Genomic DNA, 67,152 nt, shown 5'->3' with positions numbered 1-67,152 from the left:
TGGGCAGGTCAGGGGTGTTCCCAGGATTTAGGCATGATGCCATTTAATAAGGTCATTTCCATGCACAACTGCCATTGGCTAAATGCCCACTTTTACACCAGATTTTGGTAGACGTAGGTGACACACCCAAAGTTGGCGCAAGTTCCATGCTAAGCTAATAGTCTGTAAAGGCCATGCACTTTTTGTAGATCGCTAGTTTAGCGCATATCTGCCACCTGGGTGCTGTTTTCTGAATTCCGCTGTAAGTGCGTTGTAAATGTTCCCCCCCCTCCCCAGTGCTCCCATGTCAATAAAATAACTCCATCTTTTTGCATTTGCATATTTTGCAGTCATATTCAAGTTCGCATGCCTCTGCTACAAAATTGTATTTGGCCTATCCCCAAGCTACCTCAACCCTCACTTCAAGCTAAATCTCAACAATAAGAACTCTCGCAGAATTCATCTGTTCGCCTTCCCCTCCCTAAAATTATGTTGTCTCAAAAGGTTCCTTGACAAAACCTTCTCCTTCCAGGCAGCTAAACTAAACTCATGGCTAGCCCAAATTGTTCTCGACGCCCCCACCTACCTTGACTTCAGAAAAAAACTCAAAACTCACTTATTCCACGGACAGAACCCTTAACACACCCTCACACCTCTTCAACTCCCATCAATACAGATGAACCACCTCCTTCTCTCTTATCGTACCCTCCAAACCTATTAACTTCAATGACCGGTATATTCCTGAAAATAAAATATTACCTTCCTATTGTACATTCTTGTATATTCCTGTATATTCCTTGTACATTCTTGTATATTCCTTGTACATTCTTGTATATTCCTGTACACTCTTATATATTCCTGTACACTCTTGTATATTCCTTGTACATTCTTGTATATTCTTGTACATTCTTGTATATTCTTGTATATTCCTTGTACATTCTTGTATATTCCTGTACACTCTTGTATATTCCTTGTACATTCTTGTATATTCCTTGTATATTCTTGTATATTCCTTGTATATTCTTGTATATTCTTGTATATTCCTTGTACATTCTTGTATATTCCTGTACACTCTTATATATTCCTGTACACTCTTGTATATTCCTTGTACATTCTTGTATATTCTTGTACATTCTTGTATATTCTTGTATATTCCTTGTACATTCTTGTATATTCCTGTACACTCTTATATATTCCTGTACACTCTTGTATATTCCTTGTACATTCTTGTATATTCCTTGTATATTCTTGTATATTCCTTGTACATTCTTGTATATTCCTGTACACTCTTATATATTCCTGTACACTCTTGTATATTCCTTGTACATTCTTGTATATTCCTTGTATATTCCTTGTACATTCTTGTATATTCTTGTACATTCTTGTATATTCTTGTATATTCCTTGTACATTCTTGTATATTCCTGTACACTCTTATATATTCCTGTACACTCTTGTATATTCTTGTACATTCTTGTATATTCTTGTATATTCCTTGTACATTCTTGTATATTCCTGTACACTCTTATATATTCCTGTACACTCTTGTATATTCCTTGTACATTCTTGTATATTCCTTGTATATTCCTTGTACATTCTTGTATATTCCTTGAACATTCTTATATATTCCTATCAACTTCAATGACCTCTACATTCCTAAAATGTTAATTCCCAATGATCTCATCATTTGTAATCTTATTAATTGCTGTGAACCGCCTAGAACTCTCTGGTTATGGCGGTATACAAAATAAAGTTATTATTATTATTATTACTATGTAATCCATTGCGATTCAGTTATTATTACATTAGTACCCTTTAACAGGCAAATAACGTGACTTAGAACCCTAATGCATCTCGATAGCTTTCCTCCTAAATAGTCATGAGAATATGTAGCAATGATATATATTACATTACATTATATTACATTAGGACTTCTATTCCGCCTATACCTTGCAGTTCAAGGTGGATTACAAAAGAGCTAACTGGACATTTCCAGTGAAGTTACAACAGTTTTTTGGGGGGAGGGGTTTGGTTACAAGGGAGGAGAGGTACCTGGATTAATTCTGGAAGAACTTGCAAATTGGATATTAAATTGACTGTACGTTACTGTGTGATATAACAAATAGATTACAGTTAGAGTACAAATAAGATTACGTTACATATATGCAAGAACTCAAGAAAAAGAAAGTGGAAAAATATAATGAAAGAGAAGACAAGGGTAGAAGGGGGTTAAGAGGGGCAACAAACAGGAAATAGGAGTCAAAAAAGAAAATTGGAATGAAATTACATTGGGCCCTAGGTTTGCACCAGAGACAGCTGAGGGTAAAGTGGCTTTCCCAAGGTCACAAGGAACACCAGCAGAGTTTGAACCCTGGCTTCCTTGATTATTTTAGCTACTAAGCTACCCTTCCACATCCAAGAAAATAAAGAGCTCTTTGCTTTTTCTCAACAGCCCCATATTGATAGTTTTTATTATACAGAGTAAATTATTTGATTGTATACGATTTATGAAAACCAGGTTAAAGATGAAAGAGAACCCTAGTTGGGTCAATTCATCTTGAATTGTAGGCCCGTTCTTTTAAATAATTCATGGGCTATGCAGGAGCAAATATTATAAATGTGTTTCACTCTTCATTCAGAGACTGTGGAAGTTTATGAAAAATATGATCCTTCTTCCTGTGAAAAGAACTTGACTTCCCATCCCTGGGGCCTGCACAGAAGGTCTCTCTCACTTTCCCACACCATCACCTCTGCTGTACTCCAGCAGTTTCTCTTATTTTGGGAAGTCCATAACGCTAACAGTTGGTCTCTTGACATCTGGAGTGGATATACCTCACTAAGACTTGAAGATGAACTTCGTCTTTCACATTCAGGAATGTCATATCATTCCCTGATCAGTTCTTGGGTTTTTTCAAAGGTCAAGGTCATTTCCATTCTTTTTTACAGCCCTGTGCTAATGTCATCCTACGAATTGTTTATTGAACTTTTAGAAACCATCTAATCTTTTTCCCAGATGTTTTAATTAAAAGATAGCTAAATATTTGTAGACTGGGTAGCCAGATGTCCGTGCCTGGCAAAATGGTAAAAACTATTAGAAAGACCAAAACATGGTTGAATGAAGAGTCAAGATGGATTCAGCCATGGGAAACCTTGCCTCGCCATTTTGTTACATTTTTTGAAGGCGTGATTAAATACGTAGATAAAGGTGAGATGGTTGCTGTTGTGAACTAGAGTTTTAGAAAGCTTTTTGACAAAGTCCCTCATGAGAGAGTCCTGAGAACGTTAAAAAGCTATGGGACAAGAGACCACATTCTATTGTGCATGGGGAGCTACAAAATAGAAAATGGGAAGTTGGGTTAAAAGACCAGTTCTCCCAGTGGAGAAAGGTAAATAGTGGAATGCTATGGGGATCTGTACCTAGACTGCGTTCCCAGGAGCCTTTGCTATTGCCATGCCCTGAGCACTGATCCTACGCCCAGTGCTAATTGCGCTTCAAGGAGCCGTCCTGCCTCCAGACCCTGTGCACCAATTGCACTTTCAGGGGCCTTCAGAGGCCTACTGTTTCTGTTGTTACTGGACCACTAGGGCCAATCGAACTCCGAAAGACCTTCATGTCACTAGATCCCAAGAACTAACTGTGTTTCCAGTGTCCTTATTTGCCTGTCCTTTGCCTTCTACTGCCCTCTTCTGAAATAGTCTCCATCCTTCAGGATCACTTATCCATTAGATCCCTAGTCCTTTACAGATTAAGGTTTTGGGGTTTGTTTTTTTAAATGAATATAGCCTCTACGATTCCAGCTCAGAGTCTGTGGCCTGCAGTTCAGTATGTTCAATCAAGGGGAACTCCTTCTCAAGCTGGGATGTCTCTGCTTCAAGGTACTATCCGGTCTAGTCCCTAAATAATTAACTGACCTCTTCTCCTTCTCAACCAACAGACATAAGAGAAGAACACACCTGAAGTTCGTTTCCCCATCGGCTAGAGGATGTAAATTTAAGAGACACTATCAACAACTTCTATCATATCAAGCAGCCATATGGGGCAAAGACCTGGAAAAACTAATTATACATGCAAATAACTATGGTGAATTTAGGAAACATCTAAAAACATACCTGTTCTTGAAGTACCTTAGGTAACGAACCTGTACAATTGACCCCATCACAATCTCACCCCCCAAATCTGATCCCGTAAACTGTTAACCACTAATCTCTAACTATGAATGTTCCATTCAATTTGTAAAATCTTCTAATTCATTGTAAACCGCATTGAATCTTTCAAATTCATTGTAATTCATAGAATCTTTCTAATTCATTGTAAACCGCATAGAACTTCACGGTCCTGCGGCATATAAACTGTTGTTATTATTATTATTATTTTCTCTTAACTAAAAGGTCATGAGACAGAGATCTTATGTAGAATCTTTTGCTCCAAAATTACTAACATAGCTCAGGGTCCTGCTTACTTCTTCCCCATCACATTGGGTGAAGAATTTGCCATAACACTTCTCCCCCACCCCCCAGTCCACTCCTATTATATCTCTTTCAGGTGTACAATTCATTATACATAATTGTATTCTCTTTAGCAGATAATCATTTCCAAAGTCTGCAAATGATAATTACAGGTGTTTTTATCCTTACAATGATCCAAGTAATTTGCATATTCATCCCCTCCCCTTGTTCTTCATCTTTATTCCAGTTCTTCACTGAACTTTTCAGTGCTGATGCTATCAGAGCAGACCATAACAGTTTTTGATATTGCCTTTATCTTCCACTAAAGTCTTATTACTGGATGTTCTACTACTCGAAAGGGTCCAGAGAAGAGCGACTACGATGGTTAAGGGGTTGGAGGAGCTTCCGTACAGCAAAAGATTAGAGAAACTGGGCCTCTTCTCCCTCGAACAGCGGAGATTGAGAGGGGACATGATTGAAACATTCAAGGTACTGAAGGGGATAGACCTAGTAGATAAGGACAGGTTGTTCACCCTCTCCAAGGTAGGGAGAACGAGAGGGCACTCTCTAAAGTTGAAAGGGGATAGATTCTGTATAAACGTAAGGAAGCTCTTCACCCAAGAGTGGTAGAAAACTGGAACGCTCTTCCAGAGTCTGCATATTCATTGGGGAAATCCCGAAAACCCGACTGGATTGCGGCCCTCGAGGAGGGACTTTGACGCTCCTGCTCTAGACCAAGGCTGGTCCGGCTAAGAACCGTGGGACCCTTCATGATCTCTAGCAGCCCCTGGTCCAGCCGCTTTTCCATTACGGGAGAAGACCTGGGGAGGAGTTTGTATGTGTGTTTGTATGATGGTGTATTATTTGTGTTCGTGTGTGCAAACTCAATATGTCTTTTCATTTGCTTTAATCCCATGCAAATTTGAACCATTATATTTGCAGATAGTTATTTTTCCTCTGATAAAACGGGCAGATAAATACATTCTCAACCCCACTGGGTTACAAAGAGTCAAAATGTATATGAGTCATCCAATGGCTAAGCTCCCTGGAGCTTTTATTGCCTTTGATAATGTTTATAATTATAAATCAAACCTCAAAAATAAAGACCAATTTTTAAAACATTTGGAAAACTTGTTTACACATCTCAGGATTAATAGTTTTTGAATGAATCCAGTACAGTATTTCTCTCAATTCCTATTATGGTAATGTAATATGAGCTTTTTGGCTGACAGCAATATTTTGGAAAGATTATATTACTGTATGAGTGGCTTAAGTGGATCCGAAGCAAGAAGGATGGATAGACAGGAAAACATTTTTAAGTCAAGGCTAAAGAGGAAGCCTATTTAAAACCAAGACTTGATTCGAAAGCAGTTTTGCACGATTCTGTAACATCGAATGCCTAAATGTTTCATACGCAATTCAAAAGGGGGCGTGGCTTTGGGAGGGGCCTAGATGGGTCAGAGGCATTCCCAAAATTTAGGTGCAGTGTTATAGAACAGGGTCATTAAGGCCCTGATTCTTTAAACGGCGCCTTTGTCGGCGGCCACCAATCATGCGTCAATCACGTGACGGCACCATTCAGAGAATCATGCCTCCAGCCAAGACAGGCGCCGGAAAAGCAGGTCAGGGTATCGAAGGCCTACCTATGTAGGCTAACTCCACTTCCAGTATTAGCCAGAGGCACAATTTGCTGTTTATTTGGCACCTTGAATTTAAGTCTGCTTTTCAATGGCGCTTTGGACTTAGGCGCCAGATATAGAATATGGGGCTCATAATCGAAAGAGAAAAACGTCCAAAAACCGGCCTAAGTCGGCACTTGGACGAACATTTCTCAAAAACGTCCAAGCGCCGATAATAAAACCAGGTTTTGGACGCATTTAAAAACGACCTAGGCTTTCATAGTGCCGCTCAACGTCCAAAGCTAAACAGGGCGTTTCAGGAGGCGTGTCGAGGGCGGGACGTGGGCCAGTTTAGACTTAGTCGTACAGCATGTATAACCGAAAGTTTAACAACAGAGCCTACACGGAACATGGTCTAAGTCACAAAAACCCACCTAAACTCACCAGATAAGCACTAAAAACACATAACACAGACCCCCAAACACTACCCCAGTGATCACCAACCCCCACCCACCCCCATAAAAATTATATTCACAACTTTAAATTTCAGCCTCCAGACCTTCTCTGATGTCAGAGAAAGGGCGGGACCGCCGGAAGAAGAAGCAGCGCAGGCGCAGGGTTCACAGAAGGGCCAGGACCGCAGGAAGAGGAAGCAGCAGACGCAGGGCTCACAGAAGGGCCGGGACCGCCGGCAGAGGAAACAGCAGGGTAGGAGCTTCTCCATGATGGGGGGGGGAAGCTGTGGGGGTGCCAGCGGTCCTTCGGGGTGCGAGTGCGAGCGGTCCTTCGGGGTGGGGGTGTGAGCAGTCCTGCGGGGGGGTGAATCGGACGTCGGGGGGGGGGGGCATCAGGCTTTCAGGGTGGGAACAGGACTTCAAGGGGGAGAGGAGAGTCGGGGCGGGCGAAAGGAGAGTCGGGGTGGCCAGAGGAGAGTCGGGGCGGGCGAAAGGAGAGTCGGGCGGTGACGAGAGAGTCAGGGCAGCATGTGCGGTATATGGGTGTGCGCGGTATATAAAAATTTATTTACATAAATTTGTGTTCCCCGCGCGCTATACCCATGTGCGCGTTTTACACGGGTGCTCGGTATATGAATGAAAATACGGTAGTATATGTTTGGTGGAATTACTGGTTTTATATGCAGTTGTTGTTCTTAGACATATTTCTCATATGCAATTAATATATCTATTGGACATATGGACTCCTGATGAAGACATGAGTTGCCGAAACCCGGACCATGTTGAGTCCTAATATACCTGGGTCCAAACACATCTCTTCCCATCTCCTACAGCTGAAGAATAACTGTAGAACTACCATTGGACTTTTTAATATACAGTACCCCCTCCGAATCCGCGGTTTCAGCACCCGCGGATTCGGTTATTTGTGATTTTTTTTTTGGGGGGGGGAGGGAAATGCTGCATCCTGAACCTTACCTGGTGGTCTAGTGGCGACACGGGGAAGGATCGATCATCCCATGCTCCGGCCCCGTGCGGAGCCATCATCAAAATGGCTGCCGTGAGTTCCTGTTGTAGTCTCGAGACTGCAAACGACTTAATACCGCTAGCTCCTTCCCACTTCCCAGTACCTTCCCGATTCCCCAAAGCAACCTCATCTACTCCGTATCTCCTCTAGAAATTACCAGATATCTTCTTGTCATACGTTTGTAGTAATTCTTTTGTAATCCGCCTTGAACCGCAAGGCAATGGCGGAATAGAAATCTCTAACGTAATATAATGTAACTACTCTACAGAATATAGCGATAAGAGTTTTTTAAAAAATGACTAGACCAATAATTAAAGTGCATACGAACTTTTATGAACGCCATAGGCAGTATTATTTCATGTACATACGATGGCCCTTAGTTAAATATTATAAATAAAGGATGCTGGTGGTATGATTTGTTGCCTTTATAAAATACACACTTTACAGCGGGGACATGAATACAACACATGTGCTTTTTCATTCTGCAACAATACTACAATAAATAATTTCCATGAAGCACCCGTATAGTAACATAGTACATGAGAACAAAGACTTTTACAGCACAACAGGAAGTGTGGCAACCATCAACACATTGTGACACATGGATATGATGCCTGAGCGCACGTAACCAGTGGTAGGACTTGATTTAAAACAACAATTCGACAAAGTTAGACCTGCTTTTTTTTTTTTCATTTCTATTGTCAAAGTCCATTTTCTTCCATTTTCATGTTTTAGGGTTCCAAAGGACAGTGACATAAACATTGCCACAGTTAAAATGGAGACTACTTGTTCCCCATCGTTGTTCAAAGGCTGTGGTGAAGAATCCCACATACCGGAACCCACTACATGACAAATGTATGGTAAGAGGTATTTTCTTTGAGAAGTTAGATTGATATATGGATGTTCTAAATTCGACCGTGTGACTCCACTTCTAAAAACTGAACATATGCTTCCTATAGCCTACTGAATTCCTTACAAATATAATACAATCACTGTTTTAGTTATGTTTTTTGGACTCCCTTCCTTTGTACCTCATTTTTGGGTTCATTATACTGCACGGAGATCTCTCCGCTCATCACATCAACATCTAATGTAATCTTCTATTTCTGCGTTGCTCATACCTAGATAGGCTCAAGGCGACTTAAAAAGGAGAAGGGGGAGGAGAGGTGGGAGAAGAGAGAGGAGGGTAGGAGGGGGGAGGGAGAGGGGTGGAGGGGGGAGGATAGGATACAGGTGATTAAGTGTCAAGTAGATGAGTTTTCAGTTTCTTCCGGAATATGGTGTAGTTAGTTTCCGTCCTGGTCATTTCAGTAAGGTCGTTCCAAGTTTTTACGCTTAGAAAGGTGAGCGTGGAGTGGAAAATACGTTTGCATTGAGTGTACCTTCTTTTAGGCAATTATTTCTTGATGTACAAAGAAATTAATCACTCTCAGTTATGGCACCTGTTCTCTGGAACTCCCTATCTATCTTTATAAAGAAAAATCCTTCATTACATTTAAGGCCCAATTAAAGGCACTCTCAAGCATTCTGCTTATATATATATATATATATATTATTTTATATATATATTTTTTGTTTGTTTGTTTTACCTCATGGAGACTTTATTTTATTTAATTAGTTAATTAATTTTTAATTTTCTCCCTTTCCTTATTTTCCTTGCAATTCTCATTGTAATTTACCACATTGTTTTTCCCCTTAAACGTAATCGTTTGTCTTGTATGTTTTTATTCCCTTATTTTATACTTATTGCAAACCGCTTAGTTTTAAATATTTTTTTGTTTTATATTTGCGGTATATTAAATAAATTGAACTTGAACTTAACCCTGTAAAGTGGGCCTCCCCTGGGTTCTATAAATGGCACCCAGATTTGGGCACGCAAAATTACGTGTGATCCTGAGATTCCACGCACAAAAAAAAAGTATTAGCTAATAAGCTGTGAATCCATAATTGGCTGTTCATTGGCTGTGCGTGATCCTATAACTATTTGCACCCAAATCCTCTCATGTGCTACTCAAAAGGGGGTGTGGCTATGGGATGGGGGAGGAGCGAGTCAGAAGCATTCCAAACGAATTAACATTCAGTGTTATAGTATCTGGGGACTGCGTGCCAAAGTTGTACGCCAGGATTTACGCCAGGTTTTATTGAGTGAAGTCACTGCACTCAAAGATACTAGCTACATAACAGCACTTCACCGAAGGAGGAAAAAAGACCTCATATTCCCTTGAAAGGCAAATAAGATACTAGTGTGACCATATGGCTCCAGAAAAAAGGGGACGGATTGAGACATCCGGGTTTTACTTCCATTGAAAGCAACCAAGATGTCTCAATCTGTTCTCCTTACTTCCATTGCTTTCAATGGAAGTAAAACCTGGATGTCTCAATCCGTCCCCTTTTTTCTGGAGCCATATGGTCACACTATAATATGCCTGTTACACAGGTTAACAGCAATCATTGGTCAGAAAAAAAACCTTCTTAACACTGATATAAATATATCTCCAGTATAGAATTGTTTGAAATAATATTTTTTTATATAGTACTGTTTGAAATTTTTCAATCCCCCACTTTTGTGGTTTAAGTTTGGCAGCCAGACTGATCCGCCTAAATTACAGGTCCATCTTTGGCCGCTGTGAGCTTGGCGGAAAATTCAATGTTGGTCGCCGGATTTGGCCCCAGCACTGAATTTCTGGGTTCACCGCCGACCGCAGAAGGTAAGCAGGCTGCCTCCCGTGTTCTGAATATCGGACCCCACGTGCATAAACGATCACCCAGTCCATGTTCCGCCCATGTGAACCCCCACCTGCAAACTTCGCACCATAACATTTAAAGGCTATGTTATTGAATAGTGAGTAGCCAGAATATGAACATATATGCACTTAAAAATACCAGTATTCATATTATATATGCACATTTTTGGAGCCTAAATCTTGCACCTTTCTCATAGAATTACCTCGCAAATGGGGAATAATCTTGGGATCCTTGTACTAAAGTGTGGAAAGACTGAAACATGCTTACCACAACTTTAAAAAAAGCTTGCTCTACCCATGCACTAAAAATATTTCTAATTTTTTCGCCAAGGGAGCAAATTTGGGGCAGAAAGTGGACGTTCAAATACTTGAAGGGTATTAACGTAGAACAAAATCTTTTCCAGAGAAAGGAAAATGGTAAAACCAGAGGACATAATTTGAGGTTGAGGGGTGGTAGATTCAGGGGCAATGTTAGGAAATTCTACTTTACGGAGAGGGTGGTGGATGCCTGGAATGCGCTCCCGAGAGAGGTGGTGGAGAGGAAAACTGAGTTCAAAGAAGCGTGGGATGAATACAGAGGATCTAGAATCAGAAAATAATATTAAAGATTGAACTAGGCCAGTTACTGGGCAGACTTGCAGGTCTGTGTCTGTGTATGGCCGTTTGGTGGAGGATGGGCAGGGGAGGGCTTCAATGGCTGGGAGGGTGTAGATGGGCTGGAGTAAGTCTTAACAGAGATTTTGGCAGTTGGAACCCAAGCACAGTACCGGGTAAAGCTTTGGATTCTTGCCCAGAAATAGCTAAGAAGAAAAATTAAAAAAAAAATAATAATAATAAAAAAAAAAAAAAATTTAAATTGAATCAGGTTGGGCAGACTGAATGGACCATTCGGGTCTTTATCTGCCGTCATCTACTATGTTACTATGCCTATGCTAATCAGTAAGTGTGTCATGCATGTTCCCTTTAATGCTGATAACAGAAATGTGGCCATTTTACTGCAGCATTAAAAATAGCCTTCGCATGCGGGAAAGACCCGTGTAAGGGAGCGCTAAGGCGACTTTGTAGTGCTTCTTTATAAAAAGGCCCTTTAGTGAATCGGTCCACTCTTCCTCTGAACCTCAAACACAAAAATAGCTAAATGGACTTTATATATTGAAAATATGGATCAGCTTCTCCTAGATATGCAAGAAATTGAAAAGAATTACGGTTCACTCTGAAGTCTTGCTGCTTTTGAATCATGGAATACGTAGGAGCACACCACGTAGATGGCTACAGGAATTTATAGCTTCTTTGCTTTATGCCAATGAATGTTTTACAGCTAATACACCACTGATGTCCTTGAATTTCACTATTCAAGCATACTGAGGAATTAAACGACTGTAGTCTAGGCTGTGACCCTTGAGTTTTTTCATGGTCCCGCTTTTAATGCTCTGACTGACCAAGTCGAGGTAGAGCTTAGACTTCAGGAATCGCCGGTAGGAATCCTTTTCCATCAGGGTGAAGATTTTGCGTTGAGCCTCTTCAAAACAAAACGGTGTCGGCTCAAGGAGGTTCTTTTTAGTTTCTTCCCGGGTGCTAGAATCAAGATTAACCTGTTGAAAGAAGATGCATCTTATTAGATATGCAATGTTGAGGTCATTATTTCAATGACTTTAGTTTACAATGTAGGGAAAGCTCAGTAGAGAGTGGATTCTAACAAGGAGGCCTAGATTTCGTTCTTGGATTAGTCCATCGAGCTCTTGATTCTTAGGCTGATAGAGCAGAGAGCATCCTTCAACTCATGTTGGCCTTGGATTTGGATAGAATAATTAAATCTATAGAGTGTCTCGGAAAAAAAAGGGACCACCAACATTTTTCCAAATAACCCTCAAATGTCCTACTGCAGCAGAAACTTCTGCCTGAAATTCAAGACATTTCTGAGTACCGTACTTTATTTTTTAAGAGGATGGAGCTCCAGTGCATAAGGCTCGCAAAACAATTGAGCTCTTAAGTCGTGAAACCCCAGAATTCAACGAGCCAACAGCTCAGTAGCATCAAAGTCTTTGTGAATGTGTCAAGGGTTGAATGACACTTTGGGTTAGATTCTATAAATGGTGCCCTAGTTTCTTGCCGCTAGATGCCCTAATTGTGGAAGCCTAGCAAAGCCTAACTAAAATTCGCATGCATCCCAAATTGTTTCAATTAGCTTAAATAGCATAGTAATCGACCACGCCACTGAAGTTAATTGATACATTTAAGAAACAAACAGTTAAGAGTTCCGTGCAGAACTCAAATGCCCAAGTCGAGGTGCTCTCTGACACCTAATGATGCCTACCTGAAAAGTAGGGGACGGAGAATAGGTGTGGTAAATGTAGGTGTGAAAGATAGGCGCCGGTAAATTAGATAAGATAAAACCTGGAATAATGTACCAGCGCCTACCTCTATGGTGCCTAGCAATGCCAAAGTTCACTTAGGTACCGCTAGGCATGATTCTATAAGCGGAGCCTAGTAGTTGATTGATAACCACGCAGAGCGGCACCTACATTGTAGGCGTGCTTAGGCGCCATTTATAGAATCTGGCCCTATGAATACAAATTATGAATTAATTAATTAAGACAACCCCCATTATGTAGAAAATTGAATAAATAAATAAATGTATTTTCCACGAAGTGTTTAAATAATTGCTAAGTATTTTTTCCGGACACCATGTAAAATCCAAATAATACCAGCAGATTTTCAAAAAAGGACAATCTCATTATATTTCTGTACTAACGCCTCCATTGAGCTGGCACACCTTAGTAAAAGGAGCCTCAAGTCTTGTTCCTGAGAGTTAACCTGAGCAACTTGTAGCATTTTCCTCCTCAAATACTTCACCTACTTCTTTGGCTGCCTGGGTAGAGATAAAATCGTCGTATATTTTCTTGGCCTTGGAGCCCAGTTTGGTGGGGGTCTCGGTTTTCTTATAGTCTTCACAGGCAATCCAGAACTCAATATTCTCCTCACTGTACTCAGATTTCAGAAAAGCTTTGAAAGCAGAAAGGCCACCTAGAATTGAAAATAAGCAATGTTGTTATTGGATGCATCCAGTGGCGTACCAAAGGGGGGGGGGGGGGGGGGGGGGGGGGGGGGCGGTCCGCTCCGGGTACCAAGCCCTGAGGGGGTGCTCCCGGTCCGGTCCAGTTACCCCCCCCTTTGCCGGGTGTCGCGTCTGGAAACAGCCTGCAGCAAGATCGCGATGCCAGAGATCTTTGCCTGCTTCGACTGTTTCCTCCGCCACGGTCCTGCCCCTCCTCTGATGTCAGAGGAGGGGCGGGACCGCGGCGGAGGAAACAGCCGAAGCAGGCAAAGATCTCTGGCATCGCGCGATCTTGTTGCAGGCTGTTTCCCCAGGGCAGTAGCGTACCAAGGGGGGCGAGGGGGAGGTCCATCCCGGGTGCCGCCTTAGGGGGGGGTGCACAGCTGACCCGGTCCCTATCGCGCTCCTACCCTCCCAGCGAAAGCAGCATCGGCGCCATTATCGAAAAAGGTAATGGCGCCAGGCCTTGGAGCACCAAGGCAGACCGCTTCTCCCCTCTCCCAGCCGAAACCCCGCTGACCATCCTATCTCTCTCCCCCCCCAAGTGAACCTTTCTGACCCTCCCAGCGAAAGCAGCAAACCTCCCTCCAGTAGCGTCGGCTTTATCCTCCCTCTGCCGCATCACTGATGACGTCATCAGTAACGCGGCAGAGGGAGGAGAAAGCCGCGAAGGAGGTTTGCTGCTCTCGCTGGGAAGGTCGGAAAGGTTCACGGGGGGGGGGGAGATAGGAGGGTCAGCGGGGGTTCGGCTGGGAGGGGGGGAGAAGCGGACTGCCTCGGTGCTCCATTACCTTCTTCGGGCAGCAGCAGCGTTTACAATTCGCTGCTGTTGCCGGCTTCAGGCCTTGTTCTCTGCCGGGTCCTGCCTACTTCCAGTTTTCATGAAGACAGGACCCGACAGAGAGGAAGGCCTGAAGCGGGCAACATCAGTGAATTGTGAATGCTGCTGCTGCCCGATGAAGTTCAGGACATCAGGACATCGGGGAAGGAGCAGGGAGAAATCGGCTGCTGGCTTGGGGGTGAGGGTAGGGAAAGAATCGTGGAAGTGGAGAAATCGGCACGATGGCTTTGTGCAGGCTAGGGGGAGAGAGAAAGAAAGGAAAAAATAAAGAGGGGGGCCAGGGGGAGAGAGAAAGAAAGGCAGAAAGAAAGAGGGGGACCAAGGGGAGAGAAAGAAAGGCAGAAATAAAGAGGGGGACCAAGGGGAGAGAAAGAAAGGCAGAAATAAAGAGGGGGTCAAGGGGGAGAGAAAGAAAGGCAGAAAGAAAGAGGAGGGCCAGGGGGAGAGAGAAAGAAAGGCAGAAAGAAAGAGGGGGACCAAGGGGAGAGAAAGAAAGGCAGAAATAAAGAGGGGGGTCAAGGGGGAGAGAAAGAAAGGCAGAAAGAAAGAGGGGGCCAGGAGGAGAGAGAAAGAAAGGCAGAAATAAAGAGGGGAGCCAGGGGGAGAGAGAAAGAAGAAGGATCAGAAGAAGGACCAGAGACTCATGAAATCACCAGACAAAAAAGTAGGAAAAATGATTTTATTTTCAACTTAGTGATCAAAATGTGTCCGTTTTGAAAATTTATATCTGCTGTCTATATTTTGCACTATGGCCCCCTTTTACTAAACCGCAATAGAGTTTTTTAGCGCAGGGAGCCTATGAGCGTCGAGAGCAGCGTGGGGCATTCAGCGCAGCTCCCTACGCTAAAAACCGCTATCGCAGTTTAGTAAAAAGGGAGGGGGAATATTTGTCTATTTTTGTATAGTTGTTACTGAGGTGACATTGCATAAAGTCATCTGCCTTGACCTCTTTGAAAACCCGCAGAATATAAATGATAATTAACATTTTCTCTGCGTACAGCGTGCTTTGTGTTTTTAAAATTTTATTGTTGGTAGATCATTTTGACTTGGCCACAAAGGTAAGGGGAGGGAGGGAGGGGAACTGCTGAAAGACATCTAATAATCCTTGCAGGCTTGACTGCAGGGAATTATTTTTGTAAAATCATGTTTTGTTATGTGACTGGCATTATCTAGACTTTAATTTCTATGAATGAATAGAATGAAAATGATATAAAATTACTTGCTTGTTTTTATGTGCGTGCGCTGAAGGAAAGTGAAGAGAGAGTGGGCTGAGGATGCTGAAGGGAAATGGGGAAGAGAGTGGGGAGAAGACGCTGATTTATAAATTGATAATTGTACAGAATATTGTTTCTTTTTATACTTTAATATAAACAATTCAAGGCTTGTGTGGATGGAATCAGGTGGTTTGCGGGGATGGGGACCGAGCTTACGGGGATTAGTCCAATAAAATTGTATTTTTTTATATCTCATTATTTGTTTTATTTTTATTTGTTAATTTATAAAGTGGTGATTGTTATGTATCAGTTTTTTCAAATTTACATCTACTGTCTTTATATTTTGCACTGTATTAGAGGACATGTGTTACTGTTTTTTGTGGTGTTGCATTGTATCCAGGGTCTGGTTTCTTGGCGGATCAGTTTAACTTTTGTCTACATATTTCTATTTTTAGTTTGTGATTATTCCATTTTGGGCGAGGGTGTATCTCTGTTCTGTGTGTATGAAAAAGACATAGTTTTCAGTTGGCATTGACTACAGGACCAATTGACTGTGCGGGATCTGGCTTGTTTAGTTTTACAATGTATGTGTTGGTGTTCTAGTGCTCACTGCAGTGTTTAAGATGCAGCCTTTTCCTAGGTACACTCTTGTGGTGCGATATGTAGATTGGTACTAAAAATCATATTTTTCATATAGATGGGGGGGGGGTGTCAAAAAATGATGGGCCCTGGGTGCCACATACCCTAAGTACGCCACTGCCTGCAACTACTCCATATGTACTTCTAATGTCATGACAATTTAGACATAATTTATGTTTTGTTATGTTTGGAATAATGGTTACATATATGAGGTTCAATAAAAGAAAATTTTCACTGCCTGTTTCTATTCTGACCATTTATTCCATTTCATGGTTATTGCAAAAAAAAAAAAAAAAAAATTTTTTTACATGGGGGGGGGGGGGGTGTCAAAAAATGATGGGCCCCGGGTGCCACATACCCTAGGTACGCCACTGGATGCATCTTTGGGCCATGAAACAGAAGTGAGACTTGCATGCAGGGAAATTAGTACTAATGCAGACGAATATGCCAGTTTCTGAGCTTAGATTAGTAAAGCTCAAAATTAAAGCTCCAACATAGACTGCCATTACCCTCTGTATCCAAACAGAGAAGAGACATGTGACAGATAAGACTCCAAAGAGGACGCATATGATTATGATGGCTTTATTTTTTTAATGTATAGTGTTTGAAGTAACAGGAAAATTCTATAAAAGGCGCCTACATTACGCACCTAACTTAATTAGCATATTGGCTTCAATTATGAGCTTTATGAGCAGCATTGTGGGGTAAAGACCTAGATCAACTGCTTTCGCCCACTACTTATGAGGAATTCAGAAAACGTCTAAAAACTCAACTGTTCCTAAAGTATCTAGACAACTGACCCACTCATCTTCTTTCTCCTCCATAGTCATTCCTCTGTCCTATTAATCTCTTTCTCCTCAACAACTCATTTCCGATCCTATTTACAATAGTGATTTACAATAGTGACACCATGAACACCTTCTTTCACATCAAGCAGCATTGTGGGGCAAAGACCTAGATCAACTGCTTTCGCCCACTACTTATGAGGAATTCAGAAAACGTCTAAAAACTCAACTGTTCCTAAAGTATCTAGACAACTGACCCACTCATCTTCTTTCTCCTCCATAGTGATTCCTCTGTCCTATTAATCTCTTTCTCCTCAACAACGCATTTCCGGTCCTATTTACAATAGTGATTTACAATAGTGACACCATGAACACCTTCTTTCACATCAAGCAGCATTGTGGGGCAAAGACCTAGATCAACTGCTTTCGCCCACTACTTATGAGGAATTCAGAAAACGTCTAAAAACTCAACTGTTCCTAAAGTATCTAGACAACTGACCCACTCATCTTCTTTCTCCTCCATAGTGATTCCTCTGTCCTATTAATCTCTTTCTCCTCAACAATGCATTTCCGGTCCTATTTACAATAGTGACACCATGAACACCTTCTTTCACATCAAGCAGCATTGTGGGGCAAAGACCTAGATCAACTGCTTTCGCCCACTACTTATGAGGAATTCAGAAAACGTCTAAAAACTCAACTGTTCCTAAAGTATCTAGACAACTGACCCACTCATCTTCTTTCTCCTCCATAGTCATTCCTCTGTCCTATTAAACTCTTTCTCCTCAACAACGCATTTCCGGTCCTATTAACTCTCCTCTTCCCCCCTCTTAAATTCAATCAATTTGTACCTGGCTTAATCTATTGTAAACCGCATAGAACTTAACGGTATTGCGGTATATAAACTGTTATTATTATTATTATTATAATTCTAAAAAAATAAACTTGTGATAGGCATCTATCTTCTTAGGCACAATTTGACATAAGATAGACGCCTGTCTTATGCCTTCTAACGGCGCCTAACTCCAAAGTAGGCTTTAGACGCGATTCTCGAAAGTATTTAGGCGCCTATAATGTAGGCTTATAAAACACTGTCCTACATTGTTGACACCTAGGCCCAAATTCGTTAACTGGTGCTTAATGTTACTATTTTGAAGGCGCCCAACTAGATAAGCGCCTATCTAAATTGAATAACGAGCTCAATTAAGCTTTTTAATTGGCACTAATTGAAACGTAGGCGCCTATCAAGAAAGAACGATTCTGCAACAAGGCGCCTCTAAAAATTTAGGCGGCCTTCAAAAACATAGGCGCCTTGCTGCAGAATCGCCGCTCTTAAGCGTGCTTCAGCGCTCGCATGGCCGCCTAACTTTTTAGTTGTGCCTGGAGCGGGCCTATTTATTGGGCGCCTCCAAAATAGGTGCCGTCCAGCATAATTCGATGAACAGCGCCCGATTTTATTTGAATCGCGCCGAACGGTGCCTATTTCGGCACCTGACTTTTGGGCGCTTCTTAGAGAATTTGCCCCCCTAAGCTTTAGTTAGATGGGCGCCTAAGTGTGACTTTGAAATAGGTGCCTAACTTTAGGTGACTATCTTTTTAGGCACCCAATTTGCAGAATCTGTCCCTAAGTGATTTCTGTTGATAAAATGCCATCGCCTGAATTGTTAGAAGCCCCAGCTTTCTAAGGATTATAAAAGTACAGATATAGGATTATCCTCTACTTTGAGAAACAAGTTTAATGTCAATATAAGAACATAAGCACTGCCTCCGTTGGGTCAGACCCGAGGTCCATCGCGCCCAGCCGTCCGCTCACGCGGCGGCCCAACAGGTCCAGGACCTGTGCAGTAATCCTCTATCTATACCCCTCTATCCCCTTTTCCAGTACGAAATTGTCCAATCCTTTCTTGAACCCCAGTACCGTACTCTGCCCTATTACGTCCTCTGGAAGCGCATTCCGGGTGTCTACCACACGTTGGGTAAAGAAGAACTTCCTGACATTTGTTTTGAATTTGTCCCCTTTCAACTTCTCCGAATGCCCTCTTGTTCTTTTATTTTTATCTTGCTCTGCAGTTAAAGAGGCCCGTCACTGATTTTTCTGCTACGACTTTCTTATCTATTTTGTCTTCCTCTATTAAACTAGCTACATATAGGGTATTTTTTTTTTTTTTCTTGTAAGCTGCGTATAAGCTCCCATCTGTTGTCACTAGTGCTTTCTATATAATTGAATCAGGGTTCTGTCTAGATGCTGAATAACGTTTAAATGAAATAAACAAAGCTTCAAAAAGGAAAAGAAATTCAGATGGGAAGAAGAATGAATTATATTATATGCTTTGATCAGAAGAGGTGACTCAAAGGGAAGTGAATTATATTACAGGTTTTGATCAGGAGAGGCAAAGCTAGATAGCTGATTTCAAAAGCCAAAATACCTTAGAAATAAACAAAGATAATTCCTGCGTTCTATTTTATTTTCCTCTTTGATGCATTTCAAATTTATTTGAGTGTTATTAGTTTATTCTCTGTACATACCATCTTGGAAATGCCTTGTATATTTGTATAGAGCGCTTGAAAAACAGAAGCATGAAACTCCAAAAGGACTAAAGGTTGATAGCAACTTAATACAAGTTCATGTTAGGGTCTCAGTCTCCTCATCATTCTTATTTTCCAGTGGCATTTGCAGCTGGGAAGAAGAAATAGAAGCGGGAAGCAAGAGTGCATAAAGGACTCCGGGAGGGTCAGTGCACCAGATGCTAAGAAGCATCTATTACATGATTCCTTTGTGTGGTTGTCAATATAAACAAATGCCCTCTCTCCAGCTGATTCGAGACAGACTTCTAACACGTACTGCTCGCTCAGAGCATGGGAAAAACTGCTGGCCTGACTTTTAGCCAAATGGCAATCCCGTGTGGTCGCAGCATATGCCCTAATGTAATATAGATCATGGACCACCAGAGTTCCTAGGGACTCATTCTCAATCGATGGTTGACTCTTCATTGTACCCATGACAGCAATCCATCAATATTTGGACAAGAACCACAGATAAATAGGATTGCTTACAATCGCACTACTCATATGTCATAAAAACAAATTATACTTTGTGACCAGTCAGGCTCCGTGCCTGCCTTGGTCCCTGTTGTTTCTCTAGTGTCCACTGGGGGGGAGCCCAAGAGGGCCCCAGGTGAGAGCAGGTTCAGTCAGAGCAGGGCGTGACTCCCCTCATGAAAAGCAAGTAGTTTGCACTAGTTGGAGAGAGGTGAGGGGAAAGTTTCAGGCTCAAGCCAGGGTAATGCCTTAGACCTGGGTGTGGAAGAAGCTGGATTCACACCACCGTTTGCAGCCCCAGGCCAGGGAGTGCTGTTGGAGCTGCAAGAGGAAGCAAGTGGCATAAGGGAACCTTTTGCAAGTATTGGTTGGAGGACTGTGAGTTTTGGGATTTTGCTAGGTTTTGGGGACTTTTGAATGAAACTGGGGTTTTTGGGCTGCTTATTTTGCTGACGATATCTCTTTCTGCCTTTTCATTTACTGCCAGAACTGTGGAGTTTTGAGTTCCTTGTTCTTGTGTTCAGCCTAAGCTTCTAGGAAGCTGAGATTTTGTGGGAGAAGTTTGCCATTCCTTGGGAGGGAATTTTGAAAGCTGTTTTTTGTGCTTTACCCAATGCGAACTTGAGGCAATTCTCCTGGCACCAGCAGTGCTGTGTTAGCTGGAGGCTTTCGTGTTTGGGCTGTTTGAATGCTTGGGCTGCTAAAACTAAGGAGCTGGACTTACCTGGGACCTGCATTGAGCAGGCTGGGGAAAGAAACTGAGTGAAAAAGTACAATTTTGGGAGTTGAGGGAACTGTGGAGAAATCCTGAGCACTACACAGGATTTTCCCCTGAAGTTTTTTGGGGGGTTGGGAAATTACATTTCATTTTGACTTGGCACATTCTGACTATTAAAACTATTATTTTATTTTATTTTTTTTATTTTTTAGAACGATTGCTGTTGGAAGTTTGTGGGTTCTTTTATATATAGTATTTCAGTCCCTGCAGGGTAGGCTCCATTCGGATCGATTTTTGCTGTAGCCACTAGGGGCACTGTTGAAACCTGCTTAGAGGCTCTAGTGGTGGCTAGAACTTTTAATTGAGTAAAATTAACCTCAATGTAATTCGCCTCATTTTGTCACCTATCACGGGAGACACTTTTTCATGTAGAAAAACTTAGAATATCTGTGGGTTTTAGCTAAAATTCAATGCTAGATCAAGTTTGCAATACTTATATTGCACTATGATTTTATGGGGTAAATATTAGACCTGCATATTTAGTGCTGGGTTATATCTGGGTCTTGGGCAGCTGTCAGATGTTTTCAGGCTGGCCAATAACCAGCCATAGTTAGGATAGCTATTTGTGTGGTCCTAAAAGGCCGAATAATTATCCAAACAACAAAACGAAAAGATCCAACACAATCTGCGGTGAGTAGAACACAAACCAAAGCAAAGAAAACTGCAGCTAGGTGTACAATGATACAGGCTAAATTTATTAAACCAGAATCACGAATGCGGTTAAATGTTACCACCTTGAACCAAACCAAAGGACCCAACTCGGTCCGTGTTTCGGTGAACACGCCTTCATCAGGGGTCCCAGGTGGACAGGATATCAAATCAAACCGCAAACGAAAAACTTAGCCTACCGAAGAAGTGCAAACAGCAGGGGAACAATCTCTTGGAATACTCCTCCGTAGCACTGCATATAGTCGGTGCCCAGATAAATTCTGGGTCTGCCCCGACTGCACCCACAGACAATTCTGGAACTAAGGGGAGAGGATAGCTGGAAAGCGATGACCACAAATGCTCGCAGTCTAAGCAACAAAGTTCATGATCTGCAAGCCCTGATGTTAGAGGCAGATCTAGATATTGTCGCTATCACAGAGATATGGTTCAGTGAATCCCATGAATGAGATGCAAACATACCGGGATATAATCTTTTTAGGAAGGACAGAGATAGTCAAAAAGGTGAAGGAGTAGCTCTCTATGTAAGGATCGATATCCAAGCGACCGAGATGCAAGGGACCTGGGGAGAGGAAGAAGCGATATGGATCGCTCTGAAAAGAGAAGATGGAACTTTTATCTACGTGGGTGTAGTCTACAGACCTCCGACTCAATCGCAGCAAATTGATAAGGATCTGATTGTGGATGTCCAAAAATTTGGAAGGAAAGAGGAGGTGTTGCTGTTGGGAGATTTCAATCTGCTGGATGTGGACTGGAATGTTCCGTTTGCGGAATCGGAAAGAAGTAGGGAGATTGTGGATGCCTTTCAAGAGGCCCCATAAATGAAGAGAGTATCTCTAATGTTCGAATGGGTGCACACCTGGGAAGTAGCGATCATCAAACATTTTGGTTTGATATAACGGCTAAAGTGGAGAGCGGCCGCATGATACTTAAAGTCCTAGATTTCAAACGTATGGACTTTGATAAAGTTTCAAGTTTAATAAGTTTTTTGATTAATTGCTTAATCATACTTCTAAAATGGGAGAGTACCTGAAGAAAGAGCTGTTAGGATGGGAGAACATAAGAGAAGTGGAAAAACAGTGGTCGAAGCTGAAAGGAACGATAATGGCTACGGACCTTTATGTGAAGAAAATAAATAAAAACAAGAGAAAAAGGAAACCAATATGGTTTGGCGGAGAAAATAAAGACAAAAGAGCTGGTGTTCCTGAAATATAAACCCCCCCCAAAAAGAGGAGTACAGAAAGGACTACCGGGTGAAACTGAAAGAAACCAAGAGAGAGATACGTCTGGCAAAAACGCAGGCAGAAGAGCAAATGGCTAAAAATGTAAAAAAGGCAAATATTTTTTTCAGATATATTTGTGAAAGGAGGAAGATGAAAATAGGAATTGCTAAACTAAAAGATGTAGGAACCGTTAGGTGGAAAGTGATGAGGAAAAAGCAAACATGCTAAACAAATACTTCTGTTCTGTGTTCACGGAAGAAACACCTGGAGAAGGACCGAGATTGTCTGGCAAAGTAACGCGAGAAAATGGAGTAGATGGTGAATGCTGGGATTTGTAGTCTTGCTTTTCTTAGGGAATGCAATGAGGAAATTAGAACTACAATTCCCTGCAAGCAATGGGTTAAACCCAGGGTTGGCTCAACCCTAAAAAAATCTAGATCCAGTTAGCTGCCTTATCTTGCATGTACACTATAATTATTGTTGGTTAAACGTGGTCGAAAATAAAATGCTAGTACAGTGGTGCCTCACACAATGAACTTAATTCGTTCCAGGAGCAAGTTTGTTATGTGAAAAGTTCGTTATGTGAAACGCGTTTTCCCATAACAATACATGTTAAAAAAAATAATTCGTTCTGCAGCATAAAATATGCTAAGATGACATAAAAAAAGATAAATTTGTCAAAATGGTGAAAATGGTGGTCTTGCTGAGGCCAAACTCTTTGACGAGGTCACACTGTTTTACCCCACATTCACTCCTTCTAATTATTTCCCGTTTCATTTCAACAGAAATCACCTTCCTGCTTTTTTTAGAAGCCATGATATATAAAAAAATATTGAGTTTATCTTAAAAGGACGACTGTATACAGTGAGAGAGGGCAGTTAAGCGCAGTGACTAACGACTGCCTGCAGTGCCTGCGCGGAAGGATGCAATACATCGGCAGCTCGGGCGACTTCGTTGTGTGAAACGAAGTTCGTTGTGTGAAACGAAGTTCGTTGTGTGAAACGAAGTTCGTTGTGTGAAACGAAGTTCGTTGTGTGAATCAAGACATGAAGTTCGTTGTGTGCAGCGTTCGTTGTGTGAGGCGTTCGTTATGCGAGGCACCACTGTACTCATAAAAATTTGAACTTTGCAATGGCACAGATATGTTCTTCAGCTGATCAAGGCTTCGAAATGTTGCCTTCTAAAGGCAACAATTATTTGCTTTAGATGATCAGAATATAAGCTGAAGCTCACCGCTAGTTATACAGTACTAGCCGGACCCTATTTCAGAGCATGTGACAGTGTTTTCCCATGCATGGAATCGCCTCATTCTGCAGTATGGTAGCTGGCTCCACCGAAGAATGCAGAGATGGGTTGCAAACTGTTAGTTACTATGGAGCAAGCAGAGCATCAGGGGTGTACCCAGCTCACAAGATACTCACTCTCATGGTGAATCAGGTTTTCCAGAGATTCTGCCCATTTCTTAACTTCTTCCTCACAAACTCTTAGAGTAGGAAGTGAAAAGGAGAGAAAAGACAAAAATCATTCTGAGAAACTAATATCTTTACTTATTATTTTAAAGAAATACTCTGTGAAACTATCAATGTTGTTTACTTCTTAGTAAAATAGATACGAGGTGTAAAGATTTCAACTTTATTAGTAGGCAGAGATGCAATAATATTGGCTTAGCTATATAGCACTTTGAGGTTCTTCAAAATGGCTGCCGAGAAACCTGAGAAACGGGAAGGATGAACATCTTATAAAAAGTCTCATCAAACCAAAGGTATCTCTGCTACTCAGACCCAAGGTTTGAACCAACGGACCATAGCATCTCGGGGAATGTTGCTGCTGGATGCTAGAGAGGCACCCGATAAAACCCTTGGGTTTATATTCACGTCAAATCCTTCCTTTTGGGTTTGTTTTCAGACTAAATTATTTGCGTCGTGCAGGCTCATAAGGCTTCTCAACCCAGTCCTCAGGGCACACCCAGCCAATCGGGTTTTCAAGTTATCCACAATACGTATTCATCAACTAAAGCCTAAGCTTGGGGTTTTATTCAGTTAATTAAATAGCTGCCTGTTGGATAACTCAGATTCTTAAAACCAGCTATTAAATCTTTAATGCAAACAAGTATTATCTTAATTCAATTTTAATCTTATCTCCCACAATTCATTTCATTACAGTACTTTTACAACTTACCAATACTAATGAATTAATGAACTAAGATCGGTGCATCAGATGGTGTGCTGGGGCGGGGCCTAAGGCCACTAGTGCACAGCGGCGGACGGGGCAGCAGGAGCAGGAGGACTTTCCTCCTGCTCCCGAAGATTGGCCTAGGAGCAGGAGGGTCTGGGTACCCCTCCTGCTCCCAAAGATGGAGGGAGCCTTGCCCTAAGGAGCAGGAGGGACCAGGCACCCCTCCTGCTCTCAACCGTTTAACAGGTACAGGGGACGGGTGGGCCGGTCCCAACCGCCTGGGCCGACCTGGGGTGGGCCGGTTGTGGGTGAGGCGGTGGGGTCAGTGGGCCAGCCGTGCTTGATCGGGGGGGGGGGGTGTCAGGCAGGGCCAGGGTGTCGGGCCGGTGGGCAGGGCTAGTGTAGCACCAAACACCAAAGTTACCATAACCACAAAATTCTGTTCTACGTACCTACAACCAAATCAAAACCCCAAACCAAATGAATAAGCAAGTTAGGGTCCTTCCGAGGTGGTATACACTGTTTTACATACAAATGCTTAAAGGGATAAAAGCTGGACTTACTGTGGAGGTGAAGGTGTTTTCTCTTTTTGGCCACAGGATATGCTCCGATCACATGGTTCAGGTTTCTGTAGCAAGAACCCAAGTCGGTGCTTTATATCTTTTGCACTACAGAAGAGCGGGACAAAAGGGGGGGGGGGGAGGAAAGCAATTACATTGACCACCTGATACTCTGCAAGAGTTCTAATCAGACAAAATGCTTGACGTCTCCTATATATTCTGCTGTGCCGTAAACATATAGGAATAGATTCCGTAAATGGTATCCAAAAAGAATTGAGTGTCGCACTTAATGTCAGGAGTACCAGAGCCTAAAAAATGAATCGGTATTTATTAAATGGATCTCAAAATCCACAGGATATAGCTCCCTGAAGTAACAAGACTTGGAAAAGGGAGGCTTATGGATTATCACTGGTCCGCACCGGTGAAACTGCGTTTACCAGGTGCTTCACATTAGAGAGTTGCGCGGGGACAGAAATATCACCCATCCCCACTCGTCCCTGCCAGGATCCTCTACGTCCACACCCGTCCCCGTCAGGATCCTCTCCATCCCCACCCGTCCCCGTCAGGATCCTCTCCGTTTCCACCTGTTCCTGCCAGGATCCTCTCCGTCCCCACCCGTCCCCGTCAGGATCCTCTACGCCCACACCCGTCCCCGTCAGGATCCTCTCCGTCCCCACCCATCCCCACAAGGAATTACCTCCATCCCCACCCGTCCCCATAAAAAGCAGCAATTGCTTCTGTCAGGATCATCAATTTCACAGTTTCTTTTGTGTTTGCGCTGCTGTTTTCCTTGTGGAATCTCTTTTGTGGAACCCTCTTTTTGTTTTCTGTTCAGGTAATTCACTTATAAGCCCCCTCTTTTACTAAGGCTGATGTGTCCATTATATTATATGGACGAACCCGGCTTCCAAAGCCTTCCATCCCCGTGGGAGTCCCGTGGGCCAAAGGGGGGTCCCCGTGGGAGTCCCGTGGGCCAGAGGGGGGTCCCCGTGGGAGTCCCGTGGGCCAGAGGGGGGTCCCCGTGGGAGTCCCGTGGGCCAGAGGGGGGTCCCCGTGGGAGTCCCGTGGGCCAGAGGGGGGTCCCCGTGGGAGTCCCGTGGGCCAGAGGGGGGTCCCCGTGGGAGTCCCGTGGGCCAGAGGGGGGGTCCCCGTGGGAGTCCCGTGGGTTAGGGGGGATTCCCCGTGGGAGTCCCGTGGGTTAGGGGGGATTCCCGTGGGACCCCCGCGGAACCCGCGGGATCCCCGCGATCCCCGTTCCCGTGCAGACCTCTACTTCACATGTTGATAAGCTGTTCCCTAGGTCTTTTTAAGCTTACTTCCTGATACTTCTTCCCTTAATGGCAGGAGTTCTTGAGTCTACTTCTGGTGATTAGAAGTCTAGGAAGTTTTTTCCCCTCTTTGGGTTTTTCTTCGTAGTTAATTATTTCTCCGGTGCGGACCAGTGATAATCCGTAAGTCTCCCTTTTCCAAGTCTTGTTACTTCAGGGAGCTCTATCCTGTGGTTTTTGAGGTCCATTGAATAAATACCGATTCATTTTTTAGGCTCTGGTATTTGTGACATTAAGGGCTCCTTTTGTAAGGTGCGCTAGCGTTTTTAGTGCACGCACAAGATTAGCGTGTGTTATTCCGTGTGTTAAGGCCCTAACTCACCTTTGTAAAAGGAGCCCTAAGTGCTAGACTCAATTCTTTGTCCTTGATTACTGGATAGTAAGAGTGTCTTGTACATTATCCAAATATGGATGCCAAGAAATGTTTCCTCATTGCTGTTCTACAATGTGTTGGGGGCCATTAACAGAATAGTGCATAATGCCAGGATGCATGCCCAGCTTTTGGGCGTGAGGATTTACACAAACTGAAACTAAATTTGGCACCAGTTCTCCAATACTGTGCACCTCTATAGTTACAAGGGGGCCGCTGAAAAGTTCTCAGCCCAACCAAGACGAGAATGTGGAGCCATGAAACTTACAAATTATTCCACACTTTTCGTTTTCAATGATACTTATGAAATGAAACATAAAGTGTCAAAAAATGTGGAATAACTTGTAAGTTTCATGGCTTCACATCATTCTCCTCTTGGTCGGGCTGAGAACTTTTCAGTGGCCCCTTGTATTATGATGTCATAATGCCTCATTCCACCAATGCCTAAGAGCTGACCTCATCGGTGATGTCACCATGGTTTGAGTGCAATTTTTGAATAGGAAGATGGGGGGGGATATATGTATTTGTCATAGATTACAATTTTGATTGAATTTAAGTGCTATTGTAATGTAATATGATTGTATAATATGTTGCACTTATTTTTGGCTTCAAAATGAATAAAGATATTTAAAAAAAAAAAAAAAGGAATTAGAAAAGGTACAGAGAAGGGTGAAAAAATAATAAAAGGAATGAGACAACTTCCCTAAGGGGAAAGGCTAAAGCGATTAGAGCTCTCCAGCTTGGAGAAGAGACAGCTAAGAGGAAATATGATAGAGGTCTATAAAATACTGAGTGGAGTAGAACAGGTAGGCCTGAATCGCTTTTTTGCTCTTTCCAAAATACAAGGACAAGGGGGCACACAATGAAGTTACTAAGTAGGACATTTTAAACAAAATCTTAGAAAAGATTCACAGTCACTTGCAGCAGGGGCTTAGAGGGCAAGAGAGCTGCAATTGGAGAGACTGAGGTAGGAAATGTTCAAAGAAAGAAGGGATGAGACTGAAGAAGGAAAAAAATAGAAAGAAAATTGGAGAGACTGAGGTAGGAAATGTTCAGAGAAAGAAGAGCTGAGACTGAAGAAGGAAAAAAATAGAAAGAAAATTGGAGAGACTGAGGTAGGAAATGTTCAGAGAAAGAAGAGCTGAGACTGAAGAAGGAAAAAAATAGAAAGAAAATTGGAGAGGACTGAGATAGGAAATGTTCAGAGAAAGAAGAGCTGAGACTGAAGAAGGAAAAAAAAATAGAAAGAAAATTGGAGAGACTGAGGTAGGAAATGTTCAGAGAAAGAAGAGCTGAGACTGAAGAAGGAAAAAAATAGAAAGAAAATTGGAGAGGACTGAGGTAGGAAATGTTCAGAGAAAGAAGAGCTGAGACTGAAGAAGGAAAAAAATAGAAAGAAAATTGGAGAGACTGAGGTAGGAAATGTTCAGAGAAAGAAGAGCTGAGACTGAAGAAGGAAAAAAATAGAAAGAAAATTGGAGAGACTGAGATAGGAAATGTTCAGAGAAAGAAGAGCTGAGACTGAAGAAGGAAAAAAAAATAGAAAGAAAATTGGAGAGACTGAGGTAGGAAATGTTCAGAGAAAGAAGAGCTGAGACTGAAGAAGGAAAAAAATAGAAAGAAAATTGGAGAGACTGAGATAGGAAATGTTCAGAGAAAGAAGAGCTGAGACTGAAGAAGGAAAAAAATAGAAAGAAAATTGGAGAGACTGAGGTAGGAAATGTTCAGAGAAAGAAGAGCTGAGACTGAAGAAGGAAAAAAATAGAAAGAAAATTGGAGAGACTGAGATAGGAAATGTTCAGAGAAAGAAGAGCTGAGACTGAAGAAGGAAAAAAAATAGAAAGAAAATTGGAGAGACTGAGGTAGGAAATGTTCAGAGAAAGAAGAGCTGAGACTGAAGAAGGAAAAAAATAGAAAGAAAATTGGAGAGACTGAGGTAGGAAATGTTCAGAGAAAGAAGAGCTGAGACTGAAGAAGGAAAAAAATAGAAAGAAAATTGGAGAGACTGAGATAGGAAATGTTCAGAGAAAGAAGAGCTGAGACTGAAGAAGGAAAAAAATAGAAAGAAAATTGGAGAGACTGAGGTAGGAAATGTTCAGAGAAAGAAGAGCTGAGACTGAAGAAGGAAAAAAATAGAAAGAAAATTGGAGAGACTGAGGTAGGAAATGTTCAGAGAAAGAAGAGCTGAGACTGAAGAAGGAAAAAAAATAGAAAGAAAATTGGAGAGACTGAGATAGGAAATGTTCAGAGAAAGAAGAGCTGAGACTGAAGAAGGAAAAAAAAATAGAAAGAAAATTGGAGAGACTGAGGTAGGAAATGTTCAGAGAAAGAAGAGCTGAGACTGAAGTAGGAAAAAAAAATAGAAAGAAAATTGGAGAGACTGAGATAGGAAATGTTCAGAGAAAGAAGAGCTGAGACTGAAGTAGGAAAAAAAAATAGAAAGAAAATTGGAGAGACTGAGATAGGAAATGTTCAGAGAAAGAAGAGCTGAGACTGAAGAAGGAAAAAGAAAGAAAATTGAAGAGGCTGAGGTAGGAAATGTTCAAAGAAAGAAGAGCTGAGACTGAAGAAGGAAAAAAAATAGAAAGAAAATTGGAGAGACTGAGGTAGGAAATGTTCAAAGAAAGAAGAGCTGAGACTGAAGAAGGAAAAAAAATAGGAATAAATACCTACAGGGAAACAAAAGATCAGGAGCATGCAGAGAAAACAATAGAGCATAGAGGTTTGCAGGAATCGGGAACACATAGAGAAAGTAGAGCAGAGACCCCTGCAAGAAGAGAAAAAGAGCAAAGAGACTGGGGATGAGAAAGAGAGCAGACCTGCTTGCAGGAGAAAAAGCGAGGCAGTAATATTTCAGCTGGAGAGTGCAAAGTGAGGAAGAAAGCAGAGACAACGCTGCACAGGGAAATGGAGGGGGGAGAGAGACCGAAAGAAAGAAAAGCAGACAGACATATATTCTAGCCCCCGTTAATGCAACGGGCTTAAAGACAAGTATTCTATAAAGTGATGCACACCGGTTCTAGTGTACAAATCTGAAAAGAGGGCGTGGCCAGAGGGGCAGATCATGGGCAGTCCTAAAATTTATGCACACTTATGGGATACACCCTATTCATGCGAACGATAGGCAGGGGTGTTTAGGCCTGGTTTTCCTTGACCTAAATGGGGGCCCCCGGTACACCTAAAAGTTATGTAATACACTGGTGCTAAGGGTAATTTTATAAGATACGCATACATTTTATAGAATTGTGGCGTGACAAGTTTTCGGGTGCCATACACAGAATTTGACCCTCAATGTTTAATTAAACTCCGGAATTTGTTGCCAGAGAATGTGGTAAAAGCAGTTAGCTTAGTAAGGTTGAATAAGTTCCTACAAGAGAAGTCTATAAACCATTATTAAAATGAACTTAGGAAATCTACTTCTTATTTCTGGGATAAACAGCAGAAAATCTCTTACTCTTTTGGGACCTTGTCAGATACTTGTGACTTAGGGCTAGATTCACTAACCTCCTTTAGGGTTCCCGATCCATGGCCGATCCGTGGAGGCCCGACGAATGTACAAAACAAAATAATTTAAATGAGGGCAATTGGAGGAACACCCCCCTCCGACCGCACGGATCACTAGTGTGCGATCCCGACGCATGTGTCTAAGAGCAGGCTAGAGCTGCGACTTTTTTTTATTTTTCTAGCCCAGCGAGTCTGTGGTTTTAACCCACTTTAAACCTGCAGGTTAAAACCACGGGCTCGCAGTGCGGGGAAGGCAGGAGAGTTGAGGCGGCAGGAGAGATTTGGGGCAAGAGCAGGTGGGTGAGTCAGGGCAGCAGGCAGGAGAGGTTCGGGGCAGGGCCCGAGATCGGGGCAGGCAGGAGACGGCAGGAGATCGGGGCTGAGACAGGGCAGCAGAACAGGGCAGGGAAGCAGGGCGGCAGAAGGCAGGGCAGTCGGAAAAAGGACCTCAGCAGTCGCTTCTTGGTGTCGATCGGCCAGCCCAGTCGGTTTGCAAGATTTCTGTAGTGAATCGCGTCCCTGCCTACTTTGCATGCCGTTCCCCTCATTTGCATGCACGGATCGGAATCGGATCGGAGGAGAGGTAAGTGAATCGGGCCAGAGTAAAATCGGGTCACAAAGGGGTCGCAAACCGATCGGTACACGTTCAGTTTGCTTAGTGAATCTACCCCTATATTGGATTCAAGTACCCCTATATTGGATTCAAGTACCCCTATATTAGATTCAAGTACCCCTTGGATTCAAGGGGTAGTGAATCTACCCCTATATTGGAAACAAGATACCTGGCTTGATGGATCTGCAGTCTGACCCAGTATAGCAACTCTTATGTTCTTCCTGTTCCGTTTCTGACCCAATTTATCACTGTTATTAAAATTAGTCCCTGGTTATTTATTTTTTATACCTCGCCAGATCCAACTGTTGTGAATCCTTTAGTCTGATGTTAGCATTCATTTCTAGAGGCAATGTTCAGTTACCAGTGTAATGATTTCCTCAAAAGAGCATAAAAATATCATCTTTTTGCTTTGGTGATTACAAATTTAATTTTTACTTCTCCAGGGCAAAACTCTGGAACTTTCACATACGTCTAATTCAGTGGTCTCAAAGTCCAACCCTTTGCAGGGCCACATTTTGGATTTGTAGGTATTTGGACGTCCTCAGAAAAAACCAGTTAATGTCTTCTTAAAGAAATGACAATTTTGCATAAGGTAAAACTCTTTCTAGTTTATAAATCTTTCCTTTTGGCTAAGTCTTAATAATAATATTGTAATTTATAGTTAAAGAAACATATGATCAAGAAAAAGTTATATTTTACTTTTATGATTATGATAAACATACCGAGGGCCTTAAAATAGTACCTGGTGAACCATATGTGGCCCCCTGGGCCGCAAATTTGAGCCCACAGAGTAAAGGGGAGAACAGGACAATCAAGCCATTGTGACATCACTGATGAGACTGGCTCTTATTGGTGGAATGAGGCATTATGACATCACAAGCTCAGCTCTGCTTTCCAAAGACAAACAGGATGTCATGGATACAGTTAAGCCAGTGGTCTCCAACTCAAACCCTTTGCAGGGCCACATTTTGGATTTGTAGGTACCTGGTGGGCCTCAGAAAAAATAGTTAATGTCTTATTAAAGAAATGACGATTTTGCATGAGGTAAAACTCTTTATAGTGTATAAATCTTTCCTTTTGGCTAAGTCTTAATAATAACATTATCATTTATAGCTAAAGAGACATATGATCGAGAAACAGTTTTATTTTGCTTTTGTGATTGCGATAAACATACCGAGGGCCTCATAATAGTGCCTGGCGGGTCACATGTGGCCCCTGGGCTAGAGTTTGAGACCACTGGTCTAATTGTATGCAAGAAATATTAAGCCTATGACACACATATAAGCTTTTGCTTAGACTAAAACCCCTTTTTAGTGTAACAAATCTATGCTGAAGCCGCACAGTAAGAAGGGCAGAGGCCAGATGGGGCTATAATAGCTTCACAAAGCAGAAGCGTGCAGGAAATGTGTAATATATTAGATGCCATGGATCTAAGCACTGTATTATTGCCCTGTTGCACCATAATTAAGATTAAATATGTCATATGCATGATTTGAAGTCTGGGCTCTTTGAAGCGAGTTTTGAGAAACAGATGGGGAGTCGCTGACAAGCTGTTTAATCTACAACTAGGGAGAACAAAAATAACATCGTTCTGTTAACAGCTGCATTCCACTTTAACTCGAATCCAATTTGGTGACGAAAGCATTTTTGGTTTAACACATTGAAAATATCTTCCTGCTGGAGATTATACTCCGCGATTCATGACGCATTTCGTTCTGCTCGAAATTAGAGAACACGAGAAACTCAAAATAGCTTCTAGGAGGTCAACTTCATATTTATTATACACTTCTCCCTCCGTATTTGCTGTGAAAGGGGATTAACAGAACTGCAAATACTGAAAAACCACAAATAAATTTTTTTATATGTTATTCGCCGTTTTCCATTAAAAACCATCGTGAATATAGTGAAACCGAGAATAACATGGTGGGAGACCTGGCCTGTTCCTGAAGGAGAGGCAAAACACGGTGAAGAAAGTGCTGGGAATTGGCGATTTTCTCTGGAAACGCTTGGAATGAGCGATTTCTCTATGCAAGCTGATGTAATTTGGGGGGAGGAGCCAGAAAGCTAAAAACCGTGAATAATCGAAACCGCGAATACAGAGGGAGAAGTGTACACATCTCCCTCCGTATTTGCTGTGATGGGGGATTAACAGAACCGCAAATACTGAAAAACCACAAATAACTTTTTTATATGTTATTCGCCGTTTTCCATTAAAAACCATCGTGAATATAGTGAAACCGAGAATAACATGGTGGGAGACCTGGCCTGTTCCTGAAGGAGAGGCAAAACACAGTGAAGAAAGTGCTGGGAATCGGCGATTTTCTCTGTAAACGCTTGGAATGAGCGATTTCTCTATGCAAGCTGATGTAATTTGGGGGGGAGGAGCCAGCAAGCTAAAAACCGTGAATAATTGAAACCGCGAATACAGAGAGAGAAGTGTACACTTCTCCCTCCGTATTTGCTGTGATGGGGGATTAACAGAACCGCAAATACTGAAAAACCACAAATAACTTTTTTATATGTTATTTGCCGTTTTCTATTAAAAACCATTGTGAATATGGCGAAACCGCGAATAACATGGTGGGAGACCTGGCCTGTTCCTGAAGGAGAGGCAAAACACAGTGAAGAAAGTGCCGGGAATCGGCGATTTTCTCTGTAAACGCTTGGAATCAGTGATGTAATTTGGGGGGAGGAGCCAGTAAGCTAAAAACCGTGAATAATCGAAACCGCGAATACGGAGGGAGAAGTGGTAGCTCAAATAAAGATACAATACAGCGTCTCCGAGAAATAATGACACAAGATAAAGTGACAATCTTCTTCCTCAATTAGCACTATAGAAGCACCAATGCACAAGCTTATCAGGGATTTTCAGATATCCACCCGAGTAACATATCTCGTGGTGGTAAGAATCCTCATTACTCCCAGCCTGGCATTTTCAGGTTTTTTTTTATATATAAATACTTTTTATTCCACGTAAATACTTTTTAAACTGTTTTATGAATATAAATTGTGAAGTTTTGTTTTTTTTAACTTAGCTTGTATGCAGTTTGTGCCCCAATACTTTCTCAAGGACGGGGGAATCGTAACTCATAATTACTACTTGACGAAAGCATTTTCTGTTTAACACTTTGAAAATATCTTCCTGCTGGAGATTATAACGCCGTGATTCAGTAATTATGAGTTAAGCAAATTACGTCAATATCTATGCAAAGTGAGCCAGCTTGTCCGACTGATAAGTCGCGCGACACACACTCTGACCACTTCTCCCGCCCCCCTTTCCCGCGAAAACTTTTTGAAAAACCTTTGTGTAAACAGTGCATGCCCCTTACAGAGTAGCACGTAGCGTGGGCGGTGGGGGGCGGTCTGCCCCAGGTGCAGGGAGTTAGGGGATAGATGGCGTGGTCACGAGGGCGCAGTCCACATACGCACTGCTGTCAGCTCGATCGGCCCTGTCCCCTCTGGCATCGACTTCCCGTTCTGGGGCAGTGGACTGGCAGAGCTGATGGGCTTGGGCATGCAGACTGAAGGAGGGGAATACTCTGCCCGTAGCGGCCACCAAGCCAGGTGGCCCCGATTTTTTTCTCCTGAGTAATTTTGAGTGCATTTATAGAATTTGGCCTTAAGTGCCTACGTATTTTTGTAAAAAAAAAAAAAAAAAAAGTCTTTATATGTCTTTTTTAAATGAGCATCCAGAACGAGCCCCATCAATTCAAAAAGTCTCCCACATCCGCTTACACCCGCGGTGAAAAAGATGCAAATGTCTGCAAATGCGTAGGAACAATCTTAAAATGAAAACCCGAGGCCCAGTAATATTCTAAGGCATATGAATATGCATGAGAGAGATTTGCATATAATGGAGGTGACAGGCATGTAAATCCACTCCGTGCATATTCTATCCTGAAAACCTGACTGGCTGGTGGTCCTCCAGGACAGGGTTGGGAACCCAAGGTCCAGTAATATTCTAAGGCGGTGGTTCCCGACCCTGTCCTGGAGGAACACCAGCCAGTCGGGTTTTTGGGATGGCCCTAATGAATATGCATGAGAGAGATTTGCATATAATGGAGGTGACAGGCATGTAAATCCACTCCGTGCATATTCTATCCTGAAAACCTGACTGGCTGGTGGTCCTCCAGGACAGGGTTGGGAACCCAAGGTCCAGTAATATTCTAAGGCGGTGGTTCCCGACCCTGTCCTGGAGGAACACCAGCCAGTCGGGTTTTTGGGATGGCCCTAATGAATATGCATGAGAGAGATTTGCATATAACGGAGGTGAGAGGCATGCAAATCCGCTCCGTGCATATTCATTAGGGCTGTCCTGAAAACCCGACTGGCTGGTGGTCCTCCAGGACAGGGTCGAGAGCCACTGCCTTAGACTATTACTGGACCTTGGGTTTTACAAAGCCATGGTAGCGATGCTGCCACGAGAAATGCGCCAAAGCCCGTAGGAACTTCAGCTTTGCAAAAGCACTTCCCGTATATCCATTGGCACATGCGAAGCTTTAGTAGAAAGGCCCCTTAATGACCAAATCAAACTTGATCTCATTTGGGGGGGGGAACTGTTCTGAAGCATTTTAAAATACTTTCGTTATCTCTTCCAAAATTCGTATGGATTGATCGCCCAGTCAGTTTCTTCATTTAATCGAGGGGAGGTTTCTCCCAGGAACACCTGGAAGCACGATCTAGGACAGTGTTTTTCAACCGCTGTTCCGCGGCACACTAGTGTGCCGCGAGATGTTGCCTGGTGTGCCGTACGATCAGGGCAGTACCACCAGTCTAGGGAGAGGGCGGTCCGCCCCACGTGGACAGAGAGCTGGACGGGGGACCCGCGGAGTTCAATACATCTCGAGCCGCGAGGCTCGTCTTCTGTTCCTGCCTGCCCTGCAGCTAACATATAGCCGATCGCAAGCGTTCCCCGATGTCAGCGCTGACGTCGGAGGGAGGGCTTAAGCAAAGCCTGCCCTCCGACGTCAGCGCTGACGTCGGAGAATACTTCCGTTCGGCTATTTGTGTGCGGCAGGGCAGACAGGAAGCAGAAGACAAGCCTCGCGGCTTGAGCTTCTTTTTGCTGAGAAAGTTGCAAAGATGGGCTGGGAGGCAAACACGGAACACAAAAGGGGGGAGGGAGTGCGTTTTGGACACAAGGTATGAACTTGGGAGAGAGGAAGGGAGGGAAAGAGATGCTGAGGTGGGGGAGGGAATGCGTTTTTGGACACAGAAGAAATGGACTTGGGAGAGAGGAAGGGAGGGAGAGAGGAAGGGAGGGAAAGAGATGCTGAGGTGGGGGAGGGAATGCGTTTTTGGACACAGAAGAAATGGACTTGGGAGAGAGGAAGGGAGGGAAAGAGATGCTGAGGTGGGGGAGGGAATGAGTGTTTGGACACAGAAGGCATGGACTTTGGAGAGAGGAAGGGAGGGAAAGAGATGGTTGTGTACACGGGGAATAGAAGAAAGGAGAATTTTTGGTCATAGGGAGGGAGTGAGGTACAGATAGTGGCATACCAGGGTGGGGGGGGGGCGGTCTGCCCCACCCCGGGTTTACGTCCCAAGGGGGTGCACAGCTGGCCACCCTCCAGTGTTGTCCCTAGGCCGGCAAACTGCGGCTCTTTAGCCACTTGACTGCCACCGCCGCCAACGGTGTTTTTGGCGGTGGCAGCATTATAAAATACTTTTTTTGTGTTTATTTGATTCCTATTCAAGAGAATTACTTTATATATAGTCAATATAGGCACAGAGTTAAATTTTTTAACATTTTCTAATGGTGGTGTGCCTCGTGATTTTTTTCATGAAACAAGTGTGCCTTTGCCCAAAAAAGGTTGAAAAACACTGATCTAGGAGATATGGAGCCCAACCTGTTTCACGACTGCTTTATCGATAATGCACTTCCACGGAATTTCTTTCGCTTGGAGACTTTTCTGATTTATTATTTTCTTCCCATACACTTCAGCGACAAAACACATTTCAACCTTCGCCCACAAGCTAGGAAACAGGCAAGGTGTCCTTCCTAACAGTGACTAATTACTGTAATTAATTCTAATTAGGAAATCTGCATCTAGGAAACTACTACAGAAGTTCCTTCAGCACCTGTCTGAGAAATTTTATTCCATGTTTCAGCTGGCCAACAGATTTTTTTTTTTTTGTCATGGGAAAGCTTCCCTTACCTATAAACCAGAAAAGTATTTGTCGGAAAACCAGACTAAACATTGAACTATCCCAAGGATTGTACGTCTCTGCCGTGCCTGAAATATCTGGAGGTGCTGATTATATGTGATGCAGTACTTTCAGTCGATAAAGCTGTTACTGCACAAGGATTCGCCATAACCGAGGGAAAACAGCATCTGTGACGATCCCACGGTGAGGTGGAGCGTCCTTCTGTCTAAATACGCAAGCACTCGCATGGCGAGTCTGTGGCGCAGTGGTTAGAGCCACAGCCTCAGCACCCCGGGGTTGCGGGTTCAAATCCCACCCTGCTCCTTGTGACCCCGGGCAAGTCACTTAACCCCCTATTGCTCCTGCTAGATTAGATAGAGCGTGAGCCTGTCGGGACAGATAGGGTTCAAATCCCACACTGCGCCTTGTGACCCTGGGCAAGTCACTTAACCCCCTATTGCTCCTGCTAGATTAGATAGAGCGTGATCCTGTCGGGACAGATAGGGTTCAAATCCCACACTGCTCCTTGTGACCCTGGGCAAGTCACTTAACCCCCTATTGCTCCTGCTAGATTAGATAGAGCGTGATCCTGTCGGGACAGATAGGGTTCAAATCCCACACTGCTCCTTGTGACCCCGGGCAAGTCACTTAACCCCCTATTGCTCCTGCTAGATTAGATAGAGCGTGATCCTGTCGGGACAGATAGGGTTCAAATCCCACACTGCTCCTTGTGACCCTGGGCAAGTCACTTAATCCCCCATTGCCCCAGGTACATTAGATAGAGTGTGAGCCTGTCAGGACAGATAGGGTTCAAATCCCACACTGCCCCTTGTGACCCTGGGCAAGTCACTTAATCCCCCATTGCCCCAGGTACATTAGATAGAGCGTGAGCCTGTCAAGACAGATAGGGTTCAAATCCCACACTGCTCCTTGTGACCCTGGGCAAGTCACTTAATCCCCCATTGCCCCAGGTACATTAGATAGAGCGTGAGCCTGTCGGGACAGATAGGGTTCAAATCCCACACTGCTCCTTGTGACCCTGGGCAAGTCACTTAACCCCCTATTGCTCCTGCTAGATTAGATAGAGCGTGATCCTGTCGGGACAGATAGGGTTCAAATCCCACACTGCTCCTTGTGACCCTGGGCAAGTCACTTAATCCCCCATTGCCCCAGGTACATTAGATAGAGCATGAGCCTGTCAGGACAGATAGGGTTCAAATCCCACACTGCTCCTTGTGACCCTGGGCAAGTCACTTAACCCCCCCATTGCCCCAGGTACATTAGATAGAGTGTGAGTCTGCCAGGACAGATAGGGTTCAAATCCCACACTGCTCCTTGTGACCCTGGGCAAGTCACTTAACTCCCTATTGCTCCTGCTACATTAGATAGAGTGTGAATCTGCCAGGACAGATAGGGTTCAAATCCCACACTGCTCCTTGTGACCCTGGGCAAGTCACTTAACCCCCCCCCCCCCATTGCCCTAGGTACATTAGATAGAGCGTGAGCCTGTCGGGACAGATAGGGGAAAATGTTTGAGTACCTGAATGTACACCATTTAGGTTATAAGTGATATATAAATGCTAAAACAAATTAATAAGTAAACTCTGGTGGAATAATTTGGGTGGGTTGCACAGGATATGCCACATAATCTGATGTAACACAACCAGAAGTTCCTCTTTCTCCCAATAGCCTGGATTTCTAGACCAGTAGCACAATTTGCTGTGGGACAAAAATGAGATTCCAACGGAGCGCTGCTCTGAGTAATCTCCGAGGGAGCAGACTCACCTTTTCAGGCATGTGGCTGGCAAAGCAGCCACTCCCGCGAGTCCTTTGCACATTCTGACTCTGCTGCACGGATCCCGGATACAGGGGAAGGCTTTTGCTTCGATGAACTTAGCTCTGGTTCCGCTTTTAGTAGCTGGGGATGGCTGTCCTTCCAGATGCTACCCAGAAATTCTTTTTTTTTTTTTTTTCTTTTTTGCTGGCAGCTCTGCTCTGCTCGCTTCTCTCTGCGTCTTCATGTCTGAATCTGGTTTTATAGCCTGAAGCAGCCGGGGCGGGATCCTCCGGCCAATCAGCTCCCAGCCAGGCACGAAGGGACGAGGGGCTGACGCGTTGTGAACCTTCATGGATGAAGCAAATCGAGCTTCTCGGAAATGATCAGCCTCGGAGAAAACCAGAGAGAGAGGGTGGCAGAAGATGGAATGGTTCTCTGGACGCATCGTAAACATTTTAAAATAGCAAAAGGCGCTGGCATTGCCTTCAGTCCGGGATTGCATGAGGCAAGAATAATGGGAAAAGAAGGCATGTTATAACCTGGCACTAAATTAAAGTTGAAACGCCTCCAGTTGTCTCTTTAAGCACGAGTATTTCTGAGCAGCCACCACCAGTTCACAAAGTTTCCTATGTGTGAAATTATTTGTGGTGATCTACGTAGTGACCTAGTATTTACTTTAGGTATTTATATACCGCCTATCAAATTATCTGGGCAGTTTACATAGAGGTACTTCAGATATTTTCCCTATCTGTCCCAGTGGGTTCAGAATCTGTCTAATGTACCTAGGGCAATGGAGGATTGAGTGATTTGCCCAAGGTCACGAGGAACGGGGTGGGATTTGAACCCACAACCTCAGGTTGCAGTAACTCAGTGTCTCTCATATATGTTTTTTTAAGCTCTGGCACACTAAACGGAGCAAATGTTTTTCACGGCACTATAATTGGAATTATAAAATTGCAAAACCAACCCCCCCCCCCAAAAAAAAAATTAAATTTGAGAGTTATTCATTTAAAGTTCTTTAAGCTATGGATGGAACGAAAGGAGATAGAATAGAATTGCTCATTAATGCTATGGATGTGCTTGTTATTGAGTGCAAATGAACAACAAATGCGGCTCGATAGTCAACAAGCAAACCTACATTTCTTCATCCACCATCTGCAGTCGTTCACAATGATGGCCCCTACAATATGGAATTCCTTTCCGCTTCATATTAGGGCAAATACAACTTAGATAAATTCAAGGGAAATCTAAAGACCTCCCTTTTCCAAGATGCATTTGACTGTTAAATAGATTTGGCTTACAGCCAGAGTTATTCCTTAATCTTTACTCCCTAGCTTCCCCATTGTGGTTTACCTTCTGTGTATTCTTTACTTTTAATTTGCAGTTCTTCCATTTGGTGTCGGGTCAAAAGCGCGCCGGGACAAAGGCGCGCCCAGACAATTGAGCGCAGTGCGGAGGCGCGCGCCGCTCAAAATTACTGTTTTTAGGCCTCCGACGGGGGGGGGGGCGTGGGGGGAACCCCCCACTTTACTTAATAGACATCGCGCTGCGTTGTGGGGGCATTGTGGGGGTTTGGGGGGTTGTAACACCCCACATTTTACTGAAAACTTCACTTTTTCCCTGTTTTTAGGGAAAAAGTGAAGTTTACAGTAAAATGTGGAGGGTTACAACCCCCCAAACCCCCCATAACGCCGGCGCGATGTCTATTAAGTAAAGTGGGGGGGGTTCCCCAACAAAACCCCCCCGTCGGAGCCCCTAAAAACTGTAATTTTCTTCGGCGCGCGCCTCCGTCTTGCGCTCAGTTGTCGGCGCGCGCCTTTGTCTTTCACGCCGTTGTCTATGAACCTTCCATTTTCCTATCGTAGCGCCAAGCCATGCCACCTCAACTCCGCCTCGAAAATTCACTCGACAAATTCAAGAGTAAACTAAAAACATTCTTATTCCAAGACGCATATCATAGCGTCTAAATATTTCCTTTCCAATACCTAACGAAATAAACACGAACCGCTTTTAAGAAGCGATCCCCATTCCTGGTGTTTTATCCTTCCCCCTTCCCTTTAATTAATTTTTTTAATGATGTAATTATTAATTTTCCCCTCAAGCTCATGTTCGTATTTGTAATTTGCCTATTTAATGTTCACATTTCCCTCCCCTACAACATTTATTTTAACCTTTCATTTTTAGCGTTGCAAACCGGCCGGGTGCACGTCGGTGGTCGGTACATTAAAATGAATTAAACTTGAAACTTATTTATTCGTTTGCTGTTTCCCCCTTTTTAATTATAAATTGTAAAACGCTTAGAAGTTTTGATTTGCGTTTCATCAAAATTTGAATAAACTTGGAAACTTTTTCAATTTCTGGCCGAGCTGAAATTCCGTGTTCGCAAAGATAAGAAGATCCAAATGGTAACAATGCTTCGTTGCTCAATAAAAAAAAAAAAACTAAAACTACTTGCCATTAGTTTTCAAGGACCAATCACGTCAAAGAATGATGCTTGTCTGGGCGGTTGTGTCCTTACCGAACACAGACGCTCATGACATCGACGGACTTTTGCGTGCGCGACATACATGTCACGTATTCTAGTGTATAATTATGGAGGGAATTTTTTTTTTTTTTTAATAAATCAAAATTCTGGAATCTCTCGTGGCACACCACTGTGCCCTGGCACACATTTTGAGAGACACTGCTCTGTCCACTACGCCAATGTTCTTCAACCTTTTTACACCTATGGACCGGCAGAAATGAAAGAATTATTTTGTGGTTCGGCATCGGTCCGCAGACCAGCAGTTGAAGAACACTGGGCTAAGTCGTGGGCCAGACCCTGCCCATCTCTACCCAATCTCCACCCCAGCCCCCGCCCCCATAATAATCCTAATTGTAACACTATTTTTTCCATTCATATATACACACAATATAATCTTATTAACAACGTTTCGATTGCACCGCGGACCGGCCTGATGCACATGCCGGCCCTGTGGACCGGCAGAAAAATTTCTGTGGACCGGCACTGGTCCATGGACCGGTGGTTGAAGAACACTGCACTACGCCACTCCTTCCTCGTTCAATGTTCTTCATTGGAAGGCCTGTGACAGCCCCCGCTGACCCTAACTGTGGCCTCCTGCCTCTTCCCCATACACACTCTCACCTAATCTTGTCCTGAGATTTACCGCTGGCAGGGTAAAAAAATCGAAAACAGAGAATAGGATTAATTAGCCAATACTGTCAACGGAGAAGGGTAAATAGTAGGATTCCTCACAGGAAAAAGAAATCCATGCCGCGCAAGGTTCCACATTAGGGGCTCCTTTTACTAGCGTTTTTAGCGCAGCGGGATATCGCCGTGCGCCACACAGCGAGAACTGACGCCAGCTCAATGCTGGCATTAGTCTAGCACGCGTTTTAGTGCCCTAACACAGTTTGGTAAAAGGAGCCCTAGGAGTCCCCACCCAGAAAAAGGGTCTAGGTGCGATCGTTGACGACGTGTCGAGACCGTCAGCTCAGTATGCAGCGGCGTCAAAACAAGCAACTAGAACATTAGGAATTATTAGGAAAGAGTTGAAAAGAAAGATGATTTGTAATGTTTTCGTAGTGTTCTGTGGTGCGACCACACCTTGAATACCGTGGGCAGTTCTGTCCACCACATCTTTAAAAGAAATACACAGTATAGCGGAAAGGTGCGACTTTGCTTGAAATGGCGGCCTGGGCTAGCCTTTTGAGCACGGAGTTAAGTGCCGCTACGCAGCCTTATTGCCCTGACGCAGCGTGGCGAAACGCTGGCAGGCCATCGTCGGCTTTTGGCCGCCGTTTTTGAAGAAGAGTGTGGATTGCTGATGATACCTTGAACTGCAAGGGAGAGAGGGAAGTGGTGGAGCGTAAAAGGCTTTTGTGCATATTTTAAGCTAGAGCTCATCCGATCGCAGTTCTAACACACTAGCGGGAAGTGATTTTATGGTCACTCCCGAGTACCTCTGTTAGGCCCCCTCCAGCTTAAGAAAGCAAGTCTGGAATGTAGTGTTTAGCTCTGAGGAAATTTATTTTTTAATATAAAAACCTATTTAGAAATGATAAAATGATTTATTACTAAATTATAAAATGAATTATGTGATTAAGAAATTATAAAATCAATAGGGAACTATAAAATTATTAAAGAACCATAGGGAAAAGGAGGTTTTTGAGCCAGTGAGGTAGCTCCTGAATAAAGCCTGCTTGAACGCTTATGAGAAGCGGCAGGCTGGGAGTCTGAGGCTCTTTCCTCCTTCCCTTATGGTATCGTTTGAATTGAACATATCATAATAGTATGAAATTATATTGAAAGTTAATTCCTTTTAATTAGGGAACAAGTGAGTATATCTCCAAGGTGTTTGGAGTGTTGAAGTGTCTCCGTTGTTCACAGGGGGGGACGGTCACTTAATGCTTATGCTTAATGTTTGTTTACTCTTTCCAAAAATACTAGAACTAGGGGGCACACAATGAAGCTATAAAGTAGTAAATTTAAAACCAACTGGCGAAAATATTTCTTCACTCAATGTACAATTAAACTCTGGAATTCGTTACCAGAGAATGTGGTAAAAAGTAGTTAGCTAAGCAGGGTTAAAAAAAAAAAAAACCAAAAACAAAGGTTTGGACAATTTTGTAAAAGAAATCCATTTTTTTTTTTTTGTTTTGGTTATCTTTATATGATATACCACCTTTCCTCCACAGATATCAAAGTGGTTTACAATACATTGAATATTAAGATGGACCTGGGAAAATCTATTTCTATTTCTAGGCTGAACAGCGTAAAATCTGCTTTACACTTTTGAGATCTTGCCAGGTACTCATGACCTCGATTGGCTGCTGTTGAAAATACGATACTAGGTTTGATATCCCAGTATGGCAACACTTATGTATATATCAGGGATCTCAAAGTCTCTCCTTGAGGGCCGCAATCCAGTCGGGTTTTTAGGATTTCCCCAATGAATATGCATTGAAAGCAGTGCGTGCACATAGATCTCATGCATATTCATTGGGGAAATCCTGAAAACCCGACTGGATTGCGGCCCTCAAGGAGGGACTTTGAGACCCTATGTAGCAGCTGGTCTGTTTACAAATTGTAAGCAACAAATTGTAAAGGAATTTTTGGTCAAATTTTTACTTTTAAGGTATATAATGAAAAGACAAAAAAAATCACTACGCTGTGAACTGTCACTGTGAACAAAAAATTAATCAAATGAGCCTCAGACACACTGAATATAGAATTGCAAGTCAGGTACTTTTTAGCCAATAAGGCAACATGCCCTTAATCATCGGCTCCTCCTACATGGCGGGTGGAAGATTCAGTCAAAAAAACTCAGACACAGTCTGAGAAAAACCTGAACCCCACCACCAGAGGGCACCAGACCACTAGAGGGCATCCACTGAAAGTCAGGGAAGGGAAGTTTCATGGCGACTCCAGGAAATACTTCTTCACCGAAAGAGTGGTGGATCATTGGAGCAGACTCCCACTCCAGGTGATAGAGGCCAGCAGCGTGACGGATTTTAAGAGAAAATGGGATACTCATGTGGGATCATTAAGGGAGTAAACTCAGGGGGGAGGGATACTTGGAATGGGCAGACTTGGTGGGCTATAGCCCTTTTCTGCCGCTTTTTTTCTATGTTTCTATGTTTCACCCGACTGTAGAGTAAGATATAATCACCAGTGTACGGTCACAAAGCAACGTGCCACAAAGTTAAACAAAAAAGGGGCACAAAAAAACCCCCAAAACGCAAAAAGCCCAAGTACTTAGCTGGGAGAAAAATATAGCCATAATAGTGGGTCCTCCAGGTCGGTTTCCAAATTGTGCCATGTCGACTTCTGTAAAGTTTGCGCCAAGTGCTTCCCCAAATTCCCAAGACTGCGAGAGCAATAAAAGAATCGGAGCATGTGCGGTTCAAACTCACGGAAGAGTATGGGGGAGCAGGGCGCTGAAAAGTTCTCAGCCTAACCAAATCCTAAATTCTGAGCGCTATTTTGCCACTGTAGTTGAAAAGAGGGGCTATCGTATTTCGTTACTTGCCGATTTGCAGAATGGAAATGACGTGCTTTGACGTTGGGCTCCTTTTACTAAGCTGCGCTAGCGTTTTTAGTGCGCGCTGCCCTCCCCCCCCGTGCTATGCGGAAAAAACTAACGCCAGCTCAATGGAGGCGTTGGCGTCTAGCGTGCACGCTAAAACCGCTAGCGCGGCTTAGAAAAAGGAGCCCATTGTTTCAGATCGTTGACTGAACTGTATATCCGTCATTCTCGTCTTGGTTGTGCCGAGAACTTTTCAGCACCGCCTCGTATGTGATGCTTTTCCGAGGGAGTTCTGAGAGAAAAGGATATCTCTCTGACACTATTTTGCTCTGTGCTTTGGTGACTTAAAATGTGGGATAGAAGAGAATTTGTAAGTTCGTTGATAAAGACAGTTTGAAAGTCATAAAAAAAAACCAAACCTTATTTATTAAAGGAGTCTAATATTTTTTCCTATCACAGCCTATAGCAGTGTTCTTCAATGCAAGGCCCAGGGGCCAGTGGCAGCCCTCGGAGACCTCTGAGGTGGCCCCCGCTGTCTTTTTTTTCTGCTACTCTGCCTCTCTACCCAGCTCAGAACAGAATGAGAAGAGTGGAAGGAGGGGGAGATCTGCATGCTTGAAGGACAAGGCGTTTCTCAATAGACAAAAGAGAACACATTTGGAAATGTTTCCAACCTTGAGGATACCCTCAATGAAGTTTGAAGGTGGGATGATGGGGATGGATGTCATGGACACACACTTGTTAGCAGTGTCAAGACCCCACATGGGAAGATACCTTCAGCTCATTAGAATCCAAAGTGGCCCCAGCCTAAAAACTATTGAAGGCCACTGGCCTGGAGCATTCAAAGAGAGCCAGGAGATAGCAGAGCAGAAACAAACGTTCTGCCGTAGTTTAAAAATAAACTATTATAGTCTAGACCAGTGGTTCCCAACCCTGTCCTGGAGGACCACCAGCCTGTCGGGGTTTTTAGGATAGCCCTAATAAATATGCAGAGAGAGATTTGCATATAATGGAGATGATGGGCATGCAAATCTGCCCCATGCATATTCATTAGGGTTAGCCTGAAAACACGACTGGCTGGTGGGAACCACTGGTCTAGAACATTGAAAGATAGCCAAGGAAGAACAGAATTGAGCAGAATTTAGTTCATTCCACTTTCCCACTCACTACCCATGGTACATCTCTTTAATTTATAGTCAATTATTGAGTAAACAAGAGGGAATATTTCCATCTGCAAGTGATGTGTCATAAACAATTTATTTGAACTGCAAACACTAAATAATATACAATATACTATATAATCTTAAGGTTCTTTATGTACAGTGCTCCCCCCCGAATTTGCGGTCCGCGATTCGCTGTCCCGGTCAGTCACGATATTTTCCGACCACGAATGACCGGGCAGGAGAGGGCAGCCAGAGAGGCAGGAGAGGGCAGCCGGAGTGCCAGCGAGTGAAGGAAATCACTCGCGGTATGCTCCCTTCCTGTACTAAAGCAGGCCTCACCAATCAGGAGCTGCTTTGACACGCAGATGACTGAAACGCTCAAATAAAAACAGAGTGCCGGGTGGATAATACTCAAACCAACATTGGATCAGCATCAGGCTATTCAAGATAAGTCTTGCTGTTGTATTAATTGATTGAGCCATCAGGCCTTTTATAAGCGAAATAATGGTTGGTGATTCAATCATTAGGCATATAGATGGCTGGTGAGGATTACTTTATCGCTTGAATGCCTGGGGCGAAGAGGCAGACTTTGTGTATATGAGTACCAGCGTCATAGGAAACTGTGAGAGGGAGGTTGTGAAAGCATAGGCATCACTACGGGGAGGAGGACAAGTGCCTCCCCAAAATTGTCTCGCCCCCCCCCCCTCCTCCCCCTCAAAAACAAGATCGGCACGCTTTCAAATGAGCTGGACAGGAGACCCTGGAAACAGTGTTAAGAGCACAGACAGAGGGAAGCAGAACCAGAATCTGGGAACAAAATAATTAGAAAAATTAAAATCACCAGACAGATTTGATTATCAGTTCAGTGATTCAGTCATGGCAGTTTGGAAATGTATACCTGCTGGTTTTATTTTGCACTGTGCAGGAGGAAATGCATTTCTTTCTCTGTATGCAGAGTCTAGCGTCTCAGGGTGAAGGAGTCTGGGACTGGTTTTCCTAAGTGTTGAACTAAGTTTTTTCTCTTTAATAAAATGCTGAATTATGTTTAGCTGCTGACCTAACTTATCTCTGCACTGGGTGTTTTAGCTTGGACATTCTAGCTTCTTATGGCTATCTCAGCATAAACGACATGTAACAGAAAGACTGTAGGGCTTAGATTAGTGACCTGCTAGTGTGAGCTTAGGACCAATGATTATTAAGAAAAGTAACACGTGAAAAGCTTTTTTCTAGAATTCAGTTGTATAGCCAGAAGAATGTATAAATATCTCTGTAACGTCCTGGTTTCGGGACTTCTGAAGCCAGCTCGGGGCTCAGGGGTCCGCATATGCTGAATAAAACATCTGTGCTTTCTTCAAGTCTCTAAGTTTTGCGGATGTCCAAAGTGACCTTTCAAGGGTTCAGTATATTTATTCATATTTATATACAAGCATTCAATTTGCTTAAGCAACACGGAGTTATAACAACTGAGGAAAAAGAAGCATAAAGCTTGTTACAAAGAAAATCAGAAAATAATCTTTTATCTCCTCCTTGGACAACAATATAGGAAAGAGATTTCATTTTAGGAGAGCATTAGAAGACATTTAGGTCCTCTTTTACGAAACTGCGATAGCCGTTTTTAGCGCAGGGGGCCGTGCTGAATGACCCGCACTGCTCCCAACGCTTATAGTGGACTGAGTTTTCACTCCATCAAAAATTACAAAGACTAGGGGACACTCAAAGTTGCAGGGAAATACTTTTAAAGGAAATATTTTTTCATTCGAAGTATAGTTAAGCTCTGGAACGCGTTGCCAGAGGTTGTGGTAAGAGTGGATAGCGTAGCTGGTTTTAAGAAAGGCTTGGACAAGTTCCTGGAGGAAAAGTCCATAGTCTGTTATTGAGAAAGACATGGGGGAAGCCACTGTTGCCCTGGATCGGTAGCATGGAATATTGCTACTCCTTGGGTTTTGGCCAGTACTAGGGTCCTGGATTGGCCACCATGAGAACGGGCTCCTGTGCTTGATGGACCATTGGGCTGACCCAGTAAAGGCGATTCTTATGTTCATTCAGCGCGGCTCACTGCGCTACAAACTGCTATCGCAGTTTGAAAAAAGAAGCCTTGAATTTATAGCACTAAATAATGACGGCGTGGTAAATAAATAAACAGGAAGGTCTATAGCAGGGGTGTCCAACCTTTTGGCTCCCTGGGCCACACTGGCCGAAATAAATGTTTCTGGGGCCGCACAAACACGCAAACTCTGCAGCAAGACAGAGGAGGGAGCCGGCAAGACGGTAAACACCAGGGGGCAGCAGAGGAAAACACTGCATCGCCCTCGACCGGGGGCCACACAAAGTACTTCACGGGGCCGCAGGTTGGACACCCCTGGTCTGTGGCGTTCAAATCCCCACACTTCAAAGAGGAAAACCAAAAAAAACGCCGTGAAAATTCATACGAAATAGTGCAAATTTCACCCCAAACAGTTTCAGCAACCATACCTTTCTCAAACCTTTATGCAACAGTGTCCGTTCTAGTGGCCCAGGCCACTATGCTAGGCATAATCAAGAAGGGTATTACAACAAGGACGGTAGAAGTTATCCTGCCATTGTATCGGGCGATGGTGCGCCCGCATCTGGAATATTGCATCCAATATTGGTCGCCGTACCTTAAGAAGGATGTGGTGTTACTCGAGAGGGTTCAGAGGAGAGCAACACGTTTGATAAAAGGGATGGAAAACCTCTCATACGCTGAGAGATTGGAGAAACTGGGTCTCTTTTCCCTGGAGAAGAGGAGACTTAGAGGGGATATGATAGAGACTTATAAGATCATGAAGGGCATAGAGAGAGTGGAGAGGGATAGAAAGAGAGAGAAAGGGAGACAGAGAGAAATAGAGAGAGAGAGAGAGAAAGAAAGGGAGAGAGACAGAAATAGAGAGAGATAGAGAGAGAAAGATTGGAGTAATTGGGGCTCTTTTCCCTGGAGAAGAGGAGACTTAGAGGGGATATGATAGAGACTTATAAGATCATGAAGGGCATAGAGAGAGTAGAGAAAGACAGATTCTTCAAACTTTCAGAAAATAAAAAAACAAGAGGACATTCGGAAAAGTTGAAAGGGGACAGATTCAACTTAGTCTAAGCTCAAAGTCTAAATCCCCAAAAGAACTCTGTCATGAAGCATTCTGAAAAATGGTCACTTAGGCCAGGAATCCTTGTTTCACCATAGCTGTGTCCACCCCAGGAAAAGATCTAGGCGTTATCACGTGCAACGTGTTGAAAAATCTCCCCAGGGCACAGCAGTTGCTGACATGCATAAAGAGTGTTAGAAAATAGGACAAAGAATATTATAAACGCCTTTGTAGCCCTCTACGGTAGACGCTCGCTTTGACTTTGCCACGAATTTGGACTTGGAGGATGAGATGTACAGCGTCAGTATCTATGAGACAAACTTGGTTTATCTGGTTACATAGATCTTTTTGGACCCCCTGCTGGCGTGGTCATCTAGACATTGGGACGTTGGATCACCTGTTGTTCTATTGTCCTTTGATACTCAACTGTTGGAAGTCAATATGGGGAAAGATTAATGTTATACTTGAGTCATCAATTCCATTGACGTATGAAGTCATCATATGGGGAACATTATTACATATGAAGCCCCCTATGGATCGTTATAAATACCGGCTCTTCCTAATTATGACTGGAATAGCCATACAGATGATAACACGTAATTGGAAGAATTGAGATCGCCTCAATTTTACTTTTTGGTGGGCGAACCTATGCTCCAGTTATAGGTATGAAAAAATGAATGCTGTATTTAAGCTGGTTTGGGGCCCGTTGACGTCTTATATTACTTCTCTGTAGTTTTTTGTCTTTAATTTCTGTGCCATTTCCTTACATATCCAGGGTGGGAGGGAGGGAGGGGGTAAGGATTGTACTATTATATTATTTTAAATAAGTGTAGGTTATTGAAAGAGTATATACATTTGTGTTATTGATTAATCGATGGGGGAGGGGGGGATAAAATGTTTGATTTTGAATATCTGTACGTTGAATGTGCTTTCCTTGATTTGTTATATGTTCTTATACCTGTGTTTTGCACTGTTAATATTAGAAAATTAATAAAGATTTTTTTAAAAAAAGAGTATTGCTTGAAATTTTGGGCACCGTATCTCAAAAAAAGATGTCGCAAAATTAGAAAAGGTTCAAGAGGAGAGCTGGAGCAAAAAACAAGGAGGATGCCATTTGAGACTTTTCAGTTTTCCAGTAACTCATTAATTGGCTCTGTTGGAACTATTTAGGAAGTTCTAATGAGTCTGTGGTGATTAGCAACTTATATTACCTTCTTAAGGGCTCTAGAGTTACTAATCAGGAGGGAGCTTATTACTCAATTAACTCCCCTGATAGTTTAGACGTTTCTAAGTTTCTTGAATCTTCCCAAGATATTGTTACAGAGAATTGGTTACTTAACGAGCAGAGGAGCAGAAGATGTTAGTCTTAAAGGCTTATGTTATTTTATAGCCAAACGATCATGCTGTTTCCAGACATTTCTGGACCCACCCAATTGAGACAGAAGGCTTAGCTGCAGCTAAAGCCTAAGGCCTTGGCTGTAGGAGCCTCTTTTTATCCTGAAATTTCCATGCAGGTGTCTGGCGACTTATGGGAACAATTCCTATGTTCTTTTGGATCTCAAGCAATTGGAGCATTTTTTGGTAGATAAGTCCAAAGTGAAATAAAGCTCAGATGAACATGGAATATTTTTTTTAAGCGGGTGTTTATTTTGTTAGAGTTGATCTACATAATTTTTCCAGGCCTGCCTTTATATAGTTTAATTGGTTAATATGCTAACGCCCTGATATTCAGCGGTGCGTGACCAGCTGGGAATGGCTCCCAGCTGGCTAAGTACTTAGCACGCTTTCCACTGATATCCAGTGGGAGATAGCCAGTTATCCCACTTTGAACAGCCAGCTCTCTGGATTGGCTAGTGGAAAAAAAGAGACTTGGCTGAGGGGCTTCGAGGTAAAACTATGCAACGTAGTAGGCAACCGCACAACAGATGAAAGCACAGTGCCTGACAAAAGCTCAATGCCCGACCTTCTCCTGCTGGAGCATTGGTCAAAGACTTGGCAACTAAGTTTCAATGCCAAAAAATGCAAAGTCATGCATCTTGGCAGCAAAAATCCATGCAGGACTTACACCCTAAATGGTGAGACCCTAGCAAGGACTGTAGCAGAACGTGACTTGGGGGTGATCATTAGCGAAGACATGAAGACTGCCAATCAAGTAGAGAAAGCTACATCCAGGGCTAGACAAATCATGGGCTGTATCCGTAGAAGTTTCGTCAGCCGTAAGCCCGAGGTCATAATACCGTTGTACAGATCCATGGTGAGACCCCATCTGGAATACTGTGTACAATTCTGGAGGCCACATTATCAAAAAGATGTGCGGAGAGTAGGGTCGATCTCAGGACTCAAGGATCTCCCGTATGAGGAATGGCTGGGTAAGTTGCAGCTGTACTCACTCGAGGAACGTAGAGAGAGGGGAGACATGATCGAGACGTTCAAATATGTCACAGACCGTATCGAGGTGGAAGAGGATCTCTTTTTCCTTAAAGGACCCACGGCAACAAGAGGGCATCCGTTACCCATGGCAACAAGAGGGCATCCGTTGAAAATCAGGGGTGGGAAATTTCATGGCGACACCAGGAAATATTTCTTCACCGAAAGGGTGGTTGACCGCTGGAATAATCTTCCACAACAGGTAATTGAGGCCAGCAGCGTGCCAGATTTTAAGAAAAGATGGGATTGGCATGTGGGATCTGTTCATGGAGGTAGTTAGGGGGTGGGCCATTAGGGTGGGCAGACTGGGTGGGCCGTGGCCCTTTTCTGCCGTCACGTTCTATGTTTCTATTTGGCATGTGGGATCTCTTCATGGAGGTAGTTAGGGGGTGGGCCATTAGGGTGGGCAGACTGGATGGGCCGTGGCCCTTTTCTGCCGTCATGTTCTATGTTTCTATTTGGCATGTGGGATCTCTTCATGGTGGTAGTTAGGGGGTGGGCCATTAGGGTGGGCAGACTGGATGGGCCGTGGCCCTTTTCTGCCGTCATGTTCTATGTTTCTATTTGGCATGTGGGATCTCTTCATGGAGGTAGTTAGGGGGTGGGCCATTAGGGTGGGCAGACTGGATGGGCCGTGGCCCTTTTCTGCCGTCACGTTCTATGTTTCTATTTGGCATGTGGGATCTCTTCATGGAGGTAGTTGGGGGGTGGGCCATTATGGTGGGCAGACTGGGTGGGCCGTGGCCCTTTTCTGCCGTCACGTTCTATGTTTCTATTTGGCATGTGGGATCTCTTCATGGAGCTAGTTAGGGGGTGGGCCATTAGGGTGGGCAGACTGGGTTGGCCGTGGCCCTTTTCTGCCGTCACGTTCTATGTTTCTATTTGGCATGTGGGATCTCTTCATGGAGGTAGTTAGGGGGTGGGCCATTAGGGTGGGCAGACTGGGTGGGCCGTGGCCCTTTTCTGCCGTCACGTTCTATGTTTCTATTTGGCATGTGGGATCTCTTCATGGAGGTAGTTAGGGGGTGGGCCATTAGGGTGGGCAGACTGGGTGGGCCGTGGCCCTTTTCTGCCGTCATGTTCTATGTTTCTATCTTGCCCTTTCCCTTGTTTAAAAGCAGACTGAAAGCCCACCTTTATGATTTAGCCTTCAACCCATAACCCTTTTCCCCTCTGCCCACTGCTCACCACCCTAGCCAGCAGTTTAACCGTCCCCCCCCCTTAACTGTATCCCCTCCCTGGCATCCTGTTTGTTTAGGTTGTAAGCTCTTTGGAGCAGGGACTGTCTCCTTTGTGACTCTCGGTGCTGCGAGCGTCAGGTAGTACTCTGGAAATAATTAATAACAGTAGTAGACTATGGGCTCCTTTTGCTAAAGTGCGCTAGCGTTCTTAGCGTTCGCTAACCCCGCGCTACGCACCAAGAACTAATGCCGGCTCAATGCTAAAACCGCCAGCGCAGCTCAGTAAAAGGAGCCCTATGCAATAAAGAGTTTGGAAAAAATAATCCAAATCATCTCTGTTCAGGAGTTCACAAAATTCAATTTTATTAATAATAATAATAATAACTTTATTCTTGTATACCGCATTACCATGGAAGTTCTATGCGGTTAACAGGTGAAGAGACTGTACATTTACAGCGAAGTTACAATTTCGTTAATGTTACATTTACATTTTAGACGATACCTATTCGGTCAAGTTACCTTTACATTCCAGACAATAAATATAGGGTGAAGTTATTTTGGCAGCTGGTTATATGTTCAGAGTAGTTACATTTGCTCTAAGTTCGATACAGCGGCGTTATAAATAGCAGTGTTACATGAGGCGGTAAGGGTCTAGGGAGGAGAGGTCAGAAGAGAATGGAGGAGGAGGGAGATTAAATCAGAGGAATTTGTCAAAAAGGTAGGTTTTAGTTAACTTCCTGAAAGTTTGATAGGGGGGGGGGGGAATTGGAGATGAGAGTGGAGAGGCATTTGTTCCATTTGTCCGCTTGGAATGCTAGGGATCGGTCGAGGAATTTTTTGTAGAGGCAGCCCTTCGGGGAGGGAAAGGAAAACAGGTAGGTATTTTGAGTACGAGAGGGGCCTGCAATTTCAAGGTGCTCAGATAAGTAGATTGGTGAGGAGCCTGCTAAGGTTTTGAAGCAGAGGCAGGCGAATTTAAAGGTGATTCTTGCCTCCACCGGCAGCCAGTGGAGTTTGGCGTAACAGGGGCTGACGTGGTCGTATTTTTCGAGGCCGAAAATGAGACGGACGGCGGCATTTTGTACTATTCTTAGACGTTCGATGGCGTTTTTATAGGCTCCTAGGTATATGATATTACAGTAGTCCAGTATGCTTAAGATTAATGATTGGATGATTTCCTCTATTCCTTAGGAAACAGGAACACTGTTAGCTGTTCGTTGCTGGCACATCTGACTCATTCTGATGGAGAGCAGATGTTCAACACCAAACAAACGTAGAGAAATCCAAAGTATCTGTAATACACACTGAAAGCGAACGGACTGGGATGGTTCACATTCCTAATGAGTGGAATTGTTTTGTTAATCATTTTTGACATGAAGGAAAAACAGTTGAGGGAGTCAGCGGCACAATATCGAAAGTATGAGCAAAAAGCAAGGACGTGGGCCACAAAAAGTGAGATACAGGAAGCAGCTTTATTGAAACCGTTGCTTCCTGTATCCTCCTCGTTTTTGGTCTGACGTCACTTTTGTTCGTAATTATTTTTGACGTAACATTTTTTTTTTGTGCTGAGGTTAATCTTTTCTGGGATGTCACAAGGTCTAAGGGGTGGGAGAGTATTCTGAAAAGGGCACCTAGGGTTGCAATTGACAAATGTAGAAACTGCCAGTGGCTCATTTATATACCTGGCAATCGCCTGGGGGGGGGGGGGGGGGGTGAAACAATGCACAGCAAATTATTATATAAAGATGTCCAAAAATCGACTACTGCAATGCGCTTCTCCTTAACATTACTCAGAAAGAAAAAAGGAGACTTCAGTTGATACAAAACACTGCAATTAAATTAATATACAATGCCAGGAAATATGACCATGTCTCACCATTGCTAATAGACGCCCATTGGCTTCCAATCGGTCATAGGATCACTTTTAAAATAATGTTCCTTATCTTTAAAACTCTAGCATTCAACGAACCTCAATTTATATCTAGATTATTAATACCACACAGTACTCAACGCCCACTCCGTTCATCCGGTCAAAATCTCCTCTCAGTTCCTTCTCTGAAAATTATAGGAACAAAAAGATCTGACATGTTCTCCGTGATGGGACCTCAATGGTGGAATGCCCTGCCACAATATATTAGAAACGAAAAAGATGTCACAATATTCAAAAAAAATTTTAAAATTTTATCTGTTTAAAGATGCTTTTAATATTTAAATTTTTTAGCAAGATTTTAAATTGTGCTATGGTTTAACTACCCCTTACCCTTCTTGTTTTTCCCATTTTTCTACCATAAATTGAAAATTGTAACTTTTACTCTTTCCCTCCCGACTCATGTTTGTATTCTACGAAAGTAGACTGTTAAAATGTTTGTTTCTTTATATTATTCTCTATTTTGATTTTGTGCATCGCTTAGTAATTCCAATAAGCGATTCATCAAATATAATAATAAACTTGAAACTTGTCCATGTGATGAGGCAGAGGAATAGAAAGAAATCTCGGTGAACCTGGAAGACATACTAAGCCAAATTGGCAAGGTTGAGTGATAAATCACCTGGATTGGATGGTATACATCCTAGGGTACTGAACGAACTCAAATATGAAATTGCTGATCTGTTGCTAGTGGTCTGTAACCTGTCGCTAAAATCGTCTCTAATACCTGAAGATTGGAGGGTGGCCAGTGTCATGCCAATTTTTAAAAAGGGTTCCAGGGAACATCCATGGAATTACAGACTGGTAACCTTGACCTCAGTGCCGGGCAAAATGGTGGAAACAATGATAAAAAAAATAAAATTGTGGAACATGTAGACAAACGTGATTTAATGAGACAGAGTCAGTATTAGTTCGGCGGATGCCTACTCCCTCCTGCCAATGTGACTCCCCCTCACAGCAGCGACGCAGCAGGAGGGAGGCCCACTTCCATGCCAGGTGCTCCCCCAAACATCCTTTACCGTCCCACTTTCCCCCTTGAAAAAAAGGCAGGAGAGATGCCCACTCCCTCCTGCCACTGGAAATCCCCCGCCATCCCCCGAGCAGCCTGCCCCCCACCCCCGTACCTTCTCAGAGATGTTGGAACTGGACGGAAGCTCAGTTCGTTTTGCTCTTAGGCTCACCGCTCCAGAATGGTGGGGCTTTCCCTCCATGGTGCATCATGTGATGCACGGGGAGGGGCCTAAGGCCCTAATTGGTTCAGATGCCTTATGTCCCTATCAAGGGGCGGGGACTTAGGCATCTGAGCAGGATGGACTGAGCTTCTGTCCACCTCCAATGTCTCTGAGAAGGTACAGGGGGTTTTGGGGAGTGGTGGGAATGGCGAGGGACCTCCGGTGGCAGGAGAGAGGGGGCATCCCTCATGCCTTTTTTTTCAGGGGAGGGGGAGGAAAGGGGGAGGGCAGAGAATATTTGGTGGGGCATCCGATGTGGGAGTGGGCCTTCAGTCGTAGGAGGGAGTGGACATCCCTCCTGTTGCATCACTGCTGCAGGAGGGGGGGGAAGTCATGATGGCAGGAAGGAGTGGGCATTCCTTCTGCTAATTTTCTATCAGGGAGGGTTCGGCATGGCAGGAGGAAGTGGGCATGCTTCCCACCATTTTTGTTGATGCTAGTTCATCAGGGAGGGAGGGCCGTCATTGGGACACAAGCAAAATATCTGTGCCATTGAAAAAAAAAAAATGACCCCCCCCCCCCCCAAACTGTTGGGTTTTTTTCGACAGTTAAAACCCCTGTTTTGTTTTGGTTTTGCATAGCCAAGCATCAATTGCTTGGCTACGTTGCATGGGATTTTAACTAATTTCCATGGCCGGATCAGTAAATGGGCGATTGAGGAGAAAAACACACGGTGAGTCATTTTGTGAATCAGGCCTGTAATAGCGATCGGCGCTAAAGCTGTGAAAACAGGTATAGCGACGATCACTGACTTTAGTGCATTTGGGGCTAAGAATGTTATAGTGTCTCTGTATCACTCAATGGTGTGACCTCACCTTGAGTCTTTCATTCAGTTCTGGTCTCCTTATCTCAAAAAAGATATAGCGGCACTAGAATAGGTTGAAAGAAGAGCGACCGAGATGATCAATGGGATGGAACGTCTCTCATAAAAGGAAAGACTAAAGAGGTTAGCTTGGAAAGAGACGGCTGAGGGGAGATAGGATTGAAGTCTACAACATCCTGAATAGTGTAGAACGGGTACAAATGGATCGATTTTTTTTTACTGCCGCATCAAAATTTACAAAGACTAGGGGACGTTCGATGAAGTTACAGAGTAATACGTTTAAAACCAATAGGTGTCAGGCCAAAAGCATGCTGGGACAAAGGCGCGCGCAGACAATTGCGCGCAGCACGGAGGTGCGCGCCGAAGAAAATTACTGGTTTTTAGGGCTCCAACGGGGGGGGGGGCATGGGGGGGAACCCCCCCACACTTTACTTAATACAAATCGCGCCGCGTTGTGGGGGCGTTGTGGGGGGTTTGGGGGGTTGTAACCCCCAACATTTTACTGAAAACTTCACTTTTTACCTGTTTTTAGGGAAAAAGTTAAGTTTACAGTAAAATGTGGGGGGTTACGACCCCCCAAACCCCCCACAACGCTGGCGCAATTTGTAGTAAGTAAACTGGGGGTGCTCCCCAACAAAACCCCCTGTCGAAGCCCCTAAAAACAGTAATTTTCTTCGGCGCGCGCGCCTCCATCTTGCGCTCAGTTGTCGGCGCGTGCCTTTGTCTTCCGCGTTGTTGTCTATGAACCGGAGGAAATAGTTAAGGTCTGGAATGCGTTGCCAGAGGATGTGGTAAGAGCGGTTAACGTAGCTGGTTTTAAAAAAGGTTTGAACAAATTCCTGGAGGAAAAGTCCATAAACTGCTGTTGAGGCAGACATGGGAGAAGCCACGGCTTAACCTTGATCGTTGGAATAGAATGCTGCTACTATTTGGGTTTTTGTCAGGTACTTGTGACTTGTATTGGCCTCCGTGAAGATGGGATACTGATCCAGTAAGACTATTCTTATTTTCTTACAAGGCTCCGTATTAAAGGATCATATTGAGCTATCGTCTTCTCGGTATTAGAAACTGGAGACTTAACTGTACAGATTACTGCCTTTGTTACGCATTGTAGAGACTGAGGTGAGGAAGTTATCAAAGTGTGGTATAAGCCAATCTTTTGTATTTTAATATCTTTTTTTATTAATGTATAAGTCTAGGCATACAACCAATATCAACACAAGTCTACAATACAAATCGAGTAATACCCTCCCCTCAATGAGAGCTCTGCACAATAGCTCCGCCTCTATGCAGGACAACCATTCAAATTCTGATCACACACTCTGGGAGAGAGTAGCTGTAAGTGTGGCACAGTGGTTAAAGCTACAGCCTCAGCGCCCTGAGGTTGTGGGTTCAAACCCCATGCTGTTCCTTGCGACTCTGGGCAAGTCACTTAATCCCCCATGAACATTAGATAGTTTGTGAGCCCTCTGGGACAGACAGGGGAAAATGTGGGGAACCACAAGTACAAGGGGGCACTCGGAAAAATTAAAAGGAGACAGGTTTGGTGGTGGACACATGGAACGCGCTTCCGGAGGCTGTGATAGGCCGGAGCACGTTACAAGGCTTCAAAGAAGGTTTGGATAGGTTCCTAGAGGATAAAGGAATTGAGGGGTATAGATAGGAGTAGCGGTAGGTTATAGGGATAGTCTGGGACCACTGCTCAGGCAATGGGCCTGATGGGCCGCCGCGGGAGCGGACCGCTGGGCGAGATGGACCTCTGGTCTGCCTCAGCGGAGGCAACTTCTTATGTTCTTATGATCTTATGTTCTTAAGTACCTCAATAGATTCATGTAAACCATTCTGAGCTTCCATGGGAAAAAGGTAAAGAAAACTGAATAAATAAATAAGAAACATGTTAGAATAAAGTGCACAATTCTATGGGAGAATGTGTGAGGAGGCCATTTTACAAGATGGCAGCCGGTAGATATAGGAAAGATAAAAATGTCAAGTAAAGGAAATGCCTCCAAATGGGTTTATTTTGTACATTACGCAAAATCCAATATAAAAGGTAACAAGGTTTTTTTCACTGCCTGGCTTGGAAACAATTTAAGTACAGCTGTGACATTTATTTTGGGCATACCATGAAAGAATGATCTTCACTCTTAAGCTAGGGTATGTTAGATATTATACCATTTTTTCAGATTAAGTGGTATGCCATATCAACATTGCACTGTGCTACAGTTTCCCAGAGACAAAGAAACTCAGCTACTCCACAGTGAAAAGGAGAAACCGAAACCAATACTGCGGAGGAGATGTTCTCGATGTAGGTATTTATTCAACCCAACGCGCGAAGAATACACGCTCGTCCATATTAAAAGATGATGATGTGGACCCAACAACGATTTGAAGGGGCAAATATGGATGAGGACAGTGTCAACAAGTCAAGCGAAAATGCGACATCAGTGCAGAGAATGCTAACCAGCAACTGGGTTTCATCATGGCAGTTGCTGGTTACCGTTCTCTGCATTGACGTCAGATTTTCACATGACTTGTTGACATTATTCTCGTCCATATTTGTGCCTTCAAATCTTGTGCCCTTATAGTTTAGGACCCCTGAGGAAGGCAGGTTTAGCCGAAACATGGACCGTGTTGGGTCCCCACCATCGTCTTTTAATGTGGACGAGCGTGTAGTCTTCATGTGTTGGATCGAATAAATACCGGGATCAAGACCATCTCCTCCGCAGAATTGCTTTTGTTTTACAGTCTCCCAGAGTCCATGAAGTATAATATATACGGTACAGATAACAAAATAAGGGCCTGATACTGTAACTTGTAGGCGCTGTTTGGCATGGTTGTCAATCATCGGCTAAAGCCATTTATAGAATTACGCCTAGCAGCACTGAAGCAGATTTAGGCGTCGGTAGGCACTGAATCCTTAAGCGCACTGCCATGTAGGCCAGGGTTTTCTTGGCCTAAATCAGTGCACCTAAGATGGACGCCTACTTTATTTCATTAAAAAATTTATTACTCGCAAGTCCACATGAGACGATAGTAGTACAGACCCAACACAGTCCGTGTTTCGGCTATAATAGCCTTCCTCAGGGGTCCCAGATCCTGGGTAAGTCATGAATATCAGCACTAGTATGATGATAAATACTCTTTCCGACAGCTTTGGAAAGAGTATTTTTGGAACATCATTTTCATCCATACTAGTGACGATATTCATGATATACCCAGTATCCGGGACCCCTGAGGAAGGCTATTATAGCCGAAACACGGACCGTGTTGGGTCCGCACTACTGTCGTCTCATGTGGATGAGTTTGTTGTTTACGAATATTCAACAAATGCTTGTGACTTTGTTCCTCCGTGTGGATGAGGGTGTATTTTACTAGATTTCCACTCCTATTTGCATCAAGGACATCAGTTCCACCGCTTCTTTTGTTCTGTTGGGACTCCCTTTTTACTGTGGAATTTCCTCGTTTCATTTGTGTTATTCTTTATAACAAGCCAACTGATGGATTCTCTTCAGGTTTGGGCTGGAGAAAAAGGTTGTGGTGATTTACTGCAGCCTGCTCTCCATTTACCCAGATTAGAGACAATGTTATGAATGCATACGAGAGACAATGTTCCCTTGGAAATTAGAGGAACTTCTGCTAAGTTAGCTACCAGAGCTTTTTCTATCTAATGATCAATGATTAACTGGCTTCTGGGAGTACTCCGTCTAAGCTGGTGAGTCGATCCCCCTTGGTGTTTGCAACTTCCAGGTCAATGAAACTTACAAAGCAACACTTTTATTGGACTCCAGGGTATTATAACTAACATGTTGACAGAGCTGTACCTCGAGACTGCCATTATTTTTCTAGGAGTGTCGTCAACAGTTCAGTTGTTGGAAACCGAGATCAATAGTGTCCCTGGGGTTGACGCTCTGCCTCGACAATAGTTGTGTACATTGATGAGCTCTCCATATAATTTATTATAGACCCTATAATAGTCCTTGTAATAATCAGAGCAGACGTGCAAACTTTGCCAGTTTACATAGCTCCATTAATAGCTCAGCGAAATCTAAACAGACTTCAGCTGGATGAGCAAAGACACAGCCTGCATACTTTCAAGAGCCTCTTTGTGCCATGAAAACATAAAAACACAAGAGAAAGAATCCGTGACAGATAGGACACTACTATAGCGCTTTTAAGTCTGGGTTTGATTTCTTTTCATTTTGCTGCCTAAGAAGTGAAGCAGATCATGATCACATGGCTATCTACCTAATTGCCTTTATAATAGAAAGCTTACCTTATTAGGTTAGATAAGTATCAGAAATATAGTTTTCACAGTGGCGCCTCAGTGGCAGGCTTTTTTTTTTTCTTTTTGCAAACCAAACAAAATGTTGGAAAGAAAACACATCAAATTCACTAGGCCTCCACGTTGGGGCATAGCATTTGGTGAGAGATAGGACTATAGCATCTGCTCTAAATATCCATCCACAGCTTCATCACTGTTCTTTAAGAACATAAGAATTTGCCTCCGCTGGGTCAGACCAAGGGTCCATCGAGCCCAGCGGTCCGCTCCCGCGGCGGCCCATCAGGTCCATGACCTGTAAGTGATCTTTTGTCTAACCCTTGGATTCCTACTTCCTTATATCCTGAAAACCCTCTTCTTCCCTCTTATCTTTGCCCTTTTTGCTCCTGTGTCCTCCTTTATCTGTAGCCCTCAATCCCCTTATCTTTCAGGAATTTATCTAGTCCCTCTTTGAAACCCCTTAATGTAGTCTGTCCTATTTCATCTTCTAGGTATCCACCACCCTCTGAGTGAAGAAGAATTTTCTGGCATTGGTTCTAAACCTGTCCCCTTTCAATTTCTCTGAGTGCCCTCTTGTTTTTGTAGTTCCTAGTACGCTGAAGAACCTGTCCCTCTCCACTCTCTCTATACCTTTCATAATCTTGTAAGTCGCTATCATGTCACCTCTGAGTCTCCGCTTCTCCAGGGTGAAGAGCCCCAGCCTCTCTAACCTCTCAGTGTATGAAAGGTTCTTCATACCCTTAATCATTCGCGTCGCTCTCCTCTGGACCCTCTCAAGTATTGCCATATCCTTCTTAAGGTATGGCGACCAATATTGGACACAGTACTCCAGGTGCATACCTTCAGCTGAGGCCTCGCCCCCAAACTATGCATACTGTGGCCCTGTAGCCACGGGTGTCACAGAAACCCCACGCCATTCTGCACATTCTAGATGGCAGTGTTATCAAAGTGGGTCTCATGAGGCGCCTGTGAGGTGCAGGAACTGGATCCTGGACCTTCTTTGTGCTATGTGGGTCTATTAAAGCATGGACCACACAACCCAGCTACCGAGGTCAATCATTGAACACTTCTGCCCTACCACCAGCCTTGTGTAATGTTCCACTAGCACCTTGTGTGGTCCTCTGCCAGCACCTAGGCTAGATCTACAAACAGAAATGAAGAGAAAATTAAATCAATAAGTCAATACCTTCTACAGACATTATGTAGTCCTAGGCAGGAATTGGGACAGTCAGGTCACGACATATACAGTTCCCAAGTATTTTACATAAGCCTTGCTGAATACAGAGCCTTTTGTTATATTACAAGAAAGTGAATAACACATGGCATTAGAAAAACACAACAGCAGTAGGGAAAATAACAAAAGAGACTATTTTGGGCAATTCACTTCTCAGAAACAAAGTAGAAGAGGAGACCATGCAAAAGGCTACACAGAATATGAGTAAGTCAACAACAAACAACAGCCAACTACACTTCTTCTGGCTATTGGTGCTGTGTCGAGAATTCCCTCTGCTCCTTCAGTTTCAGCAAAATGTGCAAAGTCGAACTATGCAAGGAGGGGAAGTGAGCACAATAAAGTGCAGAGGGAGGGAGGAAGTAGAAGAAGGCGGAAAGAGGAGAACCCAAGGCATTGTGGAAATATTAGAGAACAACGGGGTGAAAAAGTGGGGACTTGCTGTGGGGAGAGAGATTATGGTATAAATGTGCTGAGAGGGGAGGAACTGATGAGGACTGGCAGGGGGTTGTGGGTAGGCCAAAGGGGGAGAAAAGATATGGGGTGGGCAGCCTGCAGGAGGAGTGGGAGAAGGAAGAGAATGGTGGTTATGAATTTGGATTGAGGTATTTCCTTAACTTTTGATCTAGTGTGCGAGCCATCCCCACGTCCAAATCACATGTTGAATTATTGACATCAAGATATCAGCTGGTCAGTCACCAACACAAGCTGTCATGCTTTGTTCTTTTTGTGTGTGTGTGTGTGTGTGCTGGAGGGGTAGGGAGAGTCATAATTACTATCTGGCCATAAGGCTTTAGGAGCAATGCACACGTGCCTACTCCCTCATGAGCATCCTACTGTATCAAACTCCTGATACCACATGGGATAGATAAGCGTGCATGGTTAATATCACAGTCCTGCCAAGTGTCTCTAATGCATTTTCAAATGATCTCTCCATGACAGCTCTCGCTGTCTGCGGTCTCTCTTACAAAAGCCCAGTGTCAGAACCCTGAAAACACACAAAAGCAACAGCGTTTTTGCTCAAGCCATGTCCCAGTGCAAACAATTAAGAATGCATTAATGCCAGATAATTGATAAATCAACATTGAGTAGATGGCTGTAGGCAGGATTAGACTAGAGCCACCTGGTCCGAAGCACATTGTGGTTCTTTTTTGGTTTGTTTGTTTTTTCATTAAGAAGTCTACCTAAGAACTTAAAACATGACCTCAAACGGAAGACTTTGACGTACATTTTCTCTTTGTATAATAATAATAATAATATAATAATAAGAAAACCACCAGGAGACTAAAAACGATCCAAAACACCGCCATTCGCCTCATCTATGGCCTGAAGAAATGGGAACACATCACCCCATACTACAACCAACTTCACTGGCTGCAATTCGAATCCAGAGTTCTTTTCAAATTCGCATGCATATGCTACAAATCGATAAATGGTCTTTCGCCAAGATACATCACTCCCCACTTAAATCTTCACTGCACCAACAAGAAATCCCGCAGAATTCAGCTGTTCGCATACCCTTCGCCAAAGCTTTGTCAACTCAAAAGATTCCTTGATAAAACCCTCGCCTTCCAAGCAGCCAAGATGAACCCATGGCTAGCCCAAATGATACTCGAGGCCCCCACCTACCTCGACTTCAGAAAATCACTCAAAACCCACCTTTTCAGCAAACAAGACCCTTAACTGACCCTTCAGATAATCTCAAGGCCCCCTACCCGACTCTTCTCCTACACGATAGCTCCTATCTCCCCCTGCTTCTCCTTCCCACTTCCTTCCTCATCCACCAAGTCTGACCAAATCCGATGTAAATCCGATTAATTTGTTGTAATTCTGCCCTCTTCATCTACGAAGTTGGCTAAACTTGTTGTAAATTTCCCTTTTCATCTGCCAAGTTTTGGCCACAGTTGTTGTAAATCCTATAAATTTGTTGTAAATCTACAAGTCTATACGGATCCTAATCTAATTTAATGTAAACCGCCTAGAACTCGCTGGGTATGGCGGTATATAAGAATAAAATTATTATTATTATTATTATTAATAATATAATAATAATTTATTCTTATATACCGCCGGATCACAAATGGTTCTAGGCGGTTTACTAATATTTTTGCATGCAGACAGACCATTCAGTTTTTTTCTGGCTTGGGGATAAGAAAGTCTTCACTGTATCCTTCTCACTCCACTTATTCTGTCTTTGATTTGTAATTTCAAAGAAGATAATCATTCTAGGCCTGTGTTTTTTATGTTTCCATCTTTCCTAGAAATCTAATTCAGAATGCGTTAAAGCTGTTATTTTATGAGAATCGATACATACAGCACAGAAACAGACTCTATTCTTCACCCAAAAAAGATTATAGTTTAGAAACATCCTTATTAGGAAAGATCTTTTGATGTCATACCTCCTCATAAGCCCGTATCGTGACATTCATTTTGACTTCAGTTTGCCTGAAATCATTTTGGTCTCTAAAAGCAGCATCTGGAAAATAAGAATGGCAAATGTTAGGAACATGCAGGAGCAGAGTCCATTATGGAAACGCCGTTAATGTTGGCCATTCTAACCAGTAGACCTGGCCATCAACACTCAAAATACATGTTCCTTTTATTTGTGAGGGGGCCGCTGAAAAATTCTCAGCCCAACCAACAAGTTGGGGCAGTGTCCATCAAGGGCTCATGGATGGGGCAGTTTCGATAGGATGTCTAAGACTAAGTTTGAAAAACAAGAAAATTGACCCTGATCCCTCCACAAAGAGAACACGACCAAAAAACAAAAAGCTGGTGGAGAGTTGATGTCCGAGATGAAGGCTTTATTAAGACAAATAAATAATCCACATTAAAACATCTGGGGCCTGAACCACTGGAAACATATGGGCCCAACACGGTCCGTGTTTCGACACAATTGTCTTCCTCAGGGGTTCCTATTGGTCCTATAGACAGACCTGTGATTTAATTATGACAATAATCACTGCACTAAGAAGGGAACCTCGAAACAAAAGGGGCTTAGCAATTTATTTAAATTGGTTTGGAGCCCGTTAACGTCTTTTATTACTTCATTATAGTTGTCTTTTGTCTTTAAATTTTGTTTATTTCCATGCACCTCCAGGACAGGGTGGGGGGGGATATCTCTTTTATTTATTCCTTGATTGAATGTATTAGAAGGGAGGTGGGGGTATTTTTTTCTGCATTGTTATTGATTGAATATAAGTGCTTATTTTGATTATTAATGTTTATATAATTTTCTGCACTTTGTATTAGTCTTGAAAACTTAATAAAGATTTTTTTTTTTTTTTAATGAGTCCCTTGGTCTAGTGATTTTCCACTTTTATTGTTCTGTCAGAAAAATACATAACAAAAAAAAGTGGGAAATCTAATAAAAAAAAGTGGAAAATCACTGGACTTATATAGCCCTCGATAGAGGCTGCCTCAACTATGTTGGTTGGGCTGAGACCTTTTCAGCCGTCTCTCGTACCTCTCAGACCAAAATGCATTTGTTTCTGCTCCTGGCTGATGTAACTCTGGTAGGAATAATATTTAGAGGGTCAATAATTTCTTACTGTATGCAATCCAAACTTTTTTTAAAAAAATTTGATGTTTCTTGGATTTTGTAAAATGTCCTTCAGGCTTTTGAAGTCTCATATTTTCATTTTTGTTTTATGCTTAATAGGTCTGCCAGCCTTCAAGCTCATCAGTTCATGGAATATCTTCAATGATCTAGGAGCTGAAACGTTCTTTATTGCTGATCCTCCAGTTTTGGGGTTTATGAATTCTGGTCCTCATCTCTTTCAGATGGTTTCTCTCATTTCCAGGGCTGCATCCCAGTTATTGAGCTTGAGGGAAAGTGGAGCCAGGATATAAATTAGAGAATGACGCGGTGACACAATTCATCACCGTTCCCGTCCCCGTGGATAACCGCGGGAAACCATCTTGATGTCATTATTCAAGGAGAGAGGGAAGAATCAAGAGTATGAACGGGCCCAACCACAGACCCTTAAGCCTTGCATTGAAGAATGTTGGTGTAGAAGGACTGAGGTTGAGACAGACACGTAAGAATGACACAGGATTGTGTCCCACAGTTATCCGCGGGGACAGGAACGGTGATGAATTATGTCACCGTGTCATTCTCTAATATAAATCTGGAACCAAATTTTATCTTGGGATCCAGTTTCTTTTCTTCTGCGAAATATTTCTGTCTTGATGCCCCAGAAACATTTCATCAAAGTAGTCCTCATACCAGGTACCTTGCTAACCTTTCTCTCAGTCCCACTACCTGTTTCCTGAGGCTGTTGACCTACAAAGCATCTTTCACGCTGAACTGGTCCCACATCACGGATCTGGCTTTGCCTGGACAAATGCTGTTCGTAGTTTTGGTACTCGTTGAGAGAAATGAAAGAAACCTAGCAAAATTCCCCTTTTTTTCTTGGCTATCCTGCAAGTACAAACATCCGTCTTCTTTTCCGTGAGATCTATTTTCCACCTCTACACTCCCTGTTGCTCACCCACTTACTGCTTTAAAGTATAATGCGGTTTCCAGTAGTTCACGATAGGGTGGAGAAACAGGGGATGTTGGTGGATTGTATGGAGAAGGTGAGAATGTGGTTTAAGGATAGTAGAGTGGTTTGTTGCTAAATCGATAGCCTTTAGCTTTGGGGATGTCAGTTGGTGATATCTGAGAGTTAGGGTGGATGAAAAATATTTGCATGTAGTTGATATTGGAGGTTTGGTTGGAAGAAGGGGGTGAGGCAGAAGCTATATTGTATCAATTTTATAGGTTGAATGTGGTGTATA

General features: G+C 43.3%; 1 protein-coding gene across 1 annotated transcript; it reads right to left on the bottom strand.

Moving 5' to 3' along the window:
- Nucleotides 1–11,127: 11,127 nt before the first annotated feature.
- On the bottom strand, nucleotides 11,128–39,194 carry RGS4 (regulator of G protein signaling 4). The gene is made up of 5 exons (XM_033959909.1): nucleotides 38,989–39,194; nucleotides 25,245–25,349; nucleotides 23,928–23,989; nucleotides 13,124–13,290; nucleotides 11,128–11,858 (listed from the first exon to the last, which is right to left on the bottom strand). The coding sequence occupies exons 1-5, from the start codon at nucleotides 39,039–39,041 to the stop codon at nucleotides 11,619–11,621; spliced, it is 627 nt and encodes a 208-aa protein (XP_033815800.1). The 5' UTR covers nucleotides 39,042–39,194; the 3' UTR covers nucleotides 11,128–11,618.
- Nucleotides 39,195–67,152: the final 27,958 nt, after the last annotated feature.

Source organism: Geotrypetes seraphini, chromosome 10 (assembly GCF_902459505.1).
Source record: "Geotrypetes seraphini chromosome 10, aGeoSer1.1, whole genome shotgun sequence".
NCBI lineage: Eukaryota > Metazoa > Chordata > Amphibia > Gymnophiona > Dermophiidae > Geotrypetes > Geotrypetes seraphini.
This window is presented reverse-complemented; position numbering and strand designations above follow the sequence as displayed.

Excerpts from the sequence above, each read along its gene's own strand:
- RGS4 (XM_033959909.1), bottom strand. The coding sequence starts at position 39,041 with ATGTGCAAAGGACTCGCGGGAGTGGCTGCTTTGCCAGCCACATGCCTG. Across the intron at positions 23,990-25,244 it reads AAAACACCTTCACCTCCACA|AGTTTGTGAGGAAGAAGTTA; the intron begins GTAAGTCCAGCT and ends TCCTACTCTAAG. Across the intron at positions 13,291-23,927 it reads AAACCTGATTCACCATGAGA|GTGGCCTTTCTGCTTTCAAA; the intron begins GTGAGTATCTTG and ends TTTCAATTCTAG.